At 51.3% G+C, this 70431-nt stretch overlaps 1 protein-coding gene across 4 annotated transcripts; it reads left to right on the forward strand.

Moving 5' to 3' along the window:
- The first annotated feature begins 405 nt into the window (after nucleotides 1-405).
- On the forward strand, nucleotides 406-40621 carry FLT4 (fms related receptor tyrosine kinase 4). 4 transcript variants are annotated; one of them, XM_024765319.1, is made up of 30 exons: nucleotides 406-523; nucleotides 14642-14738; nucleotides 15425-15669; nucleotides 15865-15977; nucleotides 16101-16263; nucleotides 16470-16609; nucleotides 16905-17073; nucleotides 17362-17479; nucleotides 20236-20390; nucleotides 20480-20642; nucleotides 22113-22242; nucleotides 23349-23457; nucleotides 24471-24833; nucleotides 25110-25256; nucleotides 25359-25490; nucleotides 25659-25765; nucleotides 26053-26188; nucleotides 26663-26767; nucleotides 27116-27229; nucleotides 27428-27516; nucleotides 27658-27808; nucleotides 28292-28386; nucleotides 28779-28901; nucleotides 30054-30165; nucleotides 31447-31546; nucleotides 31906-32011; nucleotides 32635-32786; nucleotides 33737-33857; nucleotides 34931-35016; nucleotides 38698-40621. In XM_024765319.1, the coding sequence occupies exons 1-30, from the start codon at nucleotides 457-459 to the stop codon at nucleotides 38894-38896; spliced, it is 4107 nt and encodes a 1368-aa protein (XP_024621087.1). In that variant the 5' UTR covers nucleotides 406-456; the 3' UTR covers nucleotides 38897-40621. The 4 variants fall into 4 exon arrangements, with proteins under 4 accessions (XP_024621087.1, XP_024621090.1, XP_024621099.1 ...); XM_024765322.1 differs by having other exon boundaries at nucleotides 38701-40621; XM_024765331.1 differs by lacking the exon at nucleotides 26663-26767.
- Nucleotides 40622-70431: the final 29810 nt, after the last annotated feature.

Genomic DNA, 70431 nt, shown 5'->3' on the forward strand with positions numbered 1-70431 from the left:
ATATATACACTACCAAATGTAAAATAGATAGCTAGTGGTAAACATAGCATTTATTGATGGAAGAAAATCACAGAAAAATACGTAGTGCCACATTTTGTCCAACCTTGACAGCGGGATTCATTCCCTTTTTAGCGCACAATTTAGGACTGGTAGGAGCAGCCCCAGGGCCGGCATGAAGGGCTGCGGTTGATTTGGAAGTGGGGCAAGGACCAGCCTTCCCTCCACAGTGCAAAGCCAGCAACCCTCCTGTCTAGGCAGGATTCTCCCTAGGCTGCAGGGCGGGACTGAGAGGTGCGAGGGCTGCTTTAGGTGCCAGGCCCTTTCCCGGGAGCCCCGCCCAGGCCCCGCCCAGGCCCGGCCGCAGCCCCGCCCCGGTCCCGCCCGCGCCTTGCAGCGCGCCCACACTCAGAGCCCGAGCCGCGGTCGCTCATCTGACCCGAGCCACAGCGGCCGGAGATGCAGCGGGGTACCGCGCTGTGCCTGCTCCTGTGGCTCTGCCTCGGACTGCTCGACAGCGAGCGTGGTGAGCCCTCCGCCTGCCCCAGTGTACAGCTGGCCACGAGGGGGGACATTTTCCCTGGGCAAATGGTGGGACCTCACCGATGGGAGACGGGCGGGGGACAGGGCCCGCGGGACCCTTCGGCACGAGACAGGGTCGGGAGCCAGGGATTCAGACACCGGAAGGAGCACGGCGAGTCGGGCCGGGCTTGCCGGGATGAGGAAAGGGCGGGGACGGGGCGCGGGCTGCACCGCAGCTTAGAGGTGGTGCTCAGTCCCCGACTGCGGTCCACAGTCTGTAGCTCAGCTCCTTTGGACCTGGGCCCCTTTGCGCTGCACCCTCAGCCTGGATCCTTCGCTTGCTTACACGCTTTCCCGCGGAGTCCAGGCACCGTACTGTTCTGTCCTCGAGCCCGAGAGCACTGGGGATTGTACCCCCGCGCAGAGGCTGCAATCCCCGCCGGGTCGTAGACCTGGGTGCGCACTTCCTGACACCTCTAGTCTGCGCTCGAGATCGGTCCTCCAGAGGGAACTCTGGTTGGTGTCTACCATCCCCAGGCCAAGGACTGCGGGGGCAGGGGCTCGGGATCGTGGGGGATAGGCGCTGTGTGGCGGATTGGGCGCAGGTGCCTGTTGGAACTTGAGGAGAATCTTGAGTCGGCAACTCGTAAGTGATCAGCATGGCAGAAGAGGCAGAAGGCCGGCCCTCGCCGTGTTTGAGGGGTAGGACCCTGGAAGGCCAATCTAAGGATCTTGGATCATAAGGCAGGGGCCGACAAGGACGGGTCTTAAACACAGGAGAGGCAAGGTCTGGTTTGTGATGGGAACATGACCGGAGGTTGCTGCTGAGGGATTGGAGGGAAGAGAGTGTGGGGGATGACGGAGGGAGCAGAGGGGTATGGTTGTTCGGAGATGTCAGGATAAAGCAGCAGGAATAAGGGGAGGATGAGCTGGAAGCCCATGCAAGATCTGGTGACCGTGGAAATCAGAGGGTGGAGGAGGGGTAATGGGTCCCCAGTGGTTGAGGGAGGAGTTCTGGGAGGTCTGAAGGAGAGATGGGGACCTCGCTATTTTTAAACACCATGGGCATTGAATAGTGGCTTTACATGCTTCATTTCTTTTAATCCTCACAAGGGAGTGTTAGACCCGTTTTACAGATGGGAACACTTAGACCAAGGACACTTATAACTTCCCCCAAAGTCCCCGGGAAGCCAGTAGTAAGGGAAATTGTCAACCCAGGTCTTTGGAATAACAGAGCTCTGTTCTCTGTGCCTATATGGGCTGAAGAGCTGAGGATAGTGGAGGTGAGGAAGGCGTGGGTGAACCTAGGGGGAGGAGGAGGGAGGAAGGCATCTATCTGGCCTCCAAGTCAGGGCAGGTCTGAGCAGAGGGGCTGCCACTTGGCCCTTCCTCGCTTCCCTGCACCCTGCCCAGGACCAGGCTCTCACAGGTGCTCAGCATGTGTTAAGTGACTGGATGAGTGTGGGGAAAGAGTTGAATGGCGCCATGGCTGGGCTTTGGGGCAGAGGAGTGGGAGATCCCACCTTGAGGCGACATCCGGCAAGCACTGGGTGTAGCGTCCAAGGCTCAGGAGAGAGGCTGGGCTGGAGAACTGGAGAGGAAGCAGACCAAAGGGTCTAGGATGGGAACCTCTCCCCCAAGGAGGGGACCAGAGAGGGAGAGGCTTCCAGGGAGACGGGAAACATTCGGCATGCAGGGTTTGAGGAAAACCAGGAGAGGCTTGTGTCCTGGTGCTCCTGAGTGGAGCAGAGGGGGAGATGGAGGAGGGAGCGGGGATGAGGTCAGTCTTGCAGTGAGTGCAGGTGATTCTTACCAAAGTTGGGCAATGAAGGGGAAGGGAGAGAATGAAGCTAAGGGGCCCATGGAAGGGGGGTGGACTAGGTCATGGCTCGTGGGGAGATGTCCCATGGAAAACAGACCATTGCCGCTGTCCCTGAGCCTTGCATTTGCACCACCCATTTCTGGGCTGAGGAGGGCCCTAAGAGCTGCCAGCCTGATGGGGGATACTGGAGCAGAAGCATAAACACTCCAGTGCAGCCAAGTGTCAGTGCAGCCAGAGTAGGAGGCCAAGTGCTGGCAGGTGAGCAGCCTGGCTGTGAAGCTGACTTCAAAGGTGTGATGTTGGTCCCAGAACGAGACTCTTGTCCTAACTCTACCCCTAAATTCCTTGCTATATTACCTGGGCTCCTCTCTTCCTTTTCTTGTGCGTCAGTTTCCCCATGCATAGGAGTGCAACAAGCTGACAAGCACTGAGGGGCTGTGCTTGGGGTTGGGCTTTTTGCCCCAGTAGTGTCCCTGTAGAGAAGGTAGGTGGCAGAGGTCACCTCCAACAGACTTTGTCTCTTGGAGGTTAGTCTAGAGTGAGGCTATTTGTGCCTCTGAACAGTGGGCAGTCAGCTCAGGGACATGTTGGGGAAGGAGGCAACTGCTGGGAAGCTTGGCTGGCCCAGCCTGAGGATGCTGGCTCCTGCCATGGGCTGAGGCACACATGACCATCCCAGCTCTTCGCTGTCCCTGCTCCTCAGCCCTGAGCCAGACCCAGGTGTGGGCAGAGGTGTGGGGGTGGGGGTTGTGGATGCAAGTCAGTGCAGGCAGAATATGGGGGCTGGGCGCATCTTACTTGGTGCCTGTGGATCAGTGGCTCACTGCTCTGGGGACTCAAGTGTAGGTGCTGCTCACATCCCCAGCATGCCGGAGGCACCAGGTCAGTGTGGCTGAAGGCTCTCTGCCTCCCCAGAGCCCAGTGCCCACATGGCCAGGCACCAGACTGGGCATGAGGTATAACAAGGGGACTGTCTGGCCAGCTCCTTGCTGTGCCATCCCCACCCTGACCCCCATGCAGTGGCACCCCAACCTGGGGAAGGGGACTGCAGTTCTGTGCAAGTTGAAAGGTACAGTGTCTGCTCTAGGCAGTCCAGGGAGGATTTGGACCAAGCACATCCTGCAGGGGTTTCCTGAGCACCAGACTAGCAGGAACACAAACATGGTATCGTAGCCCAGGAGCGAAAGTGCTCAGTGACCCAGTGGGGCCCAGCTGGTGGCTCTGGGCTGCTTCTAGCTTGGGACTTCCTGGAGGGGTCTGCAGACTCCAGGGAAAGGGATTCCAGGTAGGGCAAAACCCCCTCAAAGGCCCAGAGGCAGAAGAGTCAGATGGTGATCAGATGAGGCTAGACTCCTAGGGGCGGAGGGATGAGATGGAGGAGACAGGCAAGTGGAGGTGGCAGGAGCCAGCAGCACACCTGGAAAGGGGAGGTCTGAACAGGGAGTCACCTGGTCAGATTCCCCTGAAGGCATCACCGGAGGGGTAAAACCAGATGCAAGCCCACAGCAAGGAGGCTGTGGGTGAACCCAGGAGATACGCCAGGGAAGGAGGTAGCAGGGGATGGTGGAGAGAAAGGGACAAGTGCCAGTCTCTGGCTTAAGCAGCAGAACAGGTCATGAAATTGTTTACCAGATGGGGACCCTGAGAAGAGGAGGAAATGTGGGGAAAGATGAGACACTCCAGTAGGGAGGCAGGGCCTCAAGTTGAAGGCAGGGAGGAGGAAAGTTGGGAGCACTTGAGTGTGATGAGGCAGAGGGGAGTCGGGGAACCCAGGGAAATTAAGTGGGGTCTCAGCCATGAGGGGAAGTTCTTCTCTATGTCTAGCTTACACCCCTCCCGCTGCCGCTTGTGTGTCCCCCCACCGCCCCGCCATTGTAGATTTCTCTCCACTAGGGCCTAGCCTGTGCCCCACAGCCCTGAGATACCCCTCAGAGAGGGGGGATGCGTAGGGAGAGGGGTCCGGAGAGCCTCTCACACTCCTTGCACCAACCTCTGAGCAAGACACAGCCGACGTGTCCAGCTGGAGCCAGGGATTCCTGAGTTTCGATCCTTTTCAGACACTGGCTTCCTCTGGGATCTCGGTTTTCCGGTCACGCCAAAGGGAGAAGCCTGGGAGCAGGAAGATGCGGGCTTTGGCGCTGGCTGCTGCTGAGGCTGGGTGTGGCTGACAGCAGGCACTCTGCTGCTTGGCTCTGGTGCCCCAGGCCACCCCCATCCCCGTGGCCTGGCCTGGGGTGTGGGTGGCCCAGTGAGCAGGCACAGGTTTCAGGGTGGCAAGTGGGGGAGCCCCGCGACGTGGCCAGTGAGGTCAGCATGGGTTCATGGGAAAGGACTTGTCAGCCACAGGAGAGGACATCCTGCCTGCATTTCCCTCTTCCTGCAGCAGGAGCCCATGGCCCAGATTTAGCAGCGCTGGGGGGCCACCTCTGAGCCAGCTGGGCTGTCTGATAACACCACCCGTCCCGCTGCCACAGAGCAGATCCCTGATCCCAGAAAGGCCAGGGCAACTGCCTGGCACAGTTGGCTGCACCCACAGCTGTGCTGCACTGGGAGCTCCACATCTACCAGGGTGCCCTTCCTCCCCATCTCACCCCCAGGGGGTACTCAGGCAGCCCACGGTCCCACTCAGCCTCTCCAACACTCCCTGCTTCCCAAAATTGCCTCTATGCTGCTTCAGCAGGACCACTCTAAAACAAAGATCTGAGCCTTCCTCGGGCCAACCGCCCCCGCCGGCCCCTCTTGGGCTGATAGTACAGGCCCTCCTGCTAGGGTCCCAAGGGCAGCCGTATGTAGCCTGACATCCACCTAGCCTGCACCCATCACATATATGCCCCAGCCTCAGCACATGACCTTTCTCCTGCTCCAGATATGTGCAGAAGCCTACTGAGAATTTCAGGCAGAAGGTGATGCCGCTCCAAGTGGGAGGGGTCTACTAGGGCGGGAGTGGGGCTTCATTCCCACTCCTTGTGTGCCCCAGGAGCACAGAATCTAGGCTTTCAGGTAGGTTCAGGGGAAGCTCTTATCCTTATCCAACCTAAAGCACCATCCTCAAAGCTATCCTGAATTCTACCAAATGGAGTTTCGTTTGTATGAAGCAGCACTTATGTGCACACATACACGCACACACACTTGGAGTGTCTACCAGTGAAATGGTTAATCAAATTTCTTCACACTAGCGTGTGTGAAGATTTTAACCTTGTGACATAGGCTATTGTGCCCATTTTAAAGATTAGAAAATTAAGGCCAGAGGAATGAAATGGCTCATTAGATGCTAGAGCAGCTTTGAGGGAAGTGACAAGTGTCTGGTGTCTGGTGCTAGATGGCATAGGGGCTGAGGGGCAAGAAGGGGCAGGCGTGGCAGGTGTTGTCCACATTCCCCAGGGAAAGCACTAGAGAGGTGGGTATGTGGGGTCCTAAATTTCTGACCACCTCATGGACATTTTCACCTTGATGTCCTGTACAGCTTTCAAAAGCAGCATGCCACTAGACACATTGCTTTCCCCCAGGCCTACCCCTAGCAGATGTGCCTACTTCAGGGCAGGACATCTGCACCTCCATCCCTCGCCTCCACACCTGCCCACACACTGTGTTCTGTCGCTTTGTTCCCTGGATCCTCAAAGCCAGTCAAGAGCAATCCAGGGTCAAGTCCATGCTGGGGATGCCACCCTGGAAAGGCTCTCATCCTTGCACTGAGGAACTGTCAAGTGCAGTGAGTCAAGCCGCTGCATGAAGCTGTGGAAACATGCAGAGAGGCCCCTAGGAGGGGACTTAAAATTGCGACCCTGGGGCTGGAGCAGGCACCAGGCAGGTGACGAGAGTGACTGGTGAGTCCCTTGAGAAGATCAGATTCCATCCCTAAGTAGCGGAGAGGCAGGAAATTGTTTTAGGCAGAAGAGTGATTTGTGTTCTAGAAGACTCCTTTGACCACTGGGAAAGGCCTGGACCAGTGGGGAGACACTGGTGTGGTGAGCCAGAGGAGGGATTTTGAGGCTGGCCAGGCAGTGGGGTGGCAAAGAAGGGGACTGGAAAAGGCAGCCCCAGAATGTCTAGGGGTGGCACTCAGGCTGGAAGGCATCTACTGCTAAGCGTCTGAGCTCTGCGAGTGCAAAGCACTTTGCCAAGTGGCAGGGAGAGGAGAGGGGCAGGCCTGGTGCTTCCAGCCACGCTGCTGTTGGTGCTGGTTCTGAGGAAGTATAGAGTAAATAGCAGCTTCCCATAATCCTGTCCCCCAAAGATAACCTCTGACTAGCAAGTTAACCTCTGTGCCTTCGTTTTCTCATCCGCAAAATGGTAAGAATAGTACCCACCTCAGGGGGGCAATAGAGGGGTGTGGTATGCACAAGTGCATAGGCTGTGCTGGCATACAGAAAATGTTTGCTCTTGTTGTCTGTTGTTGTAACAGGGTATATTGAGGTAAGCAGAATTTGGGGGTCAAAGTATATGAGCATTTTTTTTTATTACTGTGAGTGCCTGTTTGTCCCCATCCTTGCCAACACTGGGAATCCTCTGTACTTTTCACACTTGCTCATCTGGGTTGGGGATACTTCTGTGCCCTGTGGCTCATTGTTCTCCTCAGTGGGTGGTGTGGTATGAGGGCTGGGGGCGCCTGGCAGGAGACATCTGGGAAGCAGAGTCCTCTGGGGCTGGAGCTCAGAAGAGCTGCCAGGGAGGGTGGGGGGCTCAGAGGTAGGCTTGAAGCCCTGGGGTTGTGCCACCTCCAGGAGGAAGGAGCGCACCTTAAGCAGCTCCAGTTAAATGAGCCACCAAGAGCCTAAGGCTGGGCCTGTGACCCGGGGCCTTTCTCTGAGGCCTCATTCCTCCACACCATGCTCCATCTGTTTCACCTACCTGACAGTCCAAGGTCACCTGCACTCTGGTCTTTGCACATGTCCCTCTGCCCTCTGTGCCCTCCTCCTGGGCCAGCAAGCTCCTGTTCAGTCTACGAAGCCTATTTCAACTCACAGGAGCACTCCCTCCCACTGGCAAGGCTTTCTCTGACTGCCCCCCACCTTGGCACTTTGACCAAATCACAGAGTCACAGTGAGATGCAACTGCTGTGACATGCAAAACAGTGGACAGGCAGTGACAGTGAAGGTCTCAGTGTGCCTGAGCCAGCAACAGTTTATCCTTACAATGGTTCTTAGTGTGGTATTATGGTGGTCTGTGGTTCCCAATAATCTTGGGGACAATTCTCATTTCATAAGTTTGGAGCAGGGGAAGTGACTTGCCCAAGGTCATAGTCAGAATGACATTGTAGGGTGTGCAGCTGGGCTCACAGGGCTTCGGGCACTCTCTCTAGGTACAGCCCCTCCCATCTCAGCCCTTTCAGTCCTGCAGGGTGGGAGGTAGGAGGACTGATGGACTATTGACCTCACCCTTGACCTCTGGAGGCACAGAGGCTGCCATCCGGGTGGTGGTGGGGGGACTCCAAGACAGAACACCCCTGAACCTTCTTCCAAGGTCTATGCACAAGCCTGGCCCCAAGAATGAAGGGAGAGGGCCTTAGAGCCGGCTCCCCAACTCGGCCCAGCCCTGGGACTGATGCATGGAGACCCCAACCTGGCCTCACCTGCCCCCAGTGCTTCCCCCTCAGCTTGCCTTCAGTTTGCAGCCATGGGCCTGGCCCTGGCTGCCTCTGTTCTCCAGGGCACAAATGCTAAGGATAGTGTGGACCAGACTAGCAGGACTGCAGTACAGCGCCTGTCACCCACCAGGTGACCATGACATTTCCTTGAAATAAGGAATTGCAAATGCAAAAACCACTACTGCTACACTCTGCCAGAGTATGTAGGGGCACCCCTGAGCTTACACACCATCCTGACATCATCCCTGGGTTGGTTGTGCTGAACCTGAGGACAGAGCCATGGGCCAATGACATCCTGGCCCCCAGGAGCCACACAAAGGTACAAACCTTCCCCGTGTGGTGGGTGAGGGCCTGGTGTGCTCAGCAGGTGGATACTGGGTGTGGCTGGTGTCTTGACTGTGTGGCAGAAGAATTGGGAGGTGAAGCTGGTTAGAAGGGGTGGCCTGTTGGGCAGGGCATCACCCTGGAGGCCGGGCCAAGGGCATTCACAGCTCCAGAGGGCCACAAGGAGCCAGTGAAGGTGTCTGCTGGGCTGAGGCCAGGAGGCCAGGAAGGAGACTGCTAGGGAGCAGAGAGGTAGGGAGACTGGCACTCGGGGTGGCAGTGGGAGAGAAGGAGATGGAGAGATGTGAGGGCTGAGTCCCAGGCAGGGATGGTCCTGGACTTGGCCAGACTTGGGCTCCTGCACAGCTGCTGGTTATCACTGATGTGGAGCCTGGAGCCTCAGTTTCCTCATTGCTGACTGGACTCGTGATCCCTCCCTCCCTCCCAGGCTACGTGAGGATCAAATGAGGCAGTGACTGCTGGGCTGTGGTTCAGTGCCTAACCCACAGGACTTCCCACCCCTCCTGCCTGCCCCTCACCCAGGATCCTGGTGTGCTGCTTCCACAGCCAGCGCCTGTGGCTGACCCCAGGGTCCCACTGCCCAAGGCTGCTGACAGCACAGAGAAGAGGAGGTATGCTCTCTGGCCTCCCTGACCTCGGCCTGGCGCCTGCCCGGATTGCTCTGCTCAGGCTAGGGGGCCAGGGCTGCTGGCCAGGGGAAGGAAGAAGCCAGTTCCTGGGTCAGGAACAGGAAGGCAGGGGGAGTGCAGCAGAAGCCAGGATGACAGTGCTTCCTGCTTCGGGAAGGGAAGGACAGCGGGGACAGACAACAGCCAGGCAGGAAGGATGCGCCTTCTTTGGGGTTTCAGGTGGGGGCTGGGCAGCACAGAGCCTCTGGGCATGGCAAACCAGGCCTGAATCTGCCCCAGCTGCTGAGCAGCCTGGGGTACAGATGGTCACCAGGGAGCCTGGCCTTTAAATCCAGAAACATCTTTTCCAAAGGAACAACAAGGTTTGACAAAGTTCCAACCCAAAGAAAGACCTCAGAGGTTTGTTTAGCCAACCAGTCAGCCATTCATCCCTCCTTCCATCCACCCATTCTTCCATCCATCCATCCATTCATCCATCTATCCATCTGCCTGTCCATCCATCTATCTGTCCATCTGTCCTTCCATCTAGCCATTCTTTCTTTTTTCCACCTTTCCATCCTTCTATCCATCCATCCGACTGTCCATTCAGCTAACCATCTTTCCTTCCATCTTTCCACCACTCAACCTTTCATTCACCCACTCATCCATCCATCCATCCATTCGTCCATCTGTCCATTCATTTATTCATTCAACAAGGATCTATGGAGCCTTGACTCTCTGTCAGTGCTAGGCATGGAATGGGGTAGAAAAGGGGACTGTTTGGGTCCTAACCCCATTGAAACTGTCTAGTAGAGGAAATGAAAAAACATAACTTAAATAAAAAAGTAAATAACAAAATTACATATTGTGATAAGAAGAATGAAATAAGCAACCGGGAGGTTAAGGTGGAGCTTAAAGGAGGACTTAGGTTTTGGAGCGGGTGAGGAGGTCACGTCTAGCTGAGGCCTGAAGATGATAAGAAGCCAGCTGTGCAAGGCATGTGAGAGGAGACAAATCAGGAGGAGAGGTGTGTGTAAAGGCCCTGGGGTAGGAAGGAGCATAGCATGTCATAGAACAGCCTGGAGGCCATGGTGGCTAGAGGACAAGAATAGGACATGAGAGTGGACGAAGAGGGTGTGGAGGGCGGGGCGTGGGCCAGGCCACGGTCAGAAGTTTGGATTTTCTTTAAAGTGGAAAGTCACTGATGAAATTTAAGCAGGAGCGTGATTTGTCTCCTTTGCGTTATTAAACTATCACTGTCAACTGTGTGAAGGATTGGAGGAGGGCAAGAGTGGGCCAGGGGCTACTGTGGGGACGAGTGCAGTTGGTTAGGCTCCAGCAGGAGAGTGGGGGCTGGCTCTGGGATGCTTTGGTGGTGGGTGGATGGGCCGGGGTGGGAGAGGTGGGCATTTGGGGAGATGGGAGCTATCAAGGAGATAGCTTTGGCAGGGGTGGAGAGGATGTGAGTCTGCAGTTCAGCAACAGAAATGTGGAACTCAAGGTGTCTGTGGGATGACCAAGTGAAGTGGCAGCTGGATACTTAAGGCTGGAGTTGAGCAAAGGGGTCTGGGCTAGAGGTAGAGATTTCGCAAGTATATGGACGCTTAGGAGAGAGACTGGTAGAGAAGAGAAAGTGAGGAGCTGCAGCACTTGGTGTTGGACAGAGGGGACGGAGGACGAGGGGAGAGTGAGCTCACAGAAGCTAGCAGAAGAGGGAACAGCTCTGCTCCCTGCCCTGGAGGGCCTCCCACAGCAGCATGGAGGTCACAGGATACCTTGACCAGTGGCTCCATGAAGCAGGGGAGGGGGCCGCACCCTGTGGGAAGATGAGCAAATGTGAGAGCAAGGCGTCAGCGAGCAGAGCTTTTGCTAGGAATGGGAATAGAAAAGAGGAAGGGAATATAGGATCAAGGAATTGAAGAGTTTTTGTTTGTTTATAAGATGTGGGATGATTCCATAGAGAAAAAGTGGTAATCAGGAAAGAAGGAAATTATCCACAGTGGTCAGATCTGGGGAGTTGGGATCCCTAGCTCGATGGAAGGCTTTGCCTTGGGAGCAGGAATGTCAGAGAGTTTCCAGGGCCTAGGGCAAGGGTGTGGGATTTAGATGTGGGAAGATGAGGTGTCTCCATCTGATGGCTCTACTTCATTAGTGCTGAGAGTGAGAGAGAAGGGAACACCCTGAACTGCAGCCCGGGGGTCATTTAGGGTCTGCCAAAAGGAAAAGAAAGGGGAGGCAGCAGCATGGGGCTCTGGCTTTGTGCTGCAAGCCGAGCCACTGAGGGACATGGGTGCTGCAGGGTTGTGGTGGAGAGCAGGGGCAAGGGAGCATTCAGAATGTTGGGCCATGGGACATGCAGTGCCAAAAGAGAGGTGAGGCCAGGAGGAGGTAGCAATGCAGAGGGGTCCTTGGCCTCAGAGTTTTGATGAGGTTGAAGAGCTTAGCAGTGGTGAGACAGTGGCACCTGGCAGGAGGCAGAGGAGGCAAAGAGAGAAGTGTAAGAAGATAGGCACTCAGTGATGGCACAGATTCTGGTGGGGACCAAGTCCAGGGTATGCCCAGGAAGTGAGGGGCTGAAGGGAGGAGGGAGGACAATGGAGAAGCACCCTGCAAAGGCCAGGGTGCTTGTGCTGGTGACTCACCCGTGTGGATGTCAAAGTTATGAGGAATGGCCTGAGTTGGGGTGGAGGGGCCTGAAGAGCCCGGAGCAGAGAATGAGGGGAAGTGACCAGGACAGCAGCTGATGACAGCTTTAGTGGGGAGTGGCTGGTGCTGCTGGAAAAGGGGAAGTGACCGCAAGGAGTTCTCTGATGTGTGCGATGGGAGCAATAATCACCCCAGGGGCAGTGGTGTCCTCAGAAAGCCAGGTTTTAGTTAAGGCAGGAAGGATGGAGGAGGACAGTGATGTCTGCAGTGAAGACTACTGATCACACAGGGTCCAGTGGAAGTGCCTGAAGAAAGAGAAGCACTGGGGAAATTCAGGGCATGTGGCAACAAAGGAAAGGCTCTCTCAGATGGGAGAAATGGTTGGCAAACACTATGGATCTTCCTGTTTAGCACACTGATGGAGATGCTTCCTTTGGTGGTATGGTGGCCTCTAGGGAGGAAGCCCCTATAGGTTCCATCCCCCATCCATCCACTCAACCCACCCACCCTCCCACATATCCATCTTCCATCCTACCATCCTTCTATCCATACCCTCAATCTTTGGTGTTCACCTCTTTTGTATTAAGGTTAGAAAGATGAATAACATACAGCCTCTGTTCAGATGTGACCAGAAAACCACAGTTCAGTCCAATAAGTGTTCTAACACCATGAGCCTAGGAGGCCAACACTGCCTGAGTAACAGTGACTGCCCCATAGAGAAGGGACTCATGAACTAGACCCTAAAGAGGGAGCTCCACAGGAGGGAAGGAAGTACAAATGTCCAGGGCAAAAAAAATTAGCAGACAGAGACTTCAAGATATGAAAAGCCTGGCACTTTGGGACAATGGTGAGAGGTCTGTCCCTCTCAGATGTGTCAGGAATTGAAGCTGGAGAGAAGGGGAGTAGGCAGAATGGAGAGGGCTGGGGTCCCCCACTTTATCTTAGAAGCAAAGAGGAGTTGCACAAGGAAGCTGGGCTGACAAATGCCATAGCTCTGTTGCCAGGGTGACAGGTGTGTGCCCTGGAGGAGCACCCCAGAGAAGGGGACCCTTGCTTGGCCTCCCCAGGGGCCCCAGGGCAATGCTGCAGGCCTCACCATGCAGGCATACATAACCCAGGGCAGGTGGGTCCTGGCCGCTGCACCTCTCCTCTGGTGCCCACATGCCAGCCTCAGGCCTGACTCCTGACTGGTCCACAGGGACAGCCAGTTCTTTCATCCTCTCACAAGTCCAAACCCAAGTCCATCATTCCCCTCTCCCCCCACTTATGTAGCTCAGAGGCCAGTTTGCCTGGCATGGCTTTATTCACTTTCCACTGCCTGGAAAATCCGACTTCTCTTTCAAAGCCCATCTTAGTGGTGTCAGCCTCGGATTCCTTCCTGACCCCTCAACACCAGAGCAGAGGCTACCCACTGTGGGGCTCCTCCACCCCAGCAGCCCTGGGGGTTCATGGTGGGGAGGTGTGATGCGGGGGCTGGTACCACCCTGGGGAGGAGTGGACCTGGTGGCAGAGCCCAGGGCTACTTTCCCATCTCGGGGCCCCAGGGTGGGGCCACTGTCCTGAGTGCCAGGAGTGGGTGCACTGAATTCGAGTTAAGGAGAGACTTCAGTGTTCACAGCATCTGGCTAGATGAAGGGCTGCCTTCTTAGGGCTGTGGTGTAGTCCAGCTGGAGGGTCTCAATTTCCCTGGCTGTACTAGATACTAGTGGGATTAGATGCTGGATGAGGGCCTTCTGCCTCTGACCTACGGTGGTGGGGTACCTAGAAAAGTTTGGCCAGCAGGAGGCACAGAGGGAGAGGCCAGCCAGGCCCTGGCAGCCAACTTGTCCAGGTGATGCTGAAATGAGACCTTGGGGTGCAGAGTGTGCCGTCCTGGTGCCTCTTCCTAGGGTAGCTTGGGGTCAGGGTGGTGTAGAACCAAGTATGGTGGGGATTCCCCCAGCCTCTGCCTCCCACAATTAGCTGCCAGGGCAAGACCCAAGCCTCAGGGAGCTGGGCTAGAAAGGGCAGAGGCACTGAACCTGTAGGACTGGGGGCTGGGGCAGGATAGTGGGCTGTGCCCCCCAGGAGGACAGGGACTTGGGGGAGGGACAGGACGCAGCCCAGGGCCTCCGGCCACAGAGTCCTCTCTTCCTGTTGTCTCAGGATGGTCCTGGCAGGATGCATCTGCTAGAGTTCCAGGTCCAGACCTCCCCTGGGGCCTGCTCCCACCCTCCCCCAGGATCACACACACACACACACACAAATTCACATGCGTGCACACGCAGACATGTCAATGACACACACACAAAGTCACACACAACACTCACATATCAGTCCTATAAACACAGATCTATGCACACACAGAGACAACACACACGCGTGCATGTGCACACACACATGCAAACACTACACACACTATCCTGCTGGGAGGATGGGGAGTAAGGAGCTGCGTGGGCAGCAAGGCCAAGGTCCTGGAGGGCCACAGGAGGGTGTTTAACCAGGTGAGGCAGTTATCTGTTTGGGGATTAGCCCTTTTGGAGGAATGGGGGGCTGAGGCAGGGAGAGCAGGGAGAGGAGAGCTGGGGCAGCCAGAGGGTGCCTTGGGGGTGAAGAGAAACTGATGGAACCAAGGACATGTGAGCTGGACTCCATGGGACATGGGAGAGGGCGAGGTCACAGGCAGAATTCCAGGGAGAAACCAAGGCCTGAGTTCTGGGCATGTTTGGCGGTCTGCACTGTGCAGGTCTCCCTCACAAACAGTAGCTGTGCATCTGGGGGGAGGAAACTTCAGGCAGAAATGTGGGGGTCCCAATGCTGAGGAGATGTGCTCCAGGCCTCACCCAATGTAGGGTGAGGCCTGTGGTCTCCCCTATTGACTTCATGTTGACAGCTCTGCTCATGCCGGGCTAGAGGTTCAGTCCAGGGCTCAATCAGGGCTCACTTGGGGCTCGGCCCAGTCTGCAGCCAGGGGGCAACCTGAGGTGGAGGTTACCAGTTGTCTTGGGGCCTTATAGGTACTGCTCAGGGCTGAGAGCCTAGGCAGCCCCTGCCCGGGGAGGGGCCCATCAGCACCGGATGGATGTCATCATGTGAACTCATGACCCAGTCCCATGCTAACCCTATCTCCCACCCCAGGCCTGGCGAGTGGCTACTCCATGACCCCCCCAACCCTGAACATCACGGAGGAGACACACGTCATCGACTCCAGTGACAGCCTGTCCATCTCCTGCAGGTATTCAGCCCTCAGCCAGGAGGGCAGGGGACTGGGTCCCTCCTACCTGGCAGGCCAAGGAGACTACAGAAGGCCAAGCAGATGGTGGCGGAGCACCCAGAAGGCAGCCTCTCCCCAGGGCAGAGGCCTCGAGGCTTAGGGTTGCTTCCAAGTGGCTTGAGTTGTAGGTGCCTGGAGGCATAGACCATCCCCTGCTCTGCAGACACAGGCACCCTGCACCCACCCCCATTTCACCCTCTTAATTTCATATGGACCACAGATCAGTCACCCTGCATCCACCCTTGGGTCACCCCACACTGACCCCAGGCCACCCCATGCCCATGCCCAGGTCATCCTGCATGGACCCCAGGTTGCCTGCACCCACCCTCAGCCACCCTTCACTGGCCCCAGGCCCACCCACACAGACCCCAGACCTGTTATCTTCCCTGCAGCCCCAGCTGTAATCTGAGGCTCAGGCTTCTCTGCAGGACAGCCTGCCACATGCAGGCCCAGGAGCCAGGCAGAGGCCCCAAGGGTCTCAGGGAGCACCCTGCCCCAGGTTCATGGTATGTGCCCAAACGCTGGTCTGCCCTGACCTCTGGGTGAGATAAGCTATGGGCCAGGCTTGGCTCCTGAGGAGGTTCCACAGGGACTGTCCCCCAGGGCTGCAGCCTGGGCCCCTCTTGATGTCCTGCATCCTCTGCCAGGGGGCAGCACCCCCTGGAGTGGGCCTGGCCAGGGGCTCAGGATGCACCAGTCACAGGGGAGAAGGACGGCGAGGACATGGGGATCGTGCGAGACTGTGAGGGCACAGATGCCCGGCCCTACTGCAAGGTTCTGCTGCTGCAGCAGGCCCACGCCAATGACACGGGCAGCTACCGCTGCTACTACAAGTATATCAAGGCTCGCATTGAGGGCACCACTGCAGCCAGCACCTACGTATTTGTGAGAGGTGAGAGGGGTCCAGCACTCACCCATGCGGCCACTCAGGAGCCACAGGCAGGGTCCTGGGTCCTGGAGGGGTGGCTGGCACCTGCACCCCCACCCCCAGCCTTTGAACCCCATGGGGCTGCCCTGCAGCCTCAGACCTGGGCAGAGACCCCCTGAGCCCCGCCTTCCCCTCCCACAACATGCCCCCTCTCCTCAGACTTGGAGCAGCCATTCATCAACAAGCCGAACACACTCCTGGTCAACAGGAAGGACTCCATGTGGGTGCCCTGCCTGGTGTCCATCCCCGGCCTCAACGTCACGCTGCGCTCGGTACAACCCCACGCCAACACCCACCCTGGATCTGGCCCTCCAGTCCTGTCCCTGGAAAACTGCTGCTTCTCTGGCCAAGAGGAAGGGGGCAGCTGGGCGCTGACAGCCACCATGTCTCTACAGCAAAGCTCAGCACTGTGGCCTGATGGGCAGGAGGTGGTGTGGGACGACCGCCGGGGCATGCGTGTGCCCACTCCCCTGCTGCGCGATGCCCTGTACCTGCAGTGTGAGACCACTTGGGACGGCCAGGCCTTCCTATCCAACCCCTTCCTCGTGCATATCACAGGTAGGGGCTGCCTAGGGCTGCAGGGCCCTCCCCCAGCAACCACTCCCTATGTCCTGGGAGGGGAACTGCAGGAAGAGGACAGGGACCCCCCATTTCACAGTAATGAAGCTGTAGGTGCCATGGTTTGGCTGGTCTCAGTGGGTGCCCTGTACTCTGTGCACGTTGTCCTATGAGGGACATGGGGGTCACTGTGTGTGTGTCACCAGGAAATGAGCTCTATGACATCCAGCTGTTCCCCAAGAAATCACTGGAGCTGCTGGTTGGGGAAAAGCTGGTCCTGAACTGCACTGTGTGGGCTGAGTTCAATTCGGGTGTCACCTTCGACTGGGACTATCCAGGGAAGCAGGTGAGGTCAGCAGCCCTGCCAGGGGCTGTGACTGAATCATCCCCAGGTATCCCCATCACTACCCATACTCACTCTGGTCAGGCACACACTTACCTCTGTGTAGAAGAGGTGCAGACTCAGTCCTGCCCCAGGAGCCCCTGTCTGATACAGAAGTTTTCCTATCCTGAGGAAAACTCTGGGTCTGGGTCCAAGGCTTCTGGAGCTATTGCTGGCTGGGCTGGGGTGTGTGCCTATGGGGGTTAGTTCTCTCAGTGCCAGCCTGCTCTGACCCTATGCTTCCCCTGGTCCTGGGCAGGCAGAGCGGGGTAAGTGGGTGCCGGAGCGGCGATCCCAGCAGACTCACACAGAGCTCTCCAGCATCCTCACCATCCACAACGTCAGCCAGCACGACTTGGGCCCATATGTGTGTCTGGCCAACAATGGCATCCAGCAATTCCAGGAGAGCACTGAGGTCATTGTGCATGGTACGGCCTGTCAGGTCATTGTGCCCAGCATGGCCTGGGCTAGGTCAGTTGTCAAGCCTGGGGAACAAGGGTTCTTGTGTAGTGTGGGCCCAGGGTCATAGGTCATGGTGCACCTGAGCAGTGTGGCGTCCAGCCAGAGGGAAGGGAGGGCCGTGAGTGGACGGACTGCCCGGTTCCCACACCCCAGAAAGCAGGGCATCTGGCCACTGGGGGTGGCTGTGAATCCCTGGGTGGTGGTGGGTCAGCGATGCTGGCCCCAGCTTTACCCTGATGCCTCCCGTCTGGCAGAAAAGCCCTTCATCAGCGTCGAGTGGCTCAAGGGTCCCATCCTGGAGGCCACGGCAGGAGACGAGCTGGTGAAACTGCCCGTGAAGCTGGCAGCATACCCCCCGCCGGAGTTCCAATGGTACCTCCCTCGCTCCTGCCCCTCACTACCCACCAGGTCCAATGCAGAAAAGAACCACAGGGAGGGAAGGGCAGCATTCTCCCCATCACAGCCTACTCCTTGAGACTTGGATGGGGAACGGTCCCCACTATCAGGGCCTGCACCCTGGGCAGGGAACCCTTATGAAGATTCTAAGGAATATGCACATAATGCAATATTTTGGCTAGAGGAAACTTTGGCCTGAATTGCCGCTAAACTGTGAAAGAGTGTAAATACCGGTCTCCTGTTATGTGTGGGTGTGTGTGGGCACAGCATAGGGCTTTATCTAACTGTTTCCTGCACCCACTCAGCCTCTCTGAGGGCCCCCGCTGGAGGGTGTCATAGAGGGATGACTTCAGGTTTCCTAGGCCCCTCTCCAAACAGGTTGCCACACCCAGGATCCTTCTAACCAGAATTTTGGAGATGTCACAGGGGCTTCACAAATTATTATGGTGCTGGGCCCTGGGCTGATCTGTGTGGCAGTGAGCTAGAACTTCCGGAAGGCCTTCAGGCTCCAGATCCCCAGTTCTGGTGTGTGACCTGAGAGTATGGTCTCCCTTGCAGGGTATGCCAAGTGTCAGTGAGGGGTCCCTCACTGGTGGCTTCACCCTCACCGGGCGCTCCCAGAGATCTCCCAGAGAGCTCAGGAAGGCATAGCACCCCACCATGCACCCTTCGGCCATCTGAGCAGTCCACTTGGCCTGACCCTGGGAGGTCACACTCTAGCCTGACCCTTATCGTACACGAGGAAAACAGGCCAGGAAAGGGGAATGGCATTCCTGCCCAAGCCCTGAGCCTCCTGGGAGGAGTCTGCTCCATTCTTTCACAGTTGGCCAGAGGAGCCTTGCCTTCCCAGCCAGGAGCACCTCCCACCAGGCAGGATGACATTTGCTGAAAGCCTGGAGCTGGGCAAGCAGAAGCCCAGACATTCTCAGCCAGCATCCCACTTCATTGGCCATAGGCTGGAAACAGGCTTCTCCTGGGAGAGCCCCCAGATGCCCTGGGCCTGCGCCTTCTGTGACCCTACCTCTGAGGCCACAGGCTTTGGGGTCCATCAGGGGCATCTGATACAGGACCGGGACCCTTGAGACAGGGTCCGGAAGGGCGCTGATGCAGTCTGGAGCCTCCCTCACAGGTGCAGTCTCTTGGAGATGCCTAGGGCCCAGTACCCTGCCCTCCAAGGCCAGTAGTACTGACCCTGTCTAGGAGGGTGGCCAGCTCTGTTGCATCAGAGATCTGGCCCAGGCCTAATCCTCTGGCAGCTGACTGCCTCTCACCATTCCCACCACATCTGGCCTTTCTTTTCTCATTTGGCCAATACCTTCCTCCAAGAAGTGCTCAGCTGGGCCCACTGTTCACTGAGACACCTGCCCCAGGGCACTAACGGTGACCATAGCTCCACAGGGGCCAACTCTTCCAGGTAATCGTGTGATGATTATGAGTAAGTGAATGGATGGATATCTAGTGGACAGACAGACAGGCTGGTCCTGGTTCCCAAAGCAGCCTCTGTGTGTCCAGCATCGGGCTGACCCTAAAGGCCATATCTTGGGTAGGCCTGATGACACCTGCAAGAAGGTTCATTTGGTTTCCCTGGTTTTCAGATGAGGACACAGGGGCTTGGGTCAGTGAAGCAGTTCACCTTGGATCACAAATGCGGCAGGTGGCAACCAGGATTCTGCACCAGAGACCAGCAGGCCTCACAGCCTTGGTCCTGCTCTGCCCTGTTGTGTGACTCCTGGCAAGTCACGTCTCTTCTGACTGGGCTGTGGTGTTGCAGCTGAGGGTCAGACCCCCGCATCCCCCTCACTGTTACTCTCTGCCCCGAGGGCTGTGCTTCTCCTAGTGATCCTCTGGCTTAGTAAACCAGGGTAAGGTACCTGCCTAAGGGAGGGCAGCTTCCAGGCAGAGTCCAGAGCTTGGGTTGCAGGAGCACTGCCTGCAGTACTGGGGAGGAGTCTCCTTTGGGATGTGAGTTTATTTATTCATTCACATGTGCGTCGAGCACCTACTTGTGCTGGGCGCTGCTGTACGTGTAGGGGATATGGCAGTGAGGTGACAGTCCCTGTACAGCTCAGTAGGGGAGACGGACAGTTAACAGACATACGTGTGAACACTAGCGTGCAGATGAGCAGGCACAGGCCCGAGGGCCGGCTCCCGGTTCACACAGCTTCTCTGACGAGTGGGTGATATGAATATAGGAGAGAGGGAGACTTGCAGGTGTCTAGCATCCAAGCAAGGCAGGACAGTGAGTTGCATAGCCCTGGGGAGGGGGCAGGGCAACAAGAAGTCCCCATATCTGGAGAGCTCCAAAAAGGGCAGAGCCAGGGTCAGGGCTCCTGGACCCCCATGTGGTAAGGAGCTGTGCCCCTTGGGGACTGCACCTCCACCCCCTCACAGCGCACACCGGTGAAGCCTATGAGAGACAGACAAGGCCCCCTGGGGACTGCAGTTGTCCCTGAGCCTATAGGTGTTGTGAGACCTGGTAGGTTGAGCCCGGAGACCATCCCCATAGCCTTTAGGCCATCTGTTCCCCAATCCAGAGTCAGCTGCTGCAGCCCACACCCCTACTACTCTTCCCAGCAGCCTGGTCTGGTGCAGGAGGGGCCTCTTGCTCCTGGCCACTCCTGCCTCCTGACAGTATATCTCAGTTGTAGGGGCTGGGGTGCTTCATGGAAGGAGTGCCAGGACAGGGCCAGGGTGGTGTCCGCAAAGCCCCCTGAACTCCCTTCCTGGTCCAGGTACAAGGACAGAAAGGCAGTGTCAGGGCGCCATAGTCCACACGTTCTGGTGCTCAAGGAGGTGACGGAAGCCAGTGCGGGCATCTACACCCTCGCCCTGTGGAACTCCGCGGCCGGCCTGAGGCGCAACATCAGCCTGGAGCTGGTGGTAAATGGTATGTGTGGGCAGGACAGGAGAGGAGATGGTGGATAGGCGGGTGTGGTGGCGGAGGCTGACTGATTGGCTGTCTGCCTGTGTCCCCAGTGCCTCCCCACATCCACGAGAAGGAAGCCTCCTCCCCCAGCATCTACTCCCGCCATAGTCGCCAGGCCCTCACCTGTACTGCCTATGGAGTGCCCCCTCCTCTCAGCATCCAGTGGCACTGGCGGCCGTGGACGCCCTGCAAGACCTTCACCCAGCGCAGCCTGTAAGTGTGGCTCCACCCTGTCTCCCCTTACTTCCCAGCCCAATCTCCAACCTCAGTCATAACCCCCACTTACTGTCCACAGCCCTCCCCAGACCCCTGCTCTAAACCCGAACCCTATCGCGATTCAGGGATTGTAGCCAATCCCTGACCTCACCTCGCCTGAGCAAGGCTCGCTTATATCAGTCAGGCCAGGCTGGACACTGGGGATGGTCCAGCCCACCCACCTCCCTTGAAAGCAAAGCCCTCCTGACACACAATTGCACATCTGGAGAGGACCTCTGGGCACCAGGGAGGACACCTCTCACGAAACAGGCAGACCTAGGCTAGTTTTGTGAGACTTGTACCAAGCCCCAAGGCACACTAAGTATGTCCAATGCTCATCAGCTCATCTGTGCAGCGCTCGCCATGACCCCTTAGAGAGGAGAAAAGTAAGGTCAGAGAAGGGATGTACCTTTCCTGAGGTCATGGCAAAATAAGCAGCAGATCTTGCCCCACTGCTGGGCCACACTGCCCTACCTGACTGGGCTCCAACGGGACAGTCTGGGAGAACAGAGAAAACTTGGACAAACAAGGACCTGGAATGGAGGGGCCAAGGTGGTCAGTGGTCTGGAAGGCACTAGAGAACCAGTGAATGGTGTTGAGCAGGGGAGTAACTAGTCACATTTGCCTTTTAGCAAGAGATCCTAATGGGCAGGGTGCAGGGTCACAGGCTGGGGAGAGACAGGAGCTGGGAACCCAAGGGAGACAGGGTGGCTTATACCGGCAAAGGGGCTGTGGCCCTGGCATGATCAGTTAGGAAGGTTCAGTCAGGGTGGCCAGTCCACAACATTCAAGGCTCATAAGAGATTCTTCTAGACCACGAGGTTGCAGGTCCCTGGCACCTCCAAATGTGCTTCCCTCTTACGCTCTACCGTTATGCTCTGCGTGATTACAGAACCCTGGGGCCAATTCTGCTCCATTAGGAACAGACAAGAGCCTCCCTTGGGCCACCCCTTCCCCCCAGACCCCCATCCCAGCAGAAGACCAAAGGTGCTGGGATGCACAGCCAGCCCAGGGAGGGGCTGCAGCTCTAGAAGGGGTAGGGAGGGAGAGGGCTTCCTGTAACAGGATTGGTGACTTTGCTGCCCTAGGAGATCTGGGTGGACTTTGCAGGAAGGGACACATGCAGGTAGAAGCAGGAGGCACAGCAGACTATAGGATAACCACAGAGCCACGGGCTTGTGGTGCTCTGCAGGCGCAGGTCCTGGCTTACTGGGGAAGGCTGTCTCTGGCAGCTCATGCAGGATGGGTCGCCAGGCCCTGAACAGTGTCCCAGAAACAAAGCCCCCCCACCTCACTTCAGCCCAAGGGCCAGCCTTACCCACCATGATGTGAGATGAATCTGAGTAGGAGAAAAGCTTGACCCTACCCGCAGTGTGGGCCCTCTCTGCCTGTATCCCTGACCTGCCCCTTGCCCCTTCTTGTCTTTAGCAGCCAGCGGCGGCAGCAGCGAGACCAAATGCCACAGTGCCAGGACTGGAGGGAGGTGACCATGCAGGATGCTGTGAACCCCATTGAGAGCCTGGACACCTGGACTGAGTTTGTGGAGGGCAAAAATAAGGTATGGGCCAACCAGGCCACTGAGTGGCTGGGGGAGAAGAAGAAAGGAGGTGGGGTGGGGCCCTTTCCTGGCCTTCTAGTTTTCCACTGGGCTTGCAGAACTCTTGCGATAGTAGCTGAGAATCAGTAACCTTTCTGCAGTGTCTCTGGGCATCAGTTTCCCTGCCTGCATGTAGACTGTGGGGGCCAAACCTCCAACTGCTTCCTAGACAGGGAAGCTGAGATTCAAGGCCATGGGCCCAAGCCACCCAGGGCTAGGAGGGTTGGGGCTGGGGGCCGGCTCCATCCTTACCAAAGGCTGCTGAGCTGCTGGCTCAGGCTAGGGGCAATGCCTAGAAAAGGCCAGGCAGGGGAAGGACTGAACAAAGGCACCCACTTCCTACAGTCACTTCCTGTTTTCCTACACACCTCCAGAGCCTCTTCCTGTTCCAGGCTGGCCAGGAAGTGCCCTGCTTGGGGTTGGGGGGGTGGGGTCTTTGGATGGTAGGCAGGGCCTATGGCCCTCTCTCCTCCTCTGCTTCCAAGCTTCCTACTCCCCCAGGCCAGAGTCCTTCTGGAGCCCTGGAACCCAGCCCCTCCCCTTGCCACTACCCAGGGCACTTGTGGGCACATCACAAAAGCCCTGGGGCATTCATGGGCACATCACAAGGATCTCACACAGTGACCAGCTTCTCCCCTTGGACCACAGGCTGACCCTTGATGTGACCAGAGCATGAATCCTAACTCTGGCTTGGACCATCCCAGTGCTACCAGGCCCCTGTCCCCTCCTCGATATGGCCACATCCTGAGCCCATCCACAGCCAGAGGTCTCTCTGGTCCTGCCTAATGCTGCCCTCTGACCTCAGCCACAGTTGAGGCCAACTGTCCATAATGCTGTTCCTTGGGTTTTCTGGGGAGCCACCTCTTGCTGCTGCCCAAGGGTCTCACCACCTTTTCTCTGCCTCACCATTCCTGGTACTGTCTCTGAGCTTTGGTCATCTCCAGCTCAGAGCCTCAGTTTTCCCCATTACTCTGGTGGGCACAGCAACCTCCATGCAGAAAAGGAGGTTGGGGTAGGGGAACTCATGCAGGAAATGGATCCTTATGCCTGACACATGTCCTGTCCAGACGGTGAGCAAGCTGGTGATCCAGGACGCCAATGTGTCTGTCATGTACAAGTGCGTGGTCTTCAACAAAGTGGGCCAGGATGAGCGGCTCATCTACTTCTATGTGACCAGTGAGTGACTTGGGCAGGCCTGGATGGAGGTCAGGAACCAGGTGGGCACAGGAGGAGAACAGGCCTGGGAGAAGATGATATGCCTAGATTGGGGCCCATTGAGTTCTGGTGACCTTGAGGCACCCAGGAGAGATATCCAGGGTCCACTGGGCCCCTGGGTCTGGGCAGGAAGGATAGATTTGGAGGTCATAGGCATATGGACTGGGGTGGTAATCCACTGGGATGGATTGGCACCGTCTGCCCCCAGACCTGGAGTGCCTCCCTTACGGGTGCCCTCTTGTTCCCCACAGCTCCGCCTAACTCCACTTCCCTCCCACCCGCTTCCTAAGCCCTGGATCTTGCACAGCAGCTGGTTCCTATGTGTGTTTTGCCCTGGGGGGAAGGTCCGTAGTTTCCTCAGATTTTCAAACTTGTTAGTGACCTCAGAAAAGCTAAAAGATCATGGAAGGACAGTCACTGGGCCCAGAGATGTAGACGAGGGCATGTGGAAGAAAGATGGATCCAAAGAGAACACTTTGGAAGGGAGAGGAGCCCGTAGGAGCTTGACAATGAATGGCCAGAGGGACAAAAGGAAATTGGGAGGCATTGCCAAAAGCTAATGAAACCAGATTGTTCCAAGGAGAGGACAGTGGTGGGGAGTGTGGTCAGCGGTGAGGGAGAATGGGGACTTAGGCCCCTGCTGAGCCTGGTAGCAAGGAACTCAATGATGATCTGGGATCCTGGGAGAGGTAGGGGCAGCAGCCAGTAGGGGCTTGTCTAGGAAAAAGCTAGAAGGAGGCAAGGCCGGAGGAGACCCTGGTGGAAATGACTTCAGAGAGCTGGTCTCTTGTAAGTGAGAGGGAGAAGAGGGCTCCAGAGTGGTGTCCCTGCGCCAGATACATGTGATGTACACCCTTAGTTGAGAGCTGAGTGAGTCCAAAGGCCAATGAAAACGGGAGAGAGAGCCCCTGGGCAGGGGGTAAGTGAGCCAACACTGTGACACAGCTTCATAGTAGTTCCTCCTCCCTCCCCAGCCATCCCCGATGGCTTCAGCATAGAATCGGAGCCATCAGAAGATCCTCTAGAGGGACAGGCCGTGCGCCTGAGCTGCCGGGCTGACAACTACACTTATCAGCATTTGCGCTGGTACCGCCTCAACCTGTCCACGTTGCATGACGCTCACGGGGACCCACTGCTGCTCGACTGCAAGAACGTGCACCTATTCGCCACGCCGCTGGCCGCCAGTCTGGAGGAGGCGGCGCCCGGGGCGCGCCACGCCACGCTCAGCCTGACCATCCCCAGCGTGGCACCAGAACACGAAGGCGACTACGTGTGCGAGGTGCAGGACCGGCGCAGCCACGACAAGCACTGCCACAAGAAGTACCTGTCAGTGCAGGGTGAGGCAGGCAGGGCCTGAGGGCAGGGCAGGGCGGCGCTTCCCAAGGAGCCTTCACCCCCAGCCCAGCATGCGCCTGGGGGGTCCATTACCGAGCCCGAGCCTGCAAGAGCGTCACCCTCCCCAGCCCTTCTGTGGAGGTGCGCAGCCCGGCCCACCCCCGAACTCAAAACCTGACCCTTCATCTTCGAGAGTTCCCAGCCCTGGAGGGCCCCTTCCTGGAGGGCCCTCCCACTTTCTGAAGCTCCAATTAGCTCCGTCTCCACCCCGCCCCCAGCCCTGGAAGTCCCGCGGCTCACGCAGAACTTGACCGACCTCCTGGTGAATGTGAGCGATTCCTTGGAGATGAGGTGCCCGGTGGCCGGGGCGCACATGCCCAGCATCGTGTGGTACAAAGATGAGAGGCCGCTGGAGGAAGAGTCCGGTAGGGGGATGGACGTGGGTAAAGGAGGGAGGGGGTCCGGAAGCTGGTGAAGCCAGGCCCCAGACCTACCTGAACTCGAACCTGCACCCCAACTCGCTGCAGGAATCGACCTGGCGGACTCGAACCAGAGGCTGAGCATCCAGCGCGTACGCGAGGAGGATGCTGGGCGCTATCTGTGCAGTGTGTGCAACGCCAAGGGCTGCGTCAACTCCTCCGCCAGCGTGGCCGTGGAAGGTCCGGCCTCCCCTTCACGCCCCTCCACCCACCCTCCGCCTGCCCTTGGCGCCATCTTCTCGTGGCCACCTCACTGCTAGTTGTGCCCACCAGAAGGGGCACTTCCCGCAAGGTGCACCCTCTCCCTCCTCACAGCACGCACACACTAGCCTCTTTCTGCCCACTCAGGCTCCGAGGATAAAGGCAACATGGAGATCGTGATCCTTATTGGCACCGGGGTCATCGCCGTCTTCTTCTGGGTCCTCCTCCTCCTCATCTTCTGTAACATGAGGAGGGTGAGCACTCCTCCCCCAGCTGAGTCTCTCCCCAGCTCCTCATGGGGTCTCTCTCCACCCTGGCTAGCCCTTAAGTTAAGGAATATTGTTCCACGTGGAAGCCTTGTGTCCTGGGAGGCCTCCCTGTCCCATCCATGCTGGGCTCTTACAGGACCAGAGGTTGTCTGTCCATCTGTCCCCTCCTATATTGAAAGTCCCTAAGGAGCTCCCATCTGTCCCAGGCAAAGTTTTACCCAAGCCAGGGTGGTATGGCCAAGTCAATGAGCTGTCCCCATCCACACCCCCAGCCAACCCATGCAGACATCAAGACCGGCTACTTGTCCATCATCATGGACCCTGGGGAAGTGCCTTTGGAGGAGCAGTGTGAATACCTGTCCTATGATGCCAGTCAGTGGGAGTTCCCCAGGGAACGGCTGCACCTCGGTGAGACCCCGCACCCAGCCTACTTCACCCACCCTGTACTGCTGGGCAGAGACAGCTTCAGCTGCTATGGGGCTGGGCAGGCTAGAGCCTTGAAATCCTTCCATTCTCAGAACTCATGCCAGAAAGTCCCACCTAGCCCCCACCTGGCCCGACCTGTCCATCTAGGCATGCATCCCCAGAACAATGATTGGGGCTCTCAATTCCCAGGCCCCCGAGGTCACTTCCTGCTGCTCTAAGCAGGGTGAGCCCATCACACCTGCTGGGAGAGGATGCAGGCCTTCCTGTCTGCCTCTCCGCTACCTCTCTTCCCACTCCCACTCCCCATGCACTTCCTGTTTGGCAGAGGGGAGCCGAACTTTCCTCCGCCTCCTGGGTCTTCCTTCCTGGCCCTCCACAGGGGTTGTCCCTTCTGCCCAATCCTCTCCACCCTCACCCCCATACAGCTCACCTGGAACCGGCTCCCTGCCCCCACAGGGAGAGTCCTCGGCCATGGGGCCTTTGGGAAGGTGGTGGAAGCCTCGGCCTTTGGCATCAACAAGGGCAGCAGCTGTGACACTGTGGCCGTGAAAATGCTGAAAGGTGTGGGGTCAGCTGGTAGAAGGGGTGGCTGAGCTGGTGAGGATCAGCAGCTCTGGGTGGGCTGGTGGGTCTGTGGTACAGGAGGGGAAACTGAGGTTCAGAACAGATTCTTACCCTAGGTTCTACAGGGAGTCCATGGGAATTAGAGCTGAGCCTGGGGCTCATCTCTGAGTAATACTTACCAGTTCCACCTAAACCCTTTGCCTCAGAGAGGCAGGTGGGATATGCTGCGCCCACACCAGCAAGAGCACTGGCCATGCCTCAGCTAAGCTAGTGGTGCAGAAAGAGGGTCGTGCAGGGGCTGGGTGGTGGGCTGGGCACCACGTGAAGCCCCCATGTTCCCTCCAGAGGGCGCCACAGCCAGCGAGCACCGTGCCCTGATGTCAGAGCTCAAAATCCTAATCCACATCGGTAACCACCTCAACGTGGTCAACCTCCTGGGGGCGTGCACCAAGCCCAACGGTAAAGAGCTCGGGTGCCCTGGCGGGAGGGTGAGTCCCCCAGGGTGCTCTGTCTTTGTAGGTGCGAAGGGCCAGCTGGGCTGGGAATGGGCGGGGATGAGGAGGGGCGCAGGAGGGCTTTGGGGCAGGGCCGTGGCTGTGGTGCTTGCCCTCCAGCGTACCCTCAGTCACCAAGCTCCTGGCTCCTGCCCTGCCCCAGGCCCCCTCATGGTGATCGTGGAGTTTTGCAAGTACGGCAACCTCTCCAACTTCTTGCGTGCCAAGCGGGAGGCCTTCAACCCCTACACGGTAGGTAGCCGCCCCACCAGGGGCCAGAGCTCTGCTGGTGAGCAAGCAAGGCTCTTAGATAGGCTGGGGAGAAGGTGTGGGGAGTGCTTTTGCAGTAGATGGCCAGCCTCCTCCCCCTCGGACCTGCTTTGTGCATCACAGGAGAAGTCCCTTGAGCAGCGAAGGCGCTTCTGCTCCATGGTGGAGGGTGCCAAGGCTGACTGGAGGAGGCCAGGGAGCAGCGACAGGGCCCTCCTCACAAGGCTCCTGATGGGCAAGGGCGGGGCAGGACGAGCCCCTCCGGTCCAAGAAGGTAAGAGTCTGGCTTCCCCTTGCCTGAGTTGGCTGGCACACTCATACCTCATGATCAGGGACCCTGGGATAAGCCAGCCTGGGGCCCTCCTGGAGAGACTTATGTGGGAGAGCATGTAATGCACTCTGCCTTAGGAAGGGAGGACACCTCAGGAACAGTTTTCACAGAGACTTTTGATGTTTGATTTGGACATCTAGACATGAACAGGAGTTTGCCCTGCAAACATGGTGGGGAGCAGTCCAGGCAGAAGTAGCAGGAACAGAGGTCTAGTGTGGCAACAGTATTCATTGCTCTGGAAAGTGGTTAGTGGGTGTCACAGAGAGAATGGAAGCTGAGGGGCAGGAGAGGGGGCCAACATGCTTGTTAAGCCTGGCCAGGAGGGATGCAGCCAGGTTCAGTGAACAAATGCTTCCTTTGGGGCTGGGTGGAAGATGGGAGTCATGGATAAGGACCCTCCTGAGCCAGCCTCGCTTCTTTGTGCAGCTGAGGACCTGTGGCTGAGCCCACTGACCATGGAAGACCTTGTCTGCTACAGCTTCCAGGTGGCCCGAGGGATGGAGTTCCTGGCCTCTCGCAAGGTGACTGCCCCGGCAGGCTCTTCAGAGGGGAGAAAGGCCAAAACTCACCAGCATGTCAAGCTTGGTCCCAGCTCACCCCACAGCACAGCTATGATCAAGGCGCATCTCTCCCGCTTCGCAGAGTTATAAACTGAGCCCAAAGGGTGGAATTGACTTCCCAAGGTCTCCAGCTAGTCAGAGGCAGAGCTAGATATAGAATCAGTCTGTCCCGCTGCATAGCCTCTTCTGCTGTCCGCACGGTTCCACAAGCTCTCTCCATGGCAAGTCCTGGGGGCACACAGAAATCTGTTCTCAAAGAGCAGGGCTCAGGTGGGGCACCCTGGAGCTCTAGGTGTGGGTGTGGCCCCAGGGGCCTGCACTGATCACTGCATTGCACCTCGTTGCACCCCTAGTGCATCCACAGAGACCTGGCTGCTCGGAACATCTTGCTGTCAGAAAGTGATGTGGTGAAGATCTGTGACTTCGGCCTGGCCCGGGACATCTACAAAGACCCTGACTACGTGCGCAAGGGCAGTGTGAGTGCAGACCACAGAGGAAGGATGGGGGTTGGGGGCCATGGAGCAGGGTGGTGGACTCACTGCCATCCACATGGAAGGTCTGAGGGCCTGCGCCTACAGGGATTCTGGTGACCTTGCTGAGGCACCTGGAGCAGGTGAGTGGAGACAGGAGCTGACAAACAGGGACCACAGCGCTCCAACTGGAGCTTGTGTTTGGCCCCGTACCTTGGTCCATTAGGTGGGCACTGACTCCCCATGCCTGCCTACTAGGGGCCGGACATGCAGAGGTGGACCCTACATGGCGTCTGTCTTGGAGGTGGACAGACCTGGTGTAGCAGGGTCACAGCAAAGTACATGGGTGCTAGGTGCAACTTGTGTCTCATTGGTGGTGCTCAGAGGCAGGCATCTGAGCATCCACAGCTGATTAGGGTTTTGCCCCAGGGGAAGAAGGAAGAGGCTTAGAGGGAGGTCAACAGGCAAAATACAGGCAAAATGGGTCCAGGCTATGAGAGGCCCACCGTGAAGGCTTTTGTCCTTCATTCTAACTGGCAGGGGTGTGGAGGTAAGAGTCAGGTGTGTGGTCCAGAAGCCCCCCCGCCTCTGCAGGCTGTGAGGAGAGGGGATAGGGTGCTGGGGTGGAGGCAGAGGCAATTCTGGAAGGGCCATGGCCCTCAGGGCTCCCAGGTAGAAGCCATAGGAGGAAAAGCACATCAGAAGCCACAGGAGGAGGGGTCAGGAATGATGCCATGCTTCCAGCTTGGGGACCAAGTGAGTGGAGAAAGGTGGAGCTGGTGAGGGTGTGCAGGGATACAGGTGTTCCTCAAGATGCTGGGCCGAAGGGTCTAGAGCTGGAGGAGGGCTGCAAGTTTTCCCTGGGAGAGCACAGAGGAAGAGAGGCGCCCAGATGGACCCAGGAGAACAGTAGCAGGGCAGAAGCCTTCAAGGGAGGAATGAAGGCTTCTGCATCCTACGTGCAAGATGGGGGAGGGGGAACAGGGCAAATTGCAAGAGCCATCTGAATACACACAAGGTGGATGTAACCAAAAAGACTTTCTTGGGATGTGACTCCACAGAGTCCTGGGGAGACTGGGGGCAGGAGGAGGGCTGCCCAAGGGTTTGGCCTCTTCCCTCTCTTCCCTCCCCCGCTGGGGACACATGTTTCTCCCCCAGGCCCGACTGCCCCTGAAGTGGATGGCCCCCGAGAGCATCTTCGACAAGGTGTACACCACACAGAGTGATGTGTGGTCCTTTGGGGTGCTGCTCTGGGAGATCTTCTCCCTGGGTGAGTGCAGGGCAGGGTGCAGGGGAGGGGGGAGGCAGGATCACAGGTTCCAGGTCACTCCACCAGCCCCTCTGCACAGGGGGCTGAGCAGCCCAGAGGTGCACACCTGGAGCGAGCAGCCCAGGTCATTCTGAGGCAGGTGGTTGGAGAGCCCCCTGCCTCTCCCCTTCACCTCCAGCCTATGCCAGGGCAGAACCCTGTGTTCACTCAGCAGCCCCTGGGGTCAACACAGGTCACAGAGGGTAACACCATACGAGTTCCCCCAGATCTCTCCCTCCCTGGCTGAGCCCCTTCCTCACCTGCCATTAGGGATGCTGCTCCTGCTTTGGCAGGGCTGGGAGCAGCTGGGAGGAGACAGGGTGCTCACTCAATGACCACACCTGCAAGAACCTCACATGGGAACCTGGGCCCTGCTGGGACCAAGGTGAAGCCCCCCCGCACCAGGGTAGGGATGAAGCAGTAAACAAGTGGGAAAGTGAAAACACTGAATGGCAGCCGTGACTGATGCTGTTACTAAAAATAAAAGAGCATGGAAGAGCGCAGGAAGGACAGCACTGTGTGTGAGCCAGAGGGGCCAGGAGGGCCCAGGCTGATGAAGGTGGGTGGAGTAGAGGCAGGTGGGCCTGGGAGGATAGCAGTCCAGGGTGAGGGGTTAGCCATGGCCATGGTCCCCGCGTGTTGGAGGTGGACATGGTGTAAGCAGGTGGCATCGGGAGATGCAGTGAGAGCTAGGAGAGGTGGCTCATGCAGCCTCTGCAGGCCCGCTGGGATGAGGACCTGAAATTTAAGTCTACTGGGAGCCATGCAGGGTTTTGAAGGAGGGATAGAGCAGTCTGACTCTTGTCTTAAAAGGGTTGTTCCACTGCTGTATGGCTTGCAGGAGCTGTTTTTCCCGTGGTCAGGAGAGGCAAGGAGGGAGCTAGGCAGGGTTAGGTCCTGTTTGCTGGTACAGCCACAGGACTTAAGGAAGAATTAGAGAAAGCTTCTCCTAAGAGGGGTCATCGTGACAGGGCAGCTCAACTGGCTCGTCGAAGCTCTACTGACCCTGATGATCCCAGGATGGGCCATATTTTTGCTAATGTGCCTGTAATAAGCGGTGATGCTCATGGCAGCTCTAGCAAGCGGGTGCCACCGTCCTCTTAACCAGATGAAGAACTAGCAGTGGGGGAGGGGAACAGCAGGCCTCTGCCATGGAGGACCAGGACAGAGGCGATCTGGGGTCTGGGCTGCACAGTAGTAGCCTGCTCCCCACACACCCACCCATCCTGTTCCTGCCCTCAGGGGCCTCCCCATACCCTGGGGTGCAGATCAATGAGGAGTTCTGCCAACGGCTGAAAGACGGCACCCGGATGAGGGCCCCAGAGCTGGCCACTCCTGCCATGTGAGTCTCTTGGGAAGCCGTGAGGCACTGGGGGGCCAGAGGGGTGGGTGGGCATTAGGAAAGGGGAAGAGGGGTTGTGTACGGGCACGGGAAGGGTGGTATGCAGGCAAGGGTGGGAGGTGGGAGGTTGTTCAGTCACAGGGGTGGGGGTGGAGGCCTACAGACACAGTCTCTCACTCCACCACTGGTCCATTGACAACTCTCCTCCCTGCAGGCAGGAGGGACAGCCCTACCTAGGCCCTGGGGAGGGAGGGAGGCAGAGCAGGTGTGAGGGATCGTTCGGCAGGGGGCTTGGGGTTTGCTGGGGTAGGGTGAGGGGTGCGCTCAGAACACAGTCCAGCGTCCGGCTGTACCCGCAGACGTCGCATCATGCTGAGCTGCTGGGCCGGGGACCCCAAAGAGAGGCCTGCGTTCTCAGATCTGGTGGAGATGCTGGGGGGCCTGCTTCAGGGCAGGGCTCATCAGGTGAGCCCCCACTCTCCCTGTCCTGCTACAGCAACCTCTGGCTCCAACCCAGGGACCATCACATGGATGGTCAGAGCCCAACTTTGCCCATGAAGAGCCCCAGGCTTGTCCTCAGGGAGCCTACAAGGAGCCCTGTCTCCCAGCAGAATAATGATGTGTTCCTCTACCTCCCTCTCTGTCCCTCTGCCCCCTTCACCTATCTCCCCCCACAGGGGTGGGGAACAAAGGCAGCTCAGGGCTGGCTCAGGGCAGCTCAGGGCCTCAGCAAGTGCCCTGGGACCTGGAGGAGGGAGCAGGGAGCTGCCTGCTGCCCCAGCCTCAGGGGCTGGAGACCGGCACTTGGGTCCACTTCTGCCCAGGAAGAGGGTGGGAAGCACTAGTGCTGGTTCTTGAGGCTGTGGAGCAGCCGGGGCTCTGGAGTGAGGATGCTCTTGTTGTGCCTACCTCCTCCTTAGATCGGGCACCTGGGAGGGCTGTAGAGAGAATTTACCTGCTCCTTTAGTCCTTGGTGCCCTTGAGCACAGCACTTGAAGGGTGAGGAACTCCAGCAGTCCTGAGTGCAGGCGTGGGGCTAAGGGGGCACAGGGGCCTCTGACCCTGGCCATTTGTGCCATTCCTGCCAGGAAGAGGAGGACTGCGTGGTTTCCTGTGGCTCTCAGAGCTCAGAGGAGGGCAGCTTCTTGCAGGCGTCCACCACGGCCCTGCATGTCATGGAGACTGATGCTGACATGGAGGACAGCCCACCAAGCCTGCACCGGCACAGCCTGGCTGCCAGGTTAGCCACCCTCTCCAGGTCCAGGGGTCCCCCAGGCAAGGGGGACATAGTATGTTTTATCCTCATCAGTCATCAGGAAAAGTGAACTACAAGGACTTGAGAGGCCATTGTATACCAGCTCAACAAAGTGACATTAAATGACAGTGCCAGTGTCGGTGATGCCCTGGTGGACCTGGTCAGTCTCGGGGCCCCTCCCAGGCCATGCAGCCTTGCGACTTTGCTTTTCTCCACACCTCCTCAGTTCTCCCCTCTGCCATCCTCTGCTTGCCCGCACTCTTAGCCCCTGAGAGGCCCTCCCCCTGCCAATTTCAAGGAAGTGCCCATCTCAGGCACAATGCCCTGGCCAGCTCCACACTGCAGGGAAAGAAAGTGGAGCTGGTGGGGAGAGGGGCGAGTCTCAAGGGCCACTGGTAGGGACCCTGGGAACAGGGCAGGTCACTCGTTAACCTGTATTTAGGATTTAGAATGCAGCCTAAGTTCCCAGAGTTTGGGGTCAGAAGTCTCTTGCCAGTGTATGTCTATAGTCCAAGAAAGTCGTGTATCCACATTCCCATTGACGTTGCTGGGAGAAGGGCTCTGAGACTCCCCACCCCATCTTCCCCAGCATAGAGCAAAGCCAGGCCTGGAGGACAGGAACACCCAGCTGGTTCTTGCCAGGCTCCTTCCACCAGCCCCCGAACAGGCACTCGAATGTTCACACACATACACGCACGTGCAGGTCAGGCAGTAGCTTGCAGCACCGGGACTGCCTGCCTTGTACAGGGTAGCCCATCCTGGGGTGAAGTCCTCCTCCAGTCTCTCTCAAGTTCCATGTCACACATAAGCTGGGTGCCCTCCACTCACCTTCCACACCCTCCCCACTGGAGAGAGGTGCAGAATGAGAGGTGGAAAGAGCTTTCAGGAAGGGTGCTGGAGTGCGTTTCTCAGCACTTAACGTTTTCTCCCCACAGATATTATAATTGTGTGTCCTTTCCGGGATGCCTTGCCAGGGGGACTCAGACCCAGGGTCCCTTCAGGATGAAAACGTTCGAAGAATTTCCCATGACCCTGACAACCTACAAGGCCTCAGTGGTAAGTGGGGTGGGTGCACCTGTGCACCCCAGGTCAGGCCCACTGGGCTCTTTCCACAGGGAGTCAGATGTCAGGAAGTCCTGAGGCCAGCAGCAGAAACCAGCTTGAAAATGTCAAGTCCAGGTTGTGCCTCAGGCATGGTGGGGTCTGGGCACCCATGCAGTGCCACCATGTCTCTGCTGCTTTCACCTGTGCTTTCACCTCCCTCACAGAGGGGCTCACCTCCCTAGCACCCCCTTTCTCTCCCAGCAAGGTAGAAACCCCAGTAGGAACCCAGTGGAAAGATGACTCCTTCTAGATGGTTCTCCTGGGATCGGCCTGAGTCAGGACTCCCCTTTGGTGGTCATCAAGCCGCATGGCCAGAGAGGAGGAGATTGTGTCACTAGAGGAGGAGGCTGGGGTAAGGGGCATGGAAAACCACCTGTGTTCTCAGATGCGGTCAAGCAGAGTAGACCTCTTACAGCTCCGTGAGGCTGAAGGCACAGACAGCCTCCCAGCCTCCCTCCAGATGGGGTTGGTGAGTGAGCGCAGGCCCAGGGGAGGCTGGGTGCAGAGGCGGCAGTGGGTGCCCTGGACCACAGCCATGCAGACCCGGGTTCCCATTCCCAGGGCCAGATGAAAATGCTGGGGGACCTCCATCTTTGACAAGAGTGCAGTTCCCCTCCATGGAAATCAAAATGAAAACCACGCCAAGTCAGGCTAAAGGTGACCTAGGCCCCCTAAACCTGGAACGTGTCTAAGGATCATTTTTCTATACTATGAGCTGCCAGATCCTTTCGATACTTCCTTGTTTCTCCCTGTGCTCCTGCTCTGCCTGTGCCTTGAGCGTGTGTATAGCCACCTTTTATGTCTCCCAGTGGGGTGTTCCAGTTTTGCCACCCTCCTGAGTAGTGAGGCATGGCCCCACCAGGCCTCAGTTTCTCCCTCTGTGGTGGGGGCATGTGACCCTAACCTACAGGCCCTGGTGATGGAACGGATGCCTGTTTCCCGCACACTTGGCGCAGGATGAGTGTCAGGTTGGCAGCGGGGCAGGTCCTTGGGGCCCACAGCCTTAGCTTGTTTTCTCTGCACAGGATAGCCAGACGGACAGTGGGATGGTGCTGGCCTCCGAGGAATTTGAGCGGCTGGAGAGCAGGCACAGACAAGAAAGTGGGCTCAGGTAGGGCTTCTGGAGCCTCCTCTACCAGAAGGGGCCAGGGAAGGGAGGCCAGGCCGGCATGTGCCTGTCACTCTCTTACCTGAATCCTTTCATGGCTCTATAGTGCTTTTCTGTATGTTCAAGGCAGGCCACTCTGGGACCTGAGGCCTTTGTCCACCAGCCTTACCAAAGGCCCCCTCTCCCCGATCACTGTCCTGACCCAGTACGCCTGGTGCTGGTCCCCAAACCTCCCTGCCATTCGACAGATGCTCAGACAATATCTCTTTGTGAAACCAGGAAAGATCCACCATGCCCAATGCGTGTAACACCCTTCCCCCAGCCAGGGGAGGCCACAGATCATGTGACCTAGAGCTGGCTGGTGTCCTACTTTGATAAGAATATGGTTACAGAGAAATCCTCCTGTGTGCTTGCATAGGGGGGGTGACCTGCATAAACAGTGACCTCCATTTGCCCAAGAAAATAGCCCCCGTCTCTAAAAAAACAAACAAAAAAACTGAATATTTAAACTTTTAATGGTATATAAAAGTAGTTAAACGTCTACTTATCCACTTTACTGGTTGACTTGCTCATAGCTGTTTAAATGACAGGACCTACAATATTATATAAAACAGTGCTCTTTTCTGCTTTCTTCAGATCCTTGTGTTCAGACCGTTCACTTCCACCTTTGACACCTGTGTCTGTCAGGGTCCCCTTTTTGGGTCATCTGACACAGTTATTCAGAGCAAATCTTGGCTTCCGCCTAGGCTGTTTTTGAATCAATAGATGTTGTCTCTGAATATTTTACCCTAGACCACAGGTGTTAATTTGTATCACATTAGGATAGTTGATGCCATTTTTCGCCTTTCTGATAGGTATAGTTAAGACCTCTACAACTTAGCCAAATATCTGTTATTTTCCCAGAAGCTTACAAAGGGCATGTTTGCAGCACTGTGGACACTGGTGGTTGTGGGGTCGTATGCCTAGGGATAATTACTGCATCTGTATTATGCATCTTGGCATTTTTTGTTTTTGTTGATTCTATCAGGTGATCTCTATTAGTAACCTATGTTTGGAAAATTAATGCTAATTTCTTTGACGGAAAGAGTTTCTGGCTGTTTCTTTACAGAACAGTTTTTTTTAGCTCCCCAAAAAGTAATTCAGTAAGAGAGTGAGCCAGAGGATGGTAGCTAGTTAAATTCAAATCTCCACAGATCTTCCTAAAAACAACACATGGAACAAGGCCTCTCAGAGCCCATGCCTATGGTATAACCAGGGGAGAGACTCCAGCTATGTGTGGGTATAGAACTCAGCAGCAGAACCAGCAGAGCCATGCCCAAGCCCTGGCAGAAGGAGGGCAGGATGGGGACTGCCCCGTGAGAAGGGAATGTAAAGGTCCTTGGGACGGTGGCCGTGCAGACTGGGGAGATAACGGAGTATGAGCACTAGAACAACTGTCTTGGGAAGGCACTGCTTCTGAAAGGGCAGTGAGCAGGAAGTGAGTGTACATCTCAGGTGCCTGGTGGTGAAGGAAAAAGAAAGTTGCAGAAGATTCTTATGGAAGCAAGATTGTATTAAGAATCAAGAAGACAGATACCCAAGGATCTGTTCATTACAGAAACTGCACCTCATGATAGAGGCAACAAAGTGCACTATTCTCTTCCCAGGTCCCCTTAGAAACACATTGTGATGAGCCACAAAGAGGTGTAGCAGGTGCATTCACTTGACATATGGAACATTCTCCAAACAGGTGCAAGGATGGAATGTGCCTTGGAGGCATCTGTCAGGGAGAAGGAGGGAGTTTATCTTCCCAGTTCTTTCCTATCTCCTCTTAACCACTGGTTAGTACTCACCCTATGGGAAGTTAACTCACCCTCACTTCCAGGTGGTTCACCCAGCCCTTTCAGTGGCCACTCAGGATGCCAGATCTCATTCCCTGTGGTGTGGCATTTCATCCAAGTCTGTAGGTGAAAGGAAGATCTGGAAACCCTGGGCTTGTGGTTCGTCAGTATGGATGAATGGCAGCAGCCAAGAAGGGGTCCAGCACTCCCTGCTAAGTGACTGGCTGGTCCCCAGTGGTGATACAGCATGGGACACAAACGGAGCCTTTGGAAAGAGGGATGCAGTTGAAGGAATTCAATGTGATGTGGATCTGATACAGCACTCCTGAATGAGGAAACCTAGGGAGATACCCACATCCCTGACCCCTCTTCCATAGGGTAATCTCAGTGTGAATAATCATGAACAGAAAAAATAAGCACTATCCATATAAGAATAAAGAAGAAAATTAGAATTAAAAGTTTTCAGTAGCTGTAAACACTCCAAAAAAAAAAAGCATGGAAAAACTGTGATACAACACATCAACATGAATTAATTTATAATTAAATACGCAGCTGCACAATGAATCATAAATTCAAAAATTCAGAATAGAAATGGATGAACAGTGTGAAGATATCAAATGGGAGCTGACTAAATTCATGGAAGAAATTGAAATAAAACACAAATCCTCTCAAAAATGAAGAGCAGAGTGCCCAAGGGACAATTAGATATGATCAGACTTACAGTGGAGGGCACATTTGATAGACATGAAAAGAAGTCAAGAAATTAAAACTGAAATAAGTAAAGAGGTAAAAAAGTGTCAGAAGGAACGTGAAAAATTTAGAAGTTGAATAGAAAAGATCCAACATATGTACAATTGGTGTCTCTGAGGAAGAAGAATGCCAACAGTGAAATAGAACTAATATTTTAAATATGTAATTCAAGATAACTCTTAAATAAAAGGAGACCTGAATCTACATATTGGAAGGGTACCTGGGAAAACTGGCCCAAGAAGAGTAAACTCTGAGGCATATCCTAGTTGAACTATTAGACTTTAGAGATAAACATTCTGGGAATTCAGGCAAAAAGGCAAGTCACTTAAAAAAAAAGAGAGAGAGAGATTGGCATCAGGTTTTTCAATAGCACCATGCAAAGCAAAAACAGAAGCAAAAGCAAAGAAACAAATTTTCAAAAATCTCAAAGAAAATGAGTGTTAAGGAGGGAGAATCATAGGGCCATCAGTGAGGCAGGTGGGGACTGGAAGCAGCAAGGCCTCCTGGGCCAGGGGGAGAAGCTTGGATTTTATTCTGAGGGTGATGGGAAGCCACTGAAGGGTGTATCAAGAGGAGAAGGACACCATCTAACTTGAAGGATCTCTGAAGACTGGCCTATAGGGTGGCATGAGTGGGAGAAGAGAGATGTGCTAGGGCAGCCCAGAGCATGCAGTGATGGCAGCTCACTCTAAAGTAGGGGAAGAGCATGGATTGAGGGGCATGGATGCATTTTGGAATAGACAGGACAGGACTTCTGGGTGGGCTGGATATAAGGGATGAGGGAAAGGGAGGAAGAAAGGATGACACCCAGGTGCTTGAGTCATTGAATCAGCGTTGGTGTCATTTACAGAGATGGGCAAGACTGGGAGAGAAGCAGGTTTGGGGGGATGAAGTTGGGCTTTCTCCATTGTCCCACACCCAGGCTTGGGACAAAGAAAGCTCTGGTGTTTGCCAACAGTCACATCGGTTCGTTTTTGTATTTAAGTCAAGTCTGTGTGTGCTTCCATTGGCTTTTCTTATTGCTCCGGTTGTGTCTGGTGATTCCTATAAGACCCAACATGGTTTCAATCACTCTTCTCTTCTTTTCTTACTGACATCACCTTCCCTGTCTCAGCAGCTGTAAAGGACCAGGCAGGAATATGGATGTGACCATGGCACACCCTGACCCCCCAGGGAGGCGGCAGAGGCCAGACCCAGGGACCCAGGGCCAGGTGTTCTACAACAGCGAGTACGGGGAGCTGGCAGGGCCACCAGAGGAGAGCGACGGCATCCCATCTGCCCAAGTGCCCTTCTTCACAGACAGCAGCTACTAAAGCAGCTTCGGGCAAGGTCCACTGGACCCTGGGCTCCAACAGTTGATGGGGACCATGCCTGGCCAGCGAGCAGAAGGCTGGAGGCCCAGGCCAGGAACTCATCTCATTCAGTCTGGGGAAGAGCAAAACCCAGGCTTCAGGGCTCTCTTGAACTCCATCACCATACCTGCCCAGGACCACCCTCCTGATCCCTGGGGCCCTTCTCCCCTTCAGATTCAGATTCCACTTAGCTCAACATCCACAGGGGCCAGCCCTGGGTCAGGCACTCTCATGGGAAATATCTCTTTGGGTGCTTCCTCTCAGCATGGTGGTGGTGTGATCCCTGATTTCTGATGAGGAATATGAGGGTCTAAGAATCACATAGTAATCAAGGTTCAGCTGTGGTCTCCCAGCACCCACCCAAAATGCTGCCCCCTCCATGCAGCCTCTCTTCCCGTGGGAATGGCTTTCTTCACTTGCCACTCCAAGGCTCAGGAGAAGATGCATATGGCTCAAAGATGCATTCCACCTCAAAGCAACAAATGAGAAATTTGTGGGGGGAATGGGGGTGTCCTCTCCTGAGCCTGACCAAACAGCTCAGAGTAGCCATCTCTGCAGTGCCGAGCCAGTTACAGCAAGCCTTCTTCTCCTGCGTGTTGAGAAGTACTATTCAACATTGTTTTTTTCCTTAGAACTTCAGAGACTATTTGAGCTGCTGTGAAGAATTTACTTTTTAAAACTTCAGTCTGAAGGGAGCCCAGGGAAGGCTTTTCTGAATCTGGATGATCCTTGCCTCTGACACCCAGTCAAGTGCTGTCATAACAGACCCCACTGTGGCCACCTCTTTCTGGAGAAGGTCCCCAGCCTCACCTGCCTACCCCAGAACTGGAAGAATCACCCGATGGTCTAGAGCTGCCCCATTTGAGAATCACCTGGTTCTTCCCTCTGGGACCTAGATCTGCCACCCAAGGCACCATCCAAGCTGTGAACATCCTTGTGAGAGGCAAACACTGTGGGTTCCACCAAAGAAGGCTTTGGGGCTGGCCCAGAGGACCCACCAGCATAGCTCTGTACCAGGAGGCAATCAGTGGATGTCCCTGTGGCCCCAGGAAGGCCCTGTCTTCTGCCCCCTGATCTGTACCTGACATCAGTGCCCTGGGGAGTGAGTCAGGCAGGTCGAGCCTCTACTCTCACAGAACAGCAGAGGACCATCTGGAGGCTGGAGCCATTCTGCCCAGGGCCCACCCACCCCCCAGCCCAGTTCACACTCCCTAGCTACCCACACCCCTAGCAGGAGAAAGACCCTTATCCCAGTTAGCACCACAATGTTTGGCACCCCACCCCAACCCCATGAGACGCTTGCAGGACAGGCGGCCGTGCAGCGAGCAGGGGCTTGCCCGGCAGGAACCCCCCCACATTGTGTATTGTTCCTTTAAGATATGGTGAATGCAGGCATGACTGTCCCCAGTGGACCTCCTCTGATGTCACCTGCCTGTGAGATTTGGGTCTAAGGTTTACCTGGTGGAAGTCCAGAGGCTGTTTTCAATCAGAGGAGCAACTCATGATTTGCGTTCAGGGGCCCAGGCCTGAGACCCCTCTCACATGTGTACCACCTGTTTGTGTCACTTATTCTCCTGTCACATAACTGCATACACAAAAATGTACTGGGAAGAAAATCTAGCCCCACCCCCCTTGTAGAACATATGCTCTGAAAATATAAAATATTTAACAAAAGATAATAATAAATTTGATGCCAGTCCTGAGTTACAGTGAATGGGTTCGCAGCTAAATCCCAGGTCTCTGTGATCAGCCTTCCTCCTGCTGATCATCAGCCCCACAAGGTCACAGGACTGGCCACGCAAAGGAAAGGGCAGCAGAGGCAGCTCAGCCCCTCTTCTCTGCCCAGTAGGCTGTGGAGTCTCCCAAAGCCACCAGCAGAGGGTGCTGGACGCACCAGGACGCGGGGTTCCGCTCTGAGCTGGGAAGCGCCCAGCTTGGCTCCTGAGAGAGCTAGGAACGCGTTCCCCTAATGTTTACTTTATGAATAAAGTGACAGTGCTTTGTCCCCACCTACTAGAACCAAATGCTGCCTCAGGCCCTAAGCACCGGTGGCCCATGGGCCTGAGAGCACAGCCCAGGCTGGGTCCCTGCCATCAGCTCCCCAAGTCTCACCCTCCACCCCAGAAAGAGCCTATGACCACCTCCATCACAGACCACAGACGGGGACAGGACAAGAGGGGTTCAGCGTGCACCCAGGGTCACCTCCATGACTGAGTGCACTCCTGGACTCCAATATCAGGGGGTTCTGAGCTAGGACCCTTACTTCAATCCCCACCCAGAGAGATGAGCTCCAGCCAGGAGAGTGTGGCAGGGCCCTGCCCTGGGATGTTTGTATGCCTTCCCTTCACAAGTGAGTGGCTGGCATAGAGGTGGCTTTAGATTGGGGTGTGACACTGGCCCTCTGGACACGGCCTCAGCAGGCTTCCCAAAGGAGCTAGCCCAGGAGTAGTCCCAGGGACTCAGGAAGGAAAATGGGCCATGTCACATGGACCCAGCTGTCAGCACAGCACAACGGGCACCTCACCCAAGTGAGCAGACAGAAGCCCAGCAAAGGTCAGGAGCCAGAGGCCACTTTGTGGCCAGGCCCTGTGCCTACCCTGTTCAGGCCTCTCTCACTCCTTGGGCACCTGCTGTGTTGCCTATACCCCGTGGCTGCAATGCCCACTGTCCCGGCCTCGTTTTCAACTTTCATGGGCAAAGTCCCTCCCGACAAAGGCAGCTTTTGGCAGTAGTGGGTTTGCTGTTATTTTTACCTCTATAATAATTCTAAATGTGAATACGGAAAAGACCCCCACTGAGTTTGGACATTTTAACTTTACAATATCATTGGTTGAATTTAACCACTTTCCCTTGGTGAATGTCTCAACCCAGGTGTCAGCCATCCGGATGCCTGCCTGTTCACCCAGCTCAAAGTGCACCCACATGTTGTGGGAACAAGTGCCCTCAGTTCCAGTTCTGCCCTTCTGGGCTACTCTGGTCCTGCCTGGGCTGGATACTCAGGGCTGCACTGAATGTTCCCACCTGCCCTCACTCCCCAGAGCACCAGAGACTCCAGGTGTGAATAGGAACTCGGCCAGCGAGGGCACCATCCAGGAGCATCTTACCAGGCAACAGTGTATTCCCACCTCAGGGTCCCTCAGCCCTTCCCACATCCCAGGAAGCTTCTCTTCTCTCCTCCTCTCAGGCCCCAGCTCTTCACAGGGTGCCCACCCACCCTCTTGTCCCACCTCCCCTCCTCCCCAGTCTCACACTCCTATTCATTTCTACCAGAGAGCCATGAGTTACCTCCTTTAGAAGGAATCAGGCCAAGGGAACACTTGAGTGTCCCTTGATTCTGTCCTAATGTCACCCCTGCTCCTTGGCATCGGGCCCTGCTCTGAGCCACGCATTGTCCTAGGCCCTGGGACATGGCAGAGTCCCTGTCCACAGTTCCCATTGTAAGTAGTGACATGTGGGTGGAGCTCTGCACAGGAGGAAGATTGGTGTGGAAGGCCTTGGGTCAGAAGGAAGGAGGCACCTGGGGGGATGGGTGGAGGTAAAGAGGAGAGGCTGGCAAGACCCCATCCTATGGGTCCTGGGAGCCCAAAATTAGGAGTTGGTTTCTTGTTCTAAGGTGAAGTTTAGAGAAAGTGGTGATGAGCTCTGACTTAACATTTATGCTCTGAGAAACACACCTCTTGAAGGAGCAGAACAGGACCTCCTGGGAGCTGGGTGAGGCCTGGGTGGGGAGAGTCTGGGCTGTGAGGGGCAGAAGAGGACAGCTTTGGAAGACGCCAGAAGGGCAGAGAAATTCTGTTCTTAGTTGGGTCCTTATCCAGGTTAGATATGTGGAAAAATCCCTTTTCCTAAATGGTCTTCTACAAGAGCCAGTCCTAAGACCTGCTCCACCCACATTGCCTGAGGCCCAGGGTGTTCTCAGTCCAGGAGGAGGGTCTAGGCGCCTAAGTACCAAGGGAAGAGCCTAGAGGATGAGCAGAGGATGGGGGCACAGAGCCTGACCCACACCCAAGGAAGGGTCTTCCTGGCTTCCTCAAGACTGGGAAGTCCAAATGGAAGAAGAAATAGTTCAAAAGAGAGGAGAGAGCCAGCAATGGAAGCACCCAGGATCTTCTGGATGAGGTGGTAGTGCTGATGTCCTGGGGGAAGACAGAGGGACACCCAGAGTGGGTAGGTCAGGACTCCAGCCCTGTCAAGCTGGGCTACAGAGTCCCTGACCTTGATGTTCACTGTCAGTAGGGGGAACCCAGGAAACAGCTTCCAGCACAGACACTGGCCTCCCCCACCCCCATGGTGGATCCTCCAGGCCACTTGTCCCTAGGAGGCCTGGGCCAACTCTTGAGGCTGGGCACCTCAGCCCAGATAATCAGCTACAGAAAGTGTCCAAGGTGCTGGCCAGTGCCCATGTCATGGGGTCCACCCCACCAGATGTCCACATGCAAGTTCAGAGAGGGAACTTCAGTATCACCAAGAAGGAGGCCTGCCCTGTGGACCCCTGAGCGAGACCTGGGTGCCATGAGACGCCAGGCAGAGAGCCTGGGCCAGGCTGTGCTCTGAAGGCTGTTCACAGCTGAGAGTGGAGAATGTGGCACCCTGAGGCTGGGTGGCCCTGGGCCAGCCACTGCCCCTTAGGGCCTTAGTTTCTCATTTGTGACTTGCCACCTTGATGATGAGATAACAATTGAAATGCCCCTAGGAGTGACCACACTAAGGAGGAAGCCCTGCCCTCACCAAATCATGTCCTTCAAAAGCAACATTAAAAGTCAACTGGGAAAGACACTGTCTGCAGTGGTATCCAACCCCAACACCTCCTCTCCATGGACTCACCCACCTACCCATCCCCCAGATACCCACTGCTCAATCCACCCACCCATTCGTCCACCGACCTGTCCATCCATCCACCCACCCATGCATCCATCCATCTATCCATCCATACATCCATACATCCATCCATTTCCCCATCCATCCATTCATCTGTGGCTGAATAAACGGGAACTCAACCCACCCACAAATGCCCCTTTCAGGAATCTCAGAGACCTTTTGGGGCTTCAGCCAGGGAGGATGGGGACAGAGTTATTCTCAGCTAATCAGTGAGGGCTTCAGTGAGGAGAACAGACAGGGGAGGTGGAAAGCCTGTTTTTAGAAGGATTAGGGTCAACCTGATGTTAAAAGAAGAAAATGTATCCCTTGTATGAGACCAAACTGGGGAGTTCAAGAAGTCAGTGAGCAGCCTCTGAGGATCTGCTGGAGCAACTGGCTGTAGGTACCACTGCAGGGCAAGTGAGTCGTTCCTGTCCTGGACCGCAGTGGAGTGGGTGCACCTCTGTCTCTTCAGAGCCAGATAGAAACCTCTTTACTTTCCAGCTGGAGCCATAGGCGGCAAAGTTTGTCCTAAGCCAAATGTGGGAGGCAGGAGGGATAATGGAGGGGCTGAGGGAGGAACTCAGAGAGGCTGGGGAGAGAGAATTGAGGGCTTTGGAAGGTGGTGGGGCAGCATCTTTGAAGGCCTCGGTCACCCTCCATGGGACACGGGGTCCAGTTAGGCAGGTCAGAATGGCTCCCAGGGTGATATCTCTGGGCTGCTCTGGGCTACTGCCAGAAGTCCATCAGAGCTGGTTTGCATGCAGCAAGACAGCCAGGTGTGGACCACCTGGAAGGAGGCTGCTCCCTCTCCCCAGAATGGAAGGCCTGGCCCCCTTGGGCACAGATAGGTATCATGGTTTCCTCCATGGCCTGGAGAGATGGGAGTAACAGAAGGGATTGCTATTAAACCCTTGGGTTTTAACCTGTTGAATCAGCTTCAAAGAGTCCTCACTTTGGGATGGCAGGGAACATTTCTGTCTGTGGGTTGGGCCTTGATCTGGAGTCTGGGCTGGGACATCCCCTGGGGTTTGATCCACAAGCTCCCATTCCTCACCTGGCAGGCAGCTGCTCCCAGTCCCAGTGTGTGGAGGCAGCACAAGGTGCTGGTCAGTGGGGGACCTTCCAGTCCTGAGGGGCAGTAGAAGGCATGGGAAGAGAGCCAGGTGTGCAGACACACCTGGAACTGGCCTGGGGACCCCTGGCAGGTCACTGACTTTCTCTGAGCTGCTTTTCTTCTGACTCGTAAGGGTGATACCATTCCATTTAAGGAATGACTGCTGGCTACACCTTCAGTCCATGGATTGTAGGGCTCCACTCTAGCCCAGGCTGAAACAGGTGGACTGGACTTAATTGTACAGGACACAACTTGGCCATAGCCACTGCAGTCAGCACAGCCACTTAGAGCAGTGCAACCTGGAGGAACCTCATGGGAGATTCCTGGGGATAGTGGCTTGTCCCCCAAGCCTGAAACAGTGTCTGAGGTTTGGTACTGCTGGCTGCCAGCTTGTCACCCCAGGGGAGACACCTATCTGAAAAACCAGAATTTCAGTCTTTGCTTAAGCTATCACTTTCACCAATGCCGGGAACCCACACAGCAAAACCATGTGGATGGCAGCTGACCCTGTCCACCCTACCCACAGCAGGGTTTTGTGGGGAGGAGTGCCGTGGACAGGAAAAAGGAAGAAGGAAGTAGTTGAGGGAGCCCGATCAGTATTGACCCAAGGGAAGCTGCCCATGGAGACAGGAATAGACATGTTGGTAACACACTTCAGAGCCCCAGGGCCCAGATGACTGAGCTATGAGGAAGAGAAAGGAGCCCACAGTGGGTTATTGGGATAGATTCATGGCATGACCATGGGCAGGACACCACAGCTCCGAGCCCCGCAACTCTCCTGCTCTGGCCCTGCCTCCAGCCTTCTTATCTTCAGCCACTCCGACTTGTATAAGAGAAAGGCCCAAAGCCTTGCTGGGATGGCCTCATCTGGGCTCCCAGGAGAGCCCTGGATATGTCGACCTGAGTCATGGTGACTACTCAGAACAGGAGAGGGAGGGGTCTCCTGGTTGGTTGGTGTGGCAGTCCTGGCCCAGGAGGACTTCTCTGGGAGGGGACAGGGTGGCCATATGGGCAGGGGGAGTCTCTGAGACCAGGCTATGGCAAAGGGGCCCCAGGATCCTGGGAAGCCCCTGAGGACTGCCCATCCATGCCCAGCCTCCGTTGGAAAGGAGCACAGAGGAATGAGGAAGGGCACCATGAGGGCTGTTTCCAGGCTTGTATGTGCACTGGCTTCAGATATTGACAGAGGAGAAGTTTATACTTGAGGAATATCACAGGTACAAGGAGAGTACACCATAGTGAGTTATTGTAAAAAAAAAAAAAAAAGTGGGCATTAAGGACCCTCCAACGATGTACACTAACCAAATCACCAGCTGCCCACTGGTGTGAAAGGCGCAGCTGGGTCTGCCGACCCAGAGTGTCCACACTCCTCACTGAGAGGTGGAATTGGTGCCCACAGTCCTTTCCATTTTTCTTAATAATTTACTTAGCCAGGTTCTCAGACAGGGCTCAGAAACACAGATGCTGGTCTGGCAGAAAGAGAATGAGAAGAGAATAAGAGAGCTCCTGGGACCTCATGGGAAGGGGGTGCCTTGCAAGGTGGCCCCAGCCTAATGTGAAGGGGCTGCTGGCCTTGCTGCCTGTGGCACAGCACAGCGACAACTGCCAGACACCCTCCCCAGGTGTTTGCTGAAGTCAGAGCCACAGGGGAGGCCCAGGCAGATGCTGCTGGCTTCTGCTTGCCTCTGCACCCTCGCCCTGGGCCAAGTGGGCTCCAACATCCCTCTGGGCACCCTCTACTGACCTGGAGGGGAGGAAGTCATGCAGATCTTGGAGGATGTGGTGGCTTGAGAAGTACCCTCAAACTATCCAGCTCTTAATTCCTGAACCTTTGAATGTTACCTTATATGGAAAGATAGTCTTAGCAGATGTGCTGAAGTTAACTAGCTTGAGATGAGGAGATTATCCTGGATTATCCAGTGAGCCCTGAATGCAATCACATGAAATCTTGTAAGAGGGAGGCAGAGATTCCACACACACACATATAAAAGGAGGAGGCAATGTGACCATGAGGCAGAGATTGGAGTGGTGTGGCCACAAGCCAAGGAATGCTGGCAGCCACCAGAAGCTGAGAGAGGCCCATAGAGCCTCTGTGACAATGTGCTAGGTGTTCTCCAGTTACTTCTACTCAGCGTTGATGGCTTCTCTGTGAGATACATGAGGCCCAGAGCTGAGGACCAGCGATGTACTTAGGGCCATGGAAAGGTTTTCATTTTAATTTCTCTTTAAATAAAAAAAATGTCAGAGTAATGAATACGTGTATATAAAATAATGGATCCAGCCTGGATTATATTTTTTTAATTGAAGCACAGTTGATTTACAATGCTGTGTTAATTACTGCTGTATAGCAAAGTGATTCAGTTATACATATATATACGTTATTTTTCAAATATTCTTTTCCATTATGGTTTATCATAGGATATTGAATACAGTTTCTGAGGTATACAGTAGAAACTTGTTGCTTATCCACTCTATATATAAAAGCTTACATCTGCTAACCCCAACCTCCCACTCCATCCCTCCCCCAACCCCCTTCCCCTTGGCAACCACAAGTCTGTTCTTTATGTCTGTGATTCTGTTTCTATTTCATAGACAGGTTCATTTATGTCATATTTTAGATTCCACATATAAGTGATATCATATGGTATTTGTCTTTTTCTTTCTGACCTCACTTAGTATGATAATCTCTAGGTCTATCCATGTTGCTGTAAATGGCATTATTTCACTCTTTTTTATGGCTGAGTAGTATTCCATTGTATATATGTACCACATCTGCTTTATCCATTCATCTGTAGATGGACATTTATGTTGTTTCCATGTCTTGGTTATTGTGAATAGTGCTGCTATGAACACAGGGGTTCATATATCTTTTTGAATTATAGTTTTGCCCAGATATATGCCCAGGAGTGGGATTGCTGGATCATATGGCAATTCTATTTTTAGTTTTCTGAGGAACCTTCATACTGTTTTCCACAATCATCCTGGATTATATTCATCTTTATGCTAGCACAGTCATAAACTGTATTTTTTAAACAGTTTTTATGGAGGAAGACACCCACTTACTAAGGCAAAAGTGCCCGGGGCCCACAAAAGGCACAATGCAGGCCTTCCTCCTCTTATAAGTAATTGTCACGGGGGCTTCCCTGGTGGTGCAGTAGTTAAGAATCCACCTGCCAATGCAGGGGACACAAGTTCAAGCCCTGGTCCTGGAAGATCCCACATGCCATGGAGCAACTAAGCCAGTGTGCCACAACTACTGAACCTGTGCTCTAGAGCCCATGAGCCACAACTACTGAAGCCTGTGTGCCACAACTACTGAAGCCCACGCACCTAGAGCTCCTGTTGCTCTGCAACAAGAGAAGCAACTGCAATGAGAAGTCCATGCATTGCAATGAAGAGTAGCCCCCAATCGCCACAACTAGAGAAACCCCACGTGCAGCAGCGAAGACCCAACACAGCCAAAAATAAATAAAAATAAATGAATTTAAAAAAATTGTCATGGACGTTCCCATAGGGTATTTTTGTTGGCATGTCTGCTTATATTTGTAGGACTAATTTCTTGAATTAGATTTGCACAGAGGGAGAGTAATGAGGTCCGGATTTGAAGAGTTTAGATCCCTGAGGTCTCTTCAAATCTCAAGAGGGATTTCTATTGTCTGCAGGCCTTTGTAAACACTGACAATTTTTTCCCCTAAAGTCTTCTCTTGTCTTCTATCAATAAATCATTGAAAATTTCAGAACAACTTTAGTCATTACTTGTTTGGGAAAACATGGGTCTTGCTTTATCTGTGCTTGATTTGACAGTGGTCATTAGAAGTGAAAAGCTTTGCTCCCATCAGTGTGAGGAGAGCAGGAGAATGGAGATGCTAAGGAGACACCAGAGACATTTTCAAGTTTAATTCTTGTCATTTCCCATTAAGCATAGTAAATTCAACACATGTATTCACTTTACTCTCTCCCAAATTTCTACTGAAAATGGACTTAATAATTGTTTTAAGTTGTAAATCCACAAGAGCAAAGAAAATTGGAGTTGGAGATAAAACAGTGACAAAACATGCCAACAAATTCTTGAAAGATAAAAAGTGGATAGAGGTCTCTTCAACTGAACTGATTATACACATGCAAAAGAATGAAGTTGGACACATACGGATGTGTGCTCACTCTCTCTTGCGAGAGCACCAGAATCACAACTAACTGCTGAACGATAATTGACAGGAAGACACTGGAACCCACCAAAAAAGATACCCCACCTCCAAAGACAATGGAGAAGCTGCAATGAGATGATATGGGGGGCACAATGAGAATAAAATCAAATCCCATAACTACTGGGTGGGTGCCTCACAAACTGGAGAACAATTATACCACTGAAGTCCACCCACTGGAGTGAAGGCTCTGAGTCCCACATCAGGCTTCCCAACCTGGGGGTCCAGCACAGGAGGAGGAATTCCCAGAGAATCAGACTTTGAAAGCTAGCCAGATTTGACTGCAGGACTTCAACAGGACTGGGGGAAACAGAGACTCCATTCCTGGAGGGCAAACACAAAGTAGTGTGCACATCGGGAGCCAGGGTGAAGGAGCAGTGACCCTGTAGGAGACTGAACCAGACCTACCAGCTAGTGTTGGAGGGTCTTCTGCAGAGGTGGGGGGTGGCTGTGGCTCACCATGGGGAAAAGGACACTGGCAGCAGAAGTTCTGGGAAGTACTCCTTGACATGAGCTCTCCCAGAGTCTGCCATTAGCCCTACCAAAGAGCCTGTAGGCTCCAGTGCTGGGTCGCTTCAGGCAAAACAACCAACAGTAAGGGAACTCAGCCCCACTCATCAGCAAACAAGTGGATTAAAGTTTTACTGAGCTCTGTCCACCAGAGCACCACCCAGCTCTACCCACCACCAGTCCCTCCCATCAGGAACCTTGCAGAAGCCTCTTAGAGAGCCTCACCCACCAGAGGGCAGACAACAGAAACAAGAATTATAATCCTGCAGCGAGTGCAGTGAAAATCACATTCACAGAAAGATAGACAAAGTGAAAAGACAGAAGACTATGTACCAGATGAAGGAACAAGATAAAACACCAGAAAAACAATTAAATGAAGTGGAGACGGGCAAACTTCCAGAAAAAGAATTCAGAGCGATGATAGTGAAGATAATCCAGGACCTCGGAAAAAGAATAGAGGCAAAAATCGAGAAGATGCAAGAAATGTTTAACAAAGATCTAGAAGAATCAAAGAACAAACACCTAGAAGAACTAAAGAACAAACAAACAGAGATGAACAATACAATAACTAAAATAAAAGCAGAAACTAGCACCCCAGTGTAAAGCAATTATATTCCAATAAAGATGTAAAAAAAAAAATAAATAAAAAATAAAAACACTCTTTTAGAAGTAAAAAAAAAAAAAACAAAAAAAAGAAACTTCTCTAAGTGGGAAATACAAGAGAAGAAAAGGACCTACAAAAACAAACCCAGGGCTTCCCTGGTGGCACAGTGGTTAAGAATCCACCTGCCAATGCAGGAGACATGGGTTCGAGCCCTTGTCCAGGAAGATCCCACATGCCACAGAGCAACTAAGCCCATGCACCACAACTACTGAGCCTGTGCTCTGGAGCCCCAACTACACCTCCTGAGCCACTTGATACAACTACTGAAACTCACGTGCCTAGAGCCCATGCTCCACAACAAGAGAAGCCACTGCAATGAGTAGCCCATGCAGTGCAACAAAGAGTAGCCCCTACTCGCCACAACTAGAGGAAGCCCGTGCAGCAATGAAGACCCAATGCAGCCAAAAATGAATAAATAAAATAAATAAATTTATTAAAAACATAACCAAAACAATTAAGAAAATGGTAATAGGAACATACATATCGATAATTACCTTAAGTGTGAATGGATTAAATGCTCAAACCAAAAGACACAGGCTCACTGTGTCTACAAGAGACCCACTTCAGACCTAGGGACACATACAGACTGAAAGTGAGGGGATGGAAAAAGATTTTCCATGCAAATGGAAATCAAAAGAAAGCTGGAGTAGCAATACTCATATCAGATAAAATAGACTTTAAAATAAATAATGTTACAAGAGCAATCCAAGAAGATATAACAATTATAAATATATATACACCAACATAGGACCACCTCAATACATAAGGCAAATCCTAACAACTATAAAACAGGAAATTGACAGTAAGACAATAATAGTGGGGGACTTTAAAACCTCACTTACACCAACGGACAGATCATCCAGACAGAAAATTAATAAATAAACACAATCTTTAAATGACACAATAGACCAGATATATTTAATTGATATTTATAGGACATTCCACCTGTAAACAGCAGACTACACTTTCTTCTCAAGTGCACATGGAACATTCTCCAGAATAGATCACATCTTGGGTCACAAATCAAGCCTTGGTAAATTTAAGAAAATTGAAATCATATCAACATCTTTTCCAAACACAACGCTATGAGATTAGAAATCAATAACAGGGAAAAAACCATAAAGGACACAAACACATGGAAGCTAAACAATACGTTACTAAATAACCAAGAGATCATTGACGAAATCAAGGAGGACATCAAAAACTACCTAGAGACAAATGACAACAAAAATACGATGACCCAAAACATATGGGATGCAGCAAAAGCAGTTCTAAGAGGGAAGTTCATAACAATACAATCCTTCCTCAAGAAAGAAGAAAAATCTCAAATAAACAATCTAAACTTGCACCTAAAGGAGCTAGAGAAAGAAGAGCAAGCAAAACCCAAAGTTAGTAGAAGGAAAGAAATCATAAAGATGAGAGCAGAAATAAATGAAAGAGAAACAAAGAAAACAATAACAAAGATCAATAAAACTAAAAGCTGGTTCTTTGAGAAGATAAACAAAATTGACAAACTTTTAGCCAGACTCATCAAGAAAAGAGGGAGAGGACTCAAATCAATAAAATTAGAAATGAAAAAGGAGAAGTTACAATGGACACCGCAGAAAAACAAAGCATCCTAAGAGACTACTACAAGCAACTCTATGCCAATAAAATGGACAACCTGGAAGAAATGGACAAATTCTTAGAAAAGTATAACCTTCCAAGACTGAACCAGGAAGAAACAAAAATATGAACAGACCAATCACAAGTAATGAAATTGAAACTGCCATTGAAAATCTTCCAACAAACAAAGTCCAGGACCAGATGGCTTCACAGGAGAATTCTATCAAACACTTCAAGAAGAACTAACATCATCCTTCTCAAACTCTTGCAAAAATTGCAGAGGAAGGAACACTCCCAAACTCATTCTACAAGGTCACCATCACCCTGATACCAAAACCAGACAAAGATAATACAAAAAAACCAAAAAAACAAAATTACAGACCAATATCTCTGATGACTATAGGTGCAAAAATCCTCCACAAAATACTAGCAAACAGAATCCACCAACACAGTAAAAGGATCATACACCATAATCAAGTGGGATTTATCCCAGTGATGCAAGGATTCTACAGTATACACAAATCAATCAATGTGATACACCATACTAACAAACTGAAGAATAAAAACCATATGATCATCTCAATACAGGCAGAAAAAGCTTTTGACAAAATTCAACACCAATTTATGATAAAAACTCTCCAGAAAGTGGTCATAGAGGGAACCTACCTCAACATAATAAAGGCCATACACAACAAACCCACAGCAAAGTTTTCATTCTCATTGGTGAAAAACTGAAAGCATTTCCTCTAAGATCAGGAACAAGACAAGGATGTCCACTCTCGCCACTATTATTCAACATAGTCATGGAAGTCCTAGCCATGGAAATCAGAGAAGAAAAAGAAATAAAAGGAACACAAATTGAAAAAAAGTAAAACTGTCACTGTTTGCAGATGACATGATACTATACATAGAGAATCCTAAAGATCCCACTAGAAAACTACTAGAGCTAATCAATGAATTTGGTAAAGTTGCAGGATACAAAATTAATGCACAGAAATCTCTTGCATTCTTATACACTAACAACAAAAGATCAGAAAGAGAAATTAAGGAAACAATCCAATCACCATTGCAAAAAAAAGAATAAAATACCTAGAAATAAACCTACCTAAGGAGGTAAAAGACCTGTACTCAGAAAACTATCAGACACTGATGAAAGAAATCAAAGATGACACAAACAGATGGAGAGATAGACCATGTTCTTGGATTGGAAGAATCAATGTTGAGGAAATGACTATACTACCCAAAGCAATCTACAGATTCAATACAATCCCTATCAAATTACCAATGGCATTTTCCACAGCATGAGAACAAAAATTTTTACAATTTGTATGGAAACACAAAAGACCACGAATAGCCAAAGCAATCTTGAGAAAGAAAAACGGAGCTGGAGGAATCAGGCTCCCTGACTTCAGACTATACTACAAAGCTACAGTATTCCAAGACATCATGGTACTGGCAGGAAAACAGAAATACAGATCAATGGAACAGGATAGGAAGCCCAGTGATAAACACATGCACCTATGGTCACCTAATCTATGACAAAGGAGGCAAGAATATACAGTGGAGAAAAGGCAGTCTCTTCGATAAGTGGTGCTGGGAAAACTGGACAGCTACATGTAAAAGAATGAAATTAGAACACTCCCCAACACCATACACAAAGATAAACTCAAAATGGATTAAAGACCTAAATGTAAGGCCAGACACTATAAAAGTCTTAGAGGAAAACATAGGAAGAACACTCTTTGACATAAATCACAGCAAGATCTTTTTTGACCCATCTCCTAGAGTAATGGAAATAAAAATAAACAAATGGGACGTAATGAAACTTAAAAGCATTTGCACAGCAAAGGAAACTATAAACAAGATGAAAAGACAACCCTCAGAATGGGGGAAAATATTTGCAAACGAATCAATGGATAAAGGATTAATCTCCAAAATATATAAATATTTCATTCAGCTCAATATTAAAAAAACAAACAACCCAATGAAAAAATGAGCAGTAGACCTAAATAGACATTTCTTCAAAGAAGACATACAGATGGCCAAGAAGCACACGAAAAGCTGCTCAATATCACCTAATCATTAGAGAAATGCAAATCAAAACTACAGTAAGGTATCACCCCACACCCGTTAGAATGGGCATCATCAGAAAATCCACAAACAACAAATGCTGGAGAGGTTGTGGAGAAAAGGGAACCCTCTTGCACTGTTGGTGGGAATGTACATTGATACAGCCACTATGAAGCACATTATGGAGGTTCCTTAAAAACCTAAAAATAGAATTACCATATGACCCAGCAATCCCACTACTGATCATATAGCCAGAGAAAACCATAATTCAAAAAGACACATGCACCCCAGTGTTCATTGCAGCACTATTTACAATAGCCAGATCACAGAATAACCTAAAGGCCCATCGACAGACAAATGGATAAAGAAGATCTGGTACAGACATACAATGCAATATTACTCAGACATAAAATGGAATGAAATTGGGTCATCTGTAGAGATGTGGAAGGACCTAGAGACTGTCATACAGAGTGAAGTAAGTCAGAAAGAGAAAAACAAATATCGTATATTAATGCATATATGTGGAATCTAGAAAAATGGTGCAGATGAACTGGTTTGCAAGGCAGAAATAGAGACACAGATGTAGAGAACAAATGTATGGACACCAATGTGGGGAAGGGGTGGTGGTGTTGGTGCTGGTGGTGGGATGAATTGGGATATTGGGATTGACATATATACACTAATATGTATAAAATAAATAATAAGAACCTGCTTATAAAAATAAAATAAAATAAAAATTTAAAAAATTAACTCAATAATGATCAGTGATGAGACATCCCTGGCGGTCCAGTGGTTAAGGCTCCAGGCTTCCAATGCCGGGGGCACAGTTTCGATCCCTGGTCAGGGCAGTTCTGCATGCTGTGCAGCTCGGCCCAATAAAGGAAAAATTAAAATTGATCAGTGACCAATCAAAATTGATCAGTATAAAGAACTCTAACACTCACAACAACAACAAAAAACAAACAATCCAATTAAAAATGTGCAAAGGACTTAAACAGAAATTTATCCAAAGAAGATAAAGAAATGGCCAATAAGAACATGAAAAGATGCTGTTTGCCACCAGTCATTAGGGATATGCAAATTAAAACTATAATAAAATACCATTTCATAGACATTAGGATGGCTACAATAGAAAAAAAAAACAAGAAATAACAAGTGTTGGTGAGGGTGTGGAAAAATTGGAACCCTCATACATTGCTATATTTATATAGCCGTCCAGGCCCTCTGGAAAACAGTCCAGGCCCTCTGGAAAAACAGTTAGGAAGTTCCTCAGTAAGTTAAACATAGAATAACCATTTGACCCAGCTATTCCACTCCTGGGTATATATCCCGATGAAGTGAAAACAGGTACTCAAATAAATACTTGTACATACATGTTTATAGCAGCACTATTCACAATAGCCAAAAGGTGGAAACAGCTCGCATCAATGGATAAGTGGGTAAACAAATTGCAGTATATTCTTACAATAGAATGTTATTCAGCCATAAAAAGAAATGAAACACTGACATATGCTACAGCATAAATAAACCTCCAAAATACTATGCTAAGTGAGAGAAGCTGGCCAATACAAAAAATGTCGTATAATGTATGATTCCATTTATATGAGATATCCAGAATAAGCAAATTCATAGAGACAGACATAACCAACTGCCAGTCGCCAGGGGCCGGGGAGGAGGCAGGATTAGGGAGGGGTTGCTTAGTGGGTATGAAGTTTCCTTTTGGGGTGATGAGATGTTCTGGAGCTCGATAAAGGTTATGGTTGCACAACATTGTGCTGCTGAATGGTTTGCTTTGAAATGGTTATTTTTATGTTATGTGAATCTCATCTCAACAATAATTTCTTAAAAACTTTATTAAATGAACAAAAGAACAATCATTTCCTGGGGGTTGGAAGGTGGAGGGATTAGCAGCCCACAGTCTGCACAGGGACTGCCCCGTGCAGGGCTCAGGGAGGCCATGCAAGGGCTGGAAAAGGACTGGCCAGTTGACGGTCCTATGAGGGGGGAGGAGCTGAAGGCCCATGTCCCCTTCCCACCCCACACAGTCAGCTGACCTCCAATGTCCCATCCTGGTTGGAGCCTGTGGTTGACTCTCTGGGGAAGTGGAGGGTAATTGGACTCACACAACCCAGGAGAAAGCAAAGGGAATTCCCAGGACGGGACAGCCATGAGAACCCCTTCACCGGAATGGAGCAGGACAGAAGTCTTGACAAAGGCATCTCCATAAACAAATCTACATCCCATAGAGGACCCTGGTGATGAAGCTTTCCACTGGAGAGTTTGGGAAGAATCAGCAATTAGCAGCAGGGAAAACTCCACAAATAAAACATGAGGAACTTGTGTTTAATATCAGAAAAAAAAATTACAAAAAATGTTTTTAATGTAACCTCATTAAATACTTTAATTGCCCTTCTCATCTCAGATGTAACATATATTTGCTTGCCCTGGCACCAAGAAGCAAAGGTGAGAGCCATTTAGGCACACAGTGATGGTGGTGTGGCTCTGGTGAAGAAGATCATGGAGGTTTAGATCCCAGCACACCCTGGCTCTGTAATTCCAGGTCAACTCTTCAACCATCTTCCCTGGCTGAGCCCCGGCCCTCATTAATTTATTTGATCCAGAAGGTCAGATAAAGCACTAGAAAAAGTCATCTGCCCCTAGTGAAGCCGCTTTTAGGATTGGGGTGCCATTAGATGGGTTTTGGCCAAGAATGCAAGGAATTCTGTCTTGCTTCAGCTGTCCATTTAGGACCCCCAAGGAAGCAATGGCAAAGAAAAGCAAAACGCCAGTGTATTTTGGGTCCTGAACTCATAGACCTGGTATGCTGGATTGGAGCCCAGAGCCTAGATTGCAGGCCTAAGGAGCTGCTTCCCTGGTCTTGTAGCTGCGAGAGAGAAGAGCCAAGGCACAGAGAAGGTCAACACTGGATGAACAACATGCACCAGGAAAAAGAGGAAGAGCAGTGGGCTGACTACTGAGGGCACCCACCATCAAACCATCCAAGGCAGGGAACTGGCTGGCAGGAGCCATCTTTTGGGGGAGGCAGTGGCTGGGGTGGGGGCAGGGAAGCAGAGGGGCCGAGATCTCTTTCCCCTGTAGGAAGACTTGGTCCATCTCTTTCTTTCTTCTGTGACCCACTCTTTCTCACAGCTAAGGGTGTGACCTACTGGGCCTGGGGGGGTGTCAGGACCTACTGATCCTGACCATTAGGGACATGGCTGTGGCTCCTGGTATCCTAAAGAAAGCTGCTTAGATGCAGCCCGAGAGCTGTGAAATGGGTCAGTAATTACGTCGACTCTGAGGACCCACTAACACCGAATTCTGCCATGTTCCAGTTCTGATTGGGAATCATGCTCAGCTGTGTTGTCCAAGCTCTATAGACAGGGCTGCTCTTTGACAACCAGACGACAAAGGGGTCTGGCTGAAGCCGACAATGCCACGACCTGCAGTGTGCCATTTGTAGGAGTGTAGTCCTTTCTGCAATCCCCACAACAGAATGTCAACCAAAGAAAGTCCTGACTCAAATCCCCACGGCAAATGGCGGTCTGACCTCAGCCCTCCTCGGTCTTTCCATGTGGCCCTCCTGGGCCAGAGACGCCCCTGTACCCACCACTGCTGGCCCACAGTGGGTCTGGGGCACTTCAGCTGTGGGTGGACCTGAGCAGTCAGGGGCCCCTGGGAACAACTGACACTTCTCCCCAACCCCAAGCTGGCATGAACCATACCTGCTCTTGCAAGTCCCATGTCCCCAAGTCTCAAAGGGACAAGAGGGTATATAAGAACTTTCCGGCACCAGCCAGCACCACCCTCCCAACACACACACACACGCACACACACACACACACGCACACACACACGCACGCACACACACACACACACACACACATACAGTGAGGAAATTTTACTGACAATTCTCAGCTGCTCCAGCCACTTCTCCTTAGGGCATATATTCTCCATCCCAAGCGGAGGTGGTGCTCCTGGGAGGGGACATAGAGCAGGGGGCTCCACGTCCCTGTCTTGGGCTGAGAAAATGGCAGGAGATTCATGCTTATATGGGGAAGAGGAAGGTGGGGAAAGACAGAATCTCCTCAGTTTGAAACTGGGAGAAACCTCTCAGCTGTGTCCACATTTTCCTTAAACGCCTTGTGCTATCATCCTCACTTACCACAGAACCAGTCTCCGCTTTGGGAAGCCCTCAGGACTTGGTTCATGGCGCCTCACCATGGGCCCCTGACAGTGGTTCTGGTTGTCCCCCTCTTCCACTCCAGCCGGTCCTGACCCTTCTGCCTCCGCACCTGGGGCACCAGCCTCCTCATGCTGGTCTGTTTAGTGCCCTGGAGGAACCAGGACATTCCTCTGCTTACCACCTCCCAGGGCTCCCCATCCCTCTGCGCACGAAGTCTTGCTCATCCCTAAGGTCTTCAAGCCCTGTGGGGTCTGCCTCACCTGAGCCCTCAGGCCTCCTCTCATGCCCCTGCCCACCCCAGTTTCTTTTCTTTACCCAACAACACCAGGCTCTCCCACCCTTAAGCTGGTGCAAGCACGGGCCCTAGTCTGGGAACATTCGTCTGCTCTCTGCTTCATTCTTTAAGGCACAGCCCAGATGTCCCTTCCTCTGGGAAGCCTGCCCTTGCTTGCACAGAGTTCACCTTCTCTCCTTCCACTCTTTTTTTTTTTTTTTTTTGCGGTACGCAGGCCTCTCACTGTTGTGGCCTCTCCCGTTACGGAGCACAGGCTCCAGACGCGCAGGCTCAGCGGCCATGGCTCACGGGCCTAGCCGCTCCGCGGCATGTGGGATCTTCCTGGACCAGGGCACGAACCCGTGTCCCCTACATTGGCAGTCGGACTCTCAACCACTGCGCCACCAGGGAAGCCCTCCTTAAACTCTTAAGCCACCTCCTATGTCCTTCTGTCCAGCCACCTCTTTGCTGGGCCTCAGCTCTCTGCTTATACAGCTGCCTCTCCCAACCGGCCAGGCCTGCCTGGACGCAGCACAGGCCAGCTGTCAATGAAGGAGGGAGTGGGTGGCCAGGGATGCTGGTTAGGCTGTAAAGGCGCCCTGGGCACCTCCTGTAGGAGACACGCCTTCAGCAGGCCTCCTTGGGGCCCCAGGTCCAGGGGGGCAGTTCATCTTGTGGATTTAAAAAACTATTCACAGCCTAAAAGTTAAGAGTTATGTTTCATTCAGTGGAAATTTTTAGGACTTAAGCCCAGGAGGCAGCATCTCAAGTAACCCTGAGAAAACTGCTCTGAGAAGGCAAGGGGGGAAACCTGGTTATATAGAAGTTTTGCAACAAAGGGCAGGTGGTCTGACCATCAATAGTTTATTGTAAATTAAAGAAAACCAGATATCCCAAGTTGAGGAATTTAGCGCTTTTCTATATATGGGAAGATGCAAGAATCTGGGCTCACAGAAATCATTCCTTTGATATGTGCCTCAGCTATCTGGGGCCAGTATCCTGTATTTTCACATCCTGAGTTTCCTCAGGGCTCACTGTAGGGAGTGGCTGCAGTCTGATGGCTGCTAGATGGCAGGTATTCTTTCCTTCCTGATTTTCCTCAGGGCTCACCAGCTCACATTCCTGGTGGCTGCATTAGCTGATTACTATGACATCTTTTGTTTAATGATATGGCAGGAAATATTCCATTTCTCAATCTCTACTTGTGTTTGCAGCTGCTGCTTTCTTCGTGAACTTCATAGCCAAGCCTGTGGCCCCACCTTCGGCTGCCCCCTCCCCTGCCGTGGAGACCAGGGCTGGGGCTGCGGCCAACCCCTTTCTCAAAGACTTCAACCCTCTGAAGCTCATCCTGGCCAGCCTCCACTGGAAACCCAGTGGAGCATCTCGTGGAGGGCTCCAGGAAGTGTGTGGCTGAGCTGGACCCTGAGGCCATGGGAGCCCTGAAGGCTCTGCTGGTAATGTGGGCACCCTCCCCGTGCCAGCAGCCCCCTCCAGCCATCCTCCAGCAGACTGGAAGTACTTCACTCCTCAAAATCCTACAAGAGGCATCTGGGTCCTATGTCAAGGAAACCTCATTTCCCACCCCCAGGAGAAGCTAGCTGTTCCTGGGCAGGAATCAGGATGATGGTCATATCTGAATGGCAGGGGAGGCTGTGGAGGTCCAGAGGGGTAAGGTACTGGACGTACCTGTCACAGGGATGCTGCCCATGCCTGTCCCAGCACAAAGTATGTGTCATGACCCACCTGGGAACCCTCCCTAGAGTTGCAGCTGTACCTTCCTGCCTGAGGTGCTTCAGGTGTCTATGGCCTCTCCTCACTCTCCCAGTGGCAGTGGCTGGAGGGGGACCACACTCAAGCTTGGCTTCTCCTTTACAGCGTGCCCTGACATTCTCTGGCTGAGCTGAGGCTGGACTATCCCAGCCTGTGGACAAGATGCTGCCACCTACAGGCTGGGGACCTACTGCCCAGCCCTGAGCATTCGTACCCTTTCCCTATTCTCTCAATACACATGGATAAGAGCAGCTTTGGGGTTGATGTCTTCTCACCTTTATGCTAATTCCCGTTCCTCTCCCTGCTGTGAACAATAGTGAAGGAAGAGGGGCCTCAGCCTGGGGCTAAGGCTGTGCTGGTCCCTACACCTCAGGAGGTATACCATGCCCTCAGGTTATATGAGAGAGAGAGAGAGAAAGAGAGAGAGAGAGAGAGAGAGTGTGTGTGTGTGTGTGTGTGTGTGTGTGAGAGAGAGAGAGAGAGAGAGAGTTAGAGAATTATAATTGACATGTGGTAGGTGGCATAGAGCCAATAATGAAAGGTGACAAGGATCAGGCAAGCATCTGTATTAAACTGGATTTGAAAATTAACGAGGAACCTTTTTCCCTCTTAGGCTCATTATTTTTTAAATTAATTAATTTGTTTTTATTGGAGTATAATTGTGTACAATGTTGCATTAGTCTCTGCTGTACAGTTAAGTGAATCAGCATTACGTATACATATATCCCCTCCCTTTTGGGCCTCCATCCCACCCCACCCCAGTGTATTTATGTCAAACCTAATCTCCCAATTCATCTCACCCTCCTCTTCCCCACTGTGTCCACAAGTCCATTCTCTACATCTGCATCTCTATTCCTGCCCTGCAAACAGGTTCATCTGTTTTGTTTCTAGATTCCACATATATGCATTAATATACGATACATGTTTTTCTCTTTCTGACTTACTTCACTATGTATGACAGACTCTAGGTCCAACCACATCTCTAAAAATGTCCCAGTTTTGTTCCTTTTTAAGGCTGAGTAATATTCCATTGTATATATGTACAACATCTTTATCCATTCGTCTGTTGATGGGCCTTTAGGTTATTCTGTGATCTGGCTATTGTAAATAGTGCTGCAGTGAACATTGAGGTGCATGTGACTTTTTGAATTACGGTTTTCTCTGGCTATATGCTCAGTAGTGGGATTGCTGGGTCATATGATAATTCTATTTTTAGGTTTTTAAGGAACCTCCATAATGTGCTCCATAGTGGCTGTATCAATGTACATTCCCACCAACAGTGCAAGAGGGTTCCCTTTTCTCCACAACCTCTCCAGCATTTGCTGTTTGTGGATTTTCTGATGATGCCCATTCTAACGGGTGTGAGGTGATACCTCATTGTAGTTTTGATTTGCATTTCTCTAATGATTAGGTGATGTTGAGCAGCTTTTCGTGTGCCTCTTGGCCATCTGTATGTCTTCTTTGAAGAAATGTCTATTTAGGTCTTCTGCCCATTTTTTGATTGGGCTGTTTGTTTTTTTAATATTGAGCTGAATGAAATGTTTATATATTTTGGAGATTAATCCTTTGTCCATTGATTCATTTGCAAATATTTTCTCCCATTCTAAGGGTTGCCTTTTCATCTGGTTTATAGCTTCCTTTGCTGTGCAAATGCTTTTAAGTTTCCTTAGGTCCCATTTGTTTATTTTTATTTCCATTACTCTAGGAGATGGGTCAAAAAAGATCTTGCTGTGATTTATGTCAAAGAGTGTTCTTCCTATGTTTTCCTCTAAGAGTTTTATAGTGTCCAGTCTTACATTTAGGTCTTTAATCCATTTTGAGTTTATCTTTGTGTATGGTGTTGGGGAGTGTTCTAATTTCATTCTTTTACATGTAGCTGTCCAGTTTTCCCAGCACCACTTATCAAAGGGACTGCCTTTTCTCCACTGTATATTCTTGCCTCCTTTGTCATAGATTAGGTGACCATAGGTGCGTGTGTTTTATCTCTGGGCTTCCTAGCCTGTTCCATTGATCTATATTTCTGTTTTCATGCCATACCATGCTGTCTTGATTACTGTAGCTTTGTAGTATAGTCTGAAGTCAGGGAGCCTGATTCCTCTAGCTCCGTTTTTCTATCTCAGGATTGCTTTGGCTATTCGTGGTCTTTTGTGTTTCCATACAAATTGTAAAAATTTTTGTTCTCATTCTGTGGAAAGTGCCATTGGTAGTTTGATAGGGATTGTATTGAATCTGTAGATTGCTTCGGGTAGTATAGTCATCTCCTCAATGTTGATTCTTCCAATCCAAGAACATGGTATAGCTCTCGATCTGTTTGTGTCATCTTTGATTTCTTTCATTAGTGTCTTATAGTTTTCTGAGTACAGGTCTTTTGCCTCCTTAGGTAGATTTATTCCTAGGTATTTTATTCTTTTTGTTGCAATGGTAAATGGGAGTGTTTCCTTAATTTCTCTTTCTGATCTTTTGTCTTAGTTTATAGGAATGCAAGAGATTTCTGTGCATCAATTTTGTATCCTGCAACTTTACCAAATTCATTGATGAGTTCTAGTAGTTTTCTGGTAGCATCTTTAGGATTTTCTATGTATAGTGTCATGTCATCTGCAAACAGTGACAGTTTAACTTCTTCTTTTCCAATTTTTATTTCTTTTTCTCCTCTGATTGCCATAGCTAGGACTTCCAATATATGTTGAATAAAAGGGGCAAGAGTGGATATTCTTGTCTTGTTCCTGATCTTAGAGGAAATGCTTTCAGTTTTTCACCATTGTGAATGATGTTTACTGTGGGTTCATCGTATATGGTCTTTCTTATATTGAGCTAGGTTCCCTCATTGACCATTTTCTGGAGAGTTTTTAACATAGTTGGGTGTTGGACTTTGTCAAAAGTTTGTCTGCATCTATCGAGATGATCATAATGGTTTTTATTCTTTAATTTGTTAATATGGTTTATCATATGGATTGATTTGTGTGTATTTAAAAATCCTTGCATCCTTGGGATAAATCCCACTTGATCATGGTGTATGATTTATATATTTTGGAGATTAATCCTTTGTCCATTGATTCATTTGCAAATATTTTCTCCCATTCTAAGGGTTGCCTTTTCATCTGGTTTATAGCTTCCTTTGCTGTGCAAATGCTTTTAAGTTTCCTTAGGTCCCATTTGTTTATTTTTATTTCCATTACTCTAGGAGATGGGTCAAAAAAGATCTTGCTGTGATTTATGTCAAAGAGTGTTCTTCCTATGTTTTCCTCTAAGAGTTTTATAGTGTCCAGTCTTACATTTAGGTCTTTAATCCATTTTGAGTTTATCTTTGTGTATGGTGTTGGGGAGTGTTCTAATTTCATTCTTTTACATGTAGCTGTCCAGTTTTCCCAGCACCACTTATCAAAGGGACTGCCTTTTCTCCACTGTATATTCTTGCCTCCTTTGTCATAGATTAGGTGACCATAGGTGCGTGTGTTTTATCTCTGGGCTTCCTAGCCTGTTCCATTGATCTATATTTCTGTTTTCATGCCATACCATGCTGTCTTGATTACTGTAGCTTTGTAGTATAGTCTGAAGTCAGGGAGCCTGATTCCTCTAGCTCCGTTTTTCTATCTCAGGATTGCTTTGGCTATTCGTGGTCTTTTGTGTTTCCATACAAATTGTGAAATTTTTTGTTCTCATTCTGTGGAAAGTGCCATTGGTAGTTTGATAGGGATTGTATTGAATCTGTAGATTGCTTCGGGTAGTATAGTCATCTCCTCAATGTTGATTCTTCCAATCCAAGAACATGGTATAGCTCTCGATCTGTTTGTGTCATCTTTGATTTCTTTCATTAGTGTCTTATAGTTTTCTGAGTACAGGTCTTTTGCCTCCTTAGGTAGATTTATTCCTAGGTATTTTATTCTTTTTGTTGCAATGGTAAATGGGAGTGTTTCCTTAATTTCTCTTTCTGATCTTTTGTCTTAGTTTATAGGAATGCAAGAGATTTCTGTGCATCAATTTTGTATCCTGCAACTTTACCAAATTCATTGATGAGTTCTAGTAGTTTTCTGGTAGCATCTTTAGGATTTTCTATGTATAGTGTCATGTCATCTGCAAACAGTGACAGTTTAACTTCTTCTTTTCCAATTTTTATTTCTTTTTCTCCTCTGATTGCCATAGCTAGGACTTCCAATATATGTTGAATAAAAGGGGCAAGAGTGGATATTCTTGTCTTGTTCCTGATCTTAGAGGAAATGCTTTCAGTTTTTCACCATTGTGAATGATGTTTACTGTGGGTTCATCGTATATGGTCTTTCTTATATTGAGCTAGGTTCCCTCATTGACCATTTTCTGGAGAGTTTTTAACATAGTTGGGTGTTGGACTTTGTCAAAAGTTTGTCTGCATCTATCGAGATGATCATAATGGTTTTTATTCTTTAATTTGTTAATATGGTTTATCATATGGATTGATTTGTGTGTATTTAAAAATCCTTGCATCCTTGGGATAAATCCCACTTGATCATGGTGTATGATTCTTTTAATGTGCTGTTGGATTTTGTTTGTTAGTATTTTATTGAGGATTTTTCCATCTATGTTCATCAGTGATACTGGTCTGTAATTTTCTTTTTTTTTGCAGTATCTTTGTCTGGTTTTTGTATCAGGGTAATTGTGGACTCATAGAATGAGCTTGGGAGTGTTCCTTCAGCTGCAATTTTTTTGGAAGAGTTTGAGAAGGATGGGTGTTAGCCTTTCTCTAAATGTTTGATAGAATTTGCCTGTGAAGCCATCTGGTCTTGGACTTCCATTTGTTGGAAGATTGTCAATGGCAGTTTCAATTTCATTACTTGTGATGTTTCCTCATATTTTGTATTTCTTCCTGGTTCAGTCTTGGAAGGTTATACCTTTCTAAGAATTTGTCCATTTCTTCCAGGTTGTCCATTTTATTGGCATGTAGTTGCTTGTAGTAGTCTCTTATGATCCTTTGTATTTCTGCAGTGTCCTTTATAATTTCTCCTTTTTCATTTCAAGTTTTATTGATTTGAATCCTCTCGCCTTTTTTCTTGATGTGTCTGGCTAAAAGCTTATCAATTTTGTTTATCTTCTCAAAGAACCAGCTTTTAGTTTCATTGATTTTTTGCAATTGTTTTGTTAATTTCTATTTCATTTATTTCTGCTTTGATTTTTTTTTTTTTTCTTGCGGTACATGGGCCTCTCACTGTTGTGGCCTCTCCCATTGCAGAGCACAGGCTCCAGACACACAGGCTCAGTGGCCATGGCTCACAGATTTAGCCACTCTGTGGCATGTGGGATCTCCCCGGACCGGGGCACGAACTCGTGTCCCCTGTATCAACAGGCAGACTCTCAACCACTGCGCCACCAAGGAAGCCTTCTGCTTTGATTTTTATGTTTTCTTTCCTTCTACTAACTTTGGGTTTTGTTTGTTCTTCTTTCTCTAGTTGCTTTAAGTGTAAGCTTAGTTTGTTTATTTGAGATTTTTCTTGTTTCTTAAGGTAGGATTAAATTGCTATAAACTTCCCTCTTAGAACTGCTTTTGCTGCACCCCATATGTTTTGGGTTGTTGTGCTTTTGTTGTCATTTGTTTCTATGTATTTTTTTGATTTCCTCTTTGATTTCTTCAGTGATCTCTTGGTTATTTAGTAGCATATTGATTAGCCTCCATGTGTTTATGTTTTTTTACAGTTTTTTTTCCTGTAATTGATTTCTATTCTCATAGTGTTTGTTTTTGTCAGAAAAGATGTTTGATATGATTTCAATTTTCTTAAATTTACTAAGGCTTGATTGTGACCCAGGATGTAATCTATCCTAGAGAACGTTTCATGTCCACTTGAGAAGAAAGTGTATTCTAATGCTTTTGGAATGGAATGTCCTATAAATATCAATTAAGTCCATCTGGTCTAATGTGTCTTTTAAGGCTTGTGTTTCCTTATTAATTTTCTCTCTGAATGATCTATCCATTGGTGTAAAGTGGAGTGTTAAAGTCTCCCACTATTATTGTGTTATTGTTGATTTCCCCTTTTATGGCTGTCAGCATTTGCCTTATGTATTGAGGCTCTCCTCTGTTGGGTGCATAAATATTTACAATTGTTATGTTTTTCTTGGACTGATCCCTTGATCATTATGTAGCGTCCTTTCTTGTCTCTTGTAATGGTTATTTTAAAGTCTGTTTTGTCTGATATGAGTATTGCTAGTCCAACTTTCTTTTGATTCCCATTTGCATGGAAAATCTTTTTCCATCCCCTCACTTTCAGTCTGTATGTGTTCCTAAGTCTGAAGTGGACAGAATATATGCAAGTCCTGTTTTTGTATCTATTCAGCTAGTCTGTGTCTTTTGGTTGGAGGGTTTAAGGTAACTATCAATATGTATGTTCCTATTACCATTTTCTTAATTGTTTTGGGCTTGTTTTTGTACGTCTTTTTCATCTCTTGTGTTTCCCACCTAGAGAAGTTCCTTTAGCATTTGTTTTAAAGCTGGTTTTGAATTCTCTTAGCTTTTGCTTGTCTGTAATGCTTTTGGTTTCTCCATCGAATCGGAATGAGATCCTTGCTGGGTAGAGTAATCTTGGTTGTAGCTTTTTCCCTTTCATCCCTTTAAATATGTCCTGCCACTCCCTTCTGGCTTGCAGAGTTTCTGCTGAAAAGTCAGCTGATAACCTTATGGGGATTCCTTTGTATGCTATTTGTGCCTTTTCCCTTGCAGCTTTTAATATTTTTTCTTTGTATTTAATTTTTGTTAGTTTGATTAACATGTGTCTCAGCACGTTTCTCCTTGGATTTATCCTGTATGGGACTGTCTGTGCTTCCTGGACTTGATTGACTATTTCCTTTCCCATGTTAGGGAAATTTTCGACTATAATCTCTTCAAATATTTTCTCAGGCCCATTCCCTTTCTCTTCTTTTTCTGAGACCCCTATAATTCAAATGTTGGTGCGTTTCGCATTGTCCCAGAGCTGAGACTGTCCTCATTTTTTTTTATTCTTTTTTCTTTATTTTGCTCCACAGTTTTATCCACCATTATATCTTCCAGCTCACTTATTGGTTATTCAGTCTCAGTTATTCTGCTATTGTTTCCTTCTAGTGTATTTTTCATTTCAGTTTTTGTGTTGTTCATCACTGTTTATTTGTTCTTTAGTTATTCTAGGTCCTTGTTAAACATTTCTTGTATCTTCTTGAGCAGTGCCTCCATGCTATTTCCGAGATCTTGGATCATCTTTACTATCATTACTCTGAATTCTTTTTCAGGTAGATTGCCTATTTCCTCTTCATTTATTTGACCTTGTGGGATTTTACCTTGCTCCTTCATCTGTAACATATTTCTCTGTTGTCTCATTTTGTCTAACCTATTGTGTTTATGTTCTCCTTTCTGCAGGCTGCTGAGTCATGGTTCCTCTTGCTTCTGTTGTCTGTCCCCTGGTGAGTGAGGTTAGTTCAGGGGTTTGTGTAGGCTTCCTGGTGTGAGTGACTTGTGCCCATGCTCTGATGGGTGGAGCTGAGTCTTTTCCCTCTGATGGGCAGGGCCACGTCAGGTGGTGTGATTTCAGGTGTCAGTGAGCTTAGTACGACTTTAGGCAGACTGTCTGCTGATGGGTGGGGCTCTGTTCCTGTCTTGCTTGTAGTTTGGCCTGAGGCGTCCAGCACTGGAGTTTGCAAGCCATTGGGTGGAGTTGGTTCTTGATGTCGAGATGAGGACCTCGAGGAGACCTCACATTGATTAATATTCCCTGGGACCTGAAGTTCTCTGTTAGTCCAGTGGCTTGGACCCGACACTCCCACCACAGATACTCAGGCAGAAAGAAAAAAAGAAAAAAGAAAAAAGAAACAGAAAAGAGCAGAACAATAACGAAGAATAAAAAATAAAATACAATTAGAAAAATAAAAAATATATTAGGAAAAATAGCAATAAAAATGGAACAAGAACAGAACAAAACAGCCACAACAGCAAGAAAATAAAGAAAATTTTAAAATAAAAAATAAATTAATTGAAAGATAAGAATAATAATAAAAACTAAACTAAACTAATAAAAGATTAAAAAATTTAAAACTCCCTGGTGCCTCCTGTATCAGTGTCCTTGCCCCCACAGTGAGCTACAGCCAGCCAACCCCTGCCTCCTCAGTAGGCCTCCAAGACCTCTAGGTGTGTTTCTGGACTTGCTGTGTCAGCCCCACCTCTGCATGTGTTTCTCTCACCAGCATCTATTCCTGAAGTTGGACTGGAGCACATGTGCCTGCGCAGGACAGCTGAGATGCAGGCCTCCACAGGCATGACTGCAGGGGCTGGTGCAGCCGGACTAGGACTTGGAGGGGGACAGCTTTCAGCCCGCCAGGACCCACATGGCCAGAAACCCTGTCAGGGGCATCCCTCGGGCTGCCAGTTCCCACAAAGCCAGAGGAGGCTTTGGTGGGGGTGGGGCTCAGGCCCAGGACCCACTCTGCCAGAAGTGGCTTTGTCAGGGTGGCGTGTGGGCTCTTGGGACCTGCAAAGCTCACAGCAGCTTTGTGGGGGCTGGTACTCAGGTCCACCAGGACCCATGTGGCTGGAAGAGGCCCCAGCTGGTGCGGGGCTCAGGCCTGGGACCCACGCAGCTGGAGGGGACCCAGGGGGCGGGGCTCCAGCCGGAGGAGGCCTTGTGGGGGTGGGGATCAGACCTGGGACCCATGTGGCTGGAAGTGGCCTTAGCGGGATGGGGGGCGGTGGGGGGGTGTTCAGGTCCTGGACTCCATCACGCTCACCAGGGCCCGAGTAGGCAGGGGAGATGCTGGCTGCATCCTCTCATATCCCCCAGTCCCCCAAAAGTCCCTCTCCATCCCCGCTGATACTCCACCATGAGTGGCTCCCTCTGATCACGGGAACTTCTCTCCCCCAGCGCCACCTCAGGGGTGCTGGTCCTGTCCCGCCTCCACTTTTCTTCCCCTCCCCCTTCTCTTCCACGTCCTACCTGGTCACACACGGATTCCTCCCATCCTCTAGGATGTCCGAGGTCCCCCACCAGCACCTCGTAGGTGCTCTACTTGTGAGGAGATGCGAACTCCACATCCTCTTACTCCACCATCTCGACTGTGCCCCTGCATTCTGTAATAACTTTCAATGTAATAACTTTAAAACTTTAACTTTTATAATCTATAAAAATATTGCATCACTATTTCTGTACACCTGAAACTAATATTTATAATATTGTAAATCAACTATACTTCAATTAAAAAAAATTTTTTAAGTAACATATAAACTTAACTTTGTTTTCAGTGATGGTATAATCAGCAGAGAGGAACTATTTCAAGTAACACAAAAGCGCAGTAATTTGGAACTCTGCATCCTGTACCCCAAGGACAAGAAGAACTGTAAAAACAGTGAAGTTTTCTGGTTGGTGCCATTGCCATACTGAGGTCATTCTTTGCATATTCTAAGTCAAATGAGTAATTATGTTAGTGTCATTGAAACCTGAGATTTCTGGCAAAGTTGAAAGAAGATACTGATATGAGATGATTAGAGTAAAAACCTTATAGCTCAAGATTTGAACTGGAAGTATAATTTGAACTGGAAGTATAATTATCCTGATGTATTTTATCCTTAGGGGGAAAAAACCCCTCTTATCTCTGTCTCCTAAAAGGACCAAGAAACTGACTAATCCTATAACATGACTAATGAGAACTGTGGACTCTAGATAACATTTCCCACTAAAGGAACCAAGAATCTTTGGAGGAATGCCTAGCTCCAGGCCTGAAGCAGGAAATGTGAAAGATGAACCTGGAACATCTTTCCATACAGAATAGAAGGAGGCTACCAAACACTATTGGGATTGTGCCAAAAATACACAGGGACCAGTCTGAATAAAGCTCCCACTGGCCAAAGATGGGGTAACTTGAACATCAGTAGTGGTAGTAAAAACAATGGATGAAATTCACTAAATATGTTCAAATCCATATGATTTTGATACAGGGGAAAATAGTCTATGTGGTAACCATTAGAGACACAGGAAATTAACTCAATATTCTGAAAACTGATATTTTTTAAAAGAATGCTTATCACTTTGAAATATGTACTGAAATATTTACAGATTAAATGATATGATGTCTGGACTTTGCTTTTAAATAACCTAGGGTGTGCACAACATGTGGGATAGTTGAAACAAGATTAGCTATGTAATGGTAATCAAAGCTTGGTGATGGGTGAATCGAGTTCATTCAGTTGTTCTCTGGACTTCAGTATACATTGGAAACATTTCAAAATACAAAGTCAAAAAACTAAAAAGATTAAAAGTGAGAGA

Source organism: Neophocaena asiaeorientalis, unplaced genomic scaffold (assembly GCF_003031525.2).
Source record: "Neophocaena asiaeorientalis asiaeorientalis breed wild unplaced genomic scaffold, Neophocaena_asiaeorientalis_V1.1 scaffold241, whole genome shotgun sequence".
NCBI classification, from domain to species: Eukaryota; Metazoa; Chordata; class Mammalia; order Artiodactyla; family Phocoenidae; genus Neophocaena; species Neophocaena asiaeorientalis.

What these genes read in the sequence shown, in the direction of transcription:
- FLT4 (XM_024765319.1), top strand. Translation starts at nt 457, where the DNA reads ATGCAGCGGGGTACCGCGCTGTGCCTGCTCCTGTGGCTCTGCCTCGGA. An exon ending in GGCGTGCACCAAGCCCAACG is followed by an intron (nt 27,230 to 27,427) that starts GTAAAGAGCTCG and finishes GCCCTGCCCCAG; the next exon opens with GCCCCCTCATGGTGATCGTG. An exon ending in GAGCTGGCCACTCCTGCCAT is followed by an intron (nt 31,547 to 31,905) that starts GTGAGTCTCTTG and finishes CTGTACCCGCAG; the next exon opens with ACGTCGCATCATGCTGAGCT.